The sequence below is a fragment of the Mus musculus genome, chromosome 3, assembly GCF_000001635.26.
Source record: "Mus musculus strain C57BL/6J chromosome 3, GRCm38.p6 C57BL/6J".
Lineage (NCBI taxonomy): Eukaryota > Metazoa > Chordata > Mammalia > Rodentia > Muridae > Mus > Mus musculus.
In genome coordinates this window covers 4,342,824-4,414,912 of record NC_000069.6, presented here as the reverse complement: position 1 = coordinate 4,414,912, position 72,089 = coordinate 4,342,824, and the positions used below count along the sequence as shown (strand labels likewise).

At 37.0% G+C, this 72,089-nt stretch overlaps 1 pseudogene; it reads right to left on the bottom strand.

The window, feature by feature from the left end:
• Nucleotides 1-42,885: 42,885 nt before the first annotated feature.
• On the bottom strand, nt 42,886-43,127 carry Gm34023 (annotated as a pseudogene).
• Between the last annotated feature and the right edge of the window lie 28,962 nt (nt 43,128-72,089).

Sequence of the window (72,089 nt, the reverse complement as noted above, 5' to 3'; positions counted from 1 at the left end):
ATTGCTGTTCTGTTCTCCATATTGGACAATTAATATTTATTTACTTTTTAAAGTTTTAGCTTATATGATTGTAGCCCCAGTGTAGAGGAATTCCAGGGTGGGGAGGCAGGAGTGGATGGATGGGTGGGGGAAAACACTCATAGAAGCAGGGGAAGGTTGGATGGAATAGGGGTTCCCCAGGGGTGGGAACCAGGAAAGGGGATAACATTTGAAATGTAAATAAAATAAATCCAATAATAATTCATAAATGATGATATTAAATTATTTATGATGTAAAGTTTTATTTATTTGCAAGTATCAAGTAATTATCTCTTATACTCAGAAATTATACTAGATTTTATTTATCATTTATAGAAAGTTATTTGAAAATAGATAAATATTTTTTATATTCCTAATATCTTCTTTATTTCCCATGCACAGTTTAAGAAATCAAACAAGTGCTGGGCAGTGGTGGCACATGCCTTTAATCCCAGCACTTGGGAGGCAGAGGTGGGTGGATTTCTGCATTCGAGGCCAGCCTGGGCTACAGAGTGAGTTCCAGGACAGCCAGGGCTACACAGAGAAACCCTATCTCAAAAAACAAAAACAAAAACAAAACAAACAAACAAAGAAAAAAACAAAAACAAAAAAACCCAAACAAACAAAAAATAATTTGGTCTTTTGGTTATCGGTAAATGACAATGACATGTGGATATTTATGTCTGTGGACAATAAATAGTTCTTAGTATAAGGTTATTTATTATAACCTTTAAAATATTTATTTTTTGTTTTTCATTCTGTCTCTGTCTCTCTGTCTCTCTGTCTCTGTCTCTGTCTCTCTGTCTGTGTGTGTGTGTGTGTGTGTGTGTGTGTGTGTGTGTGTGTGTGTGTGTGTATGTGTGTGTGCCAGTGGTAGGGGAGATTGTGCATATGAGTGGAGGTTTACTGTGGAGCCCAGAAAAGGTATTGCTTCACAAAAATAGAGTTACAGGGACTTCAAAACCACAACTGGACACTGAAATTAAACTTCAAGTCCTGTGGAAGAACAAAAAGCACCAGTAGCATGTGAACCTCTTTCTTGGCCCTCATCATAACATTTTAAATGAAGCTGAAACACTATTCTTTTTAGTTTATTTTAAATAAGCAGAATATTTTAGTTTGGTTTCATGAAATTTTCTAGAATTTAAAAATCACATACTTGAGCAAGAAATTGAAATTTGTGCAATCAATTTATCAAAAAAAAGATAGAAAATTAGATTGAGAGCTATGTGGGATTTTTTTCTGTAATGACTCGAGTTCTATAAAAGCTTAATAAGCTTTTCAACAACAATACCATTGTAAGTTTCTTCTTCCTATTACCAAATAGAAAACATTTTTAAATGAACATATCTTTCAGAAACCAGAATGCTACATATGGGCAGTCATGAACATGGTGAAAATTATTAAAGAAAAAAATCATTTTTGTTAAATCAATGTACATGTTTGAAACATTTTTAAAAGTTTCTGTACTTTGTACATTTGCCATTTCAAATGCTATATTCATTCACTGCAGTTATAACTTATCATATAAAACCACATGCTAGTGTCAATAATATTACCAAATTGCCAATATTAGCCCAATGCTTGTATATTAGTCGAGGTTCTCTATTATCAGAGAACTGATGGATAGTCCCTATATAGTAAGGGAATTTGTTATGATGACATACAGTCTATAGTCCAACTCCCTGACAATGGTCAGCTGTGAATGGGAAGTCCAAGGATCTAGTAATTGCTCAGTGCCACAAGGCTAATAGATTTCAACTGATGTGCTGGCAAGTAAATACAAGCAGGCGAATCTTCCTTCTTCAAATGTCCTTATGTAGGTCTCCAACAGAAGGTGTGGCCCAGATTAAAGGTGTGTACCACCACATCTGGATCTGGGACTTGTTTTGTCCTGAGCTGACCTTGCCTAAAACTCCAGAGATCCATAGCCACTGTGGCTCAATATCTCCATACCAAGATCCAGGTCAGAAACTTGTATCTCTCAAACTCAATATCTGGATCACAGGTGAGACTTCAAATTCAGGATTGTAGTTCAGAATGGTCACATTGACAACGAGGAATAGCCATTAAAGCTTATAATAATTTAAAACAAGAAACATCATAACATAAATATGTAAAATTTGAAAAATATTGCTTAATGATTCTAAATCCCAGTAGGTCAGTCTTTAGATACCTAATATTTAGATGCAAAAATATTGTTTGAAATTATCTGAATTACAGGTATTAAAACACATTGAAAATTGAATTGGACTTAGTAAACACATGAAAAGCACACAAGAAAGTTTCCATATGCCATTATATATTCCATTGACATAATAGAATTTTTGAGAAATACCTTTATTAATGTGGTAGTGATAATTTTTCATGCTAATAAAGTTGAAAGAAAAACAAAATAACTGACCTAGCATTAGGATTTTGATCAAATTTTGGCTAAAGCAAATAAAAAAGTATCAATTTATTGTTAGTTAATCATATATATTAACATTTGGTGAAATGTTTTAAATTTTAATATTATAATTTACATAAATTTATTTTTTACTATGTGTTAAAGTATTGAATTATAAATATCTATTACTTTAAAATAGTTTATCTTAATCCTGAAATCAGGACTGTAATGAAAATATGCATGATTCAATTGTATTATTCAAGTGATTCTATACATTAGATGTAAACAAACACAGATACTTGGCTTCATGTGCAAACATACCTATAATCCATGGATCATTTTAATGGCTTATTAAAAGCACATTATTACCCTTTTATTGCTGTTTTCATGAAAAATTTACCAGACTAATAAGATTTAATTCTCTAGTTCTGACAAGAATAGAAATCACAGATAGACTGTAAAAATGATTTTCTATCATTTGTTTCAAAAAGCACCTGATTCAGAAAAAAGTTTCATATGGAAGAGTTATCCCATCCATCATCAATGAAATGCTTTCTAGGTATGGCCTAACGATATCCACATGTCTTATGAATGGATATGATTCATGAATAAAAATGTGCTTTAACAAATCTTGAAATCATGTTGTGTCTTTTCTGTTAAAGTAGGCAAAGAGTAAGTACTTAAAAAGTAAGTCTTACCAGCCTACAAAGGCTCTTTCAGAAGACCATTATAAACGAAGTTTTCAGAACTCTGGCTCTAGCAATGAAATACAGGTTATAGACCTGCCTCAGCAATGTTACTATAAGATTGTCTTGTTTTAAATGTAGATTTTCAGCCATTCTGAAAACCAAGCATGCTGATGATAAGTTCAGAGATGTGGAACAATATCCTGGGAAGGAAAACAGCATTTTCTTGTTAAAAAAATATTTAAGGCAACACAATATACTAAGGGGCCTAGCTTTAAAAATGTAATCATTCATGCCCAAAGCAATAAAAGAAATATTATTAATCATCTATCTGTTATGTGTGTTAATAATTGGGACAAAATTTTAAATTCAGGCATTATAATTGTCCTTATAGCCTACCTGATTATTTGATCTTCTGTATGACAACCTCTAAGTGAACCAAATAAGACTCATAGTTCACCGATGTACCATTTATCCTTTGTCTCTAAAAGAATTTTAAAAGAAACTGGGCACACAATATGTACTCACTGATAAGTGGATATTAGCCCCAAACCTAGGATTCCCAAGATATAAGATACAATTTGCTAAACACATGAAACTCAAGAAGAATGAAGACTGAAGTGTGGACACTATGCCCCTCCTTAGAATTGGGAACAAAACACCAATGGAAGGAGTTACAGAGACAAAGTTTGGAGCTGAGATGAAAGGATGGACCATGTAGAGACTGCCATATCCAGGGATCCACCCAATAATCAGCATCCAAACGCTGACACCATTGCATACACTAGCAAGATTTTATCGAAAGGACCCAGATGTAGCTGTCTCTTGTGAGACTATGCCGGGGCCTAGCAAACACAGAAGTGGATGCTCACAGTCAGCTAATGGATGGATCACAGGGCTCCCAATGGAGGAGCTAGAGAAAGAACCCAAGGAGCTAAAGGGATCTGCAACCCTATAGGTGGAACAACATTATGAACTAACCAGTACCCCGGAGCTCTTGACTCTAGCTGCATATGTATCAAAAGATGGCCTAGTCGGCCATCACTGGAAAGAGAGGCCCATTGGACAAGCAAATTTTATATGCCCCAGTACAGGGGAACGCCAGGGCCAAAAAGGGGGAGTGGGTGGGTAGGGGAGTGGGGGTGGGTGGGTATGGGGGACTTTTGGTATAGCATTGGAAATGTAAATGAGCTAAATACCTAATAAAAATGGAAAAAAAATTACCAATTAAACAATATTATATACAGAAAAAAAAAAAAAAGAAACTGGGGTTGAATTTTGTTAAAAGCCTCTTTCAGCTCCTAATGAGATGATCATATGATTTTTTTCTTTCAATTTGTTGATATGGTGCCTTACATTGATTGATTTCCTTTTTTTTATTTATTACGTATTTTCCTTAATTACATTTCCAATGCTATACCAAAAGTCCCCCATACCCTCCACCCACTTCCCTACCCACCCATTCCCACTCAGGTTACCTCACTCAGGATTATGCGCTCCAGGTCCATCCATTTGTCTAGGAATTTCATAAATTCATTCTTTTTAATAGCTGAGTAGTACTCCAGTGTGTAAGTGTACCACATTTTCTCTATCCATTCCTCTGTTGATGGGCATCTGGGTTCTTTCCAGCTTCTGGCTATTATAAATAAGGCTGCTATGAACATAGTGGAGCATGTGTCCTTCATACTGGTTGGGACATCCTCTTGATATATGCCCAGGAGTGGTATTGCTGGATCCTCCGGTAGTACTATGTCCAATTTTCTAAGGAACTGCCAGACTGATTTCCAGAGTGGTTGTACAAGCTTGCAATCCCACCAACAATGGAGGAGTGTTCCTCTTTCTCCACATCCTCACCAGCATCTGCTGTCACCTGAATTTTTCATCTTAGCCATTGTGACTGGTGTGAGGTGGGATCTCAGGTTTGTTTTGATTTGCATTTCCCTGATGAATAAGGATGTTGAACATTTTTTCAGGTGCTTCTCTGTCATTCGGTATTCCTCAGGTGAGAATTCTTTGTTCAGTTCTGAGCCCCATTTTTTAATGGGGTTATTTGATTTTCTGAAGTCCACCTTATTGAGTTCTTTATATATATATATTGGATATTAGTCCCCTATCTGATTTAGGATAGGTAAAGATCCTTTCCCAATCTGTTGGTAGTCTTTTTGTCTTATGGACAGTATCTTTTCCCTTGCAGAAAAGGAAATCTTTTTCTTTGCAGTTTCATGAGGTCCCATTTGTCAATTCTCAAACTTACAGTGCAAGGCATTGCTGTTCTATTCAAGAATTTTTCTCCTATGCCCATATCTTCTTGGCTTTTCACCACATTCTCCACTATAAGTTTCAGTGTCTCTGGTTTTATGTGAAGTTCCTTGATCCACTTAGATTTGACCTTAGTACAAGGAGATAGGAATGGATCGATTTGCATTCTTCTACAAAATAACAACCAGTTGTGCCAGCACCAGTTGTTGAAAATGTTGTCTTTCTTGCACTGGATGGTTTTAGCTCCCTTGTCAAAGATCAAGTGACCATTTGTGTGTGGGTTCATTTCTAGGTCTTCAATTTTATTCCATTGGTCTACTTGTCTGTCACTATACCAGTACCATGCAGTTTTTATCACAATTGCTCTGTAGTAAAGCTTTAGGTCAGGGATGGTTCTTTTATCCTTGAGAAGAGTTTTTGCTATCCTAGGTTTTTTGTTATTCCAGATGAATTTGCAGTTTGCTCTTTCTAATTCATTGAAGAATTGAGTTGGAATTTTGATGGGGATTGCCTTGAATATGTAGATTTCTTTTGGCAAGATAGCCATTTATACAATGTTGATCCGGCCCATCCATGAGCATAGGAGATCTTTCCATCTTCTAAGATCTTCTTTAATTTCTTTCTTTAGAGACTTGAAGTTCTTATCATACAGATATTTCACTTCCTTAGTTAGAGTCAGGCCAAGATATTTTATATTATTTGTGACTATTGAGAAGGGTGTTGTTTCCCTAATTTCTTTCTCATCCTGTTTATTCTTTGTGTAGAGAAAGGCCATTGACTTGTTTGAGTTAATTTTATATCCTGCTACTTCTCTGAAGCTGTTTATCAGTTTTAGGAGTTCTCTGGTGGAATTTTTAGGGTCACATATATATACTATCATATCATCTGCAAAAAAAGTGATATTTTGACTTTCTCTTTTCCAATTTGTATCCCCTTGATCTCCTTTTGTTGTCGAATTGCTCTGGCTAGGACTTCAAGTACAATGTTGAATAGGTATGTAGAGAGCAGACAGCCTTGTCTAGTTCCTGATTTTAGTGAGATTGCTTCAAGCTTCTCACCATTTACGTTGATGTTGGCTACTGTTTGCTGTAGATTGCTTTCATCATGGTTAGGTATGGGCCTTGAATTCCTAATCTTTCCAAGACTTTTATCATGAATGGGTGTTAGATCTTGTTGAATGCTTTTTCTGCATCTAAGGAGATGATCATGTGGTTTTTTGTCTTTGAGTTTGTTTATATAATGGATTACATTGATGGATTTCTGTATATTAAACCATCTCTGCATCCCTGGAATAAAACCCACTCGGTCAGGATGGATGAATGCTTTAATGTGTTCTTGGATTCGGTTAGCGAGAATTTTATTGAGGATTTTGCATCTATATTCATAAGGGAAATTGGTCTGAAGTTCACTATCTTTGTTGGATCTTTCTGTGGTTTAGGTATCAGAGTAATTGTGGTTTCATAGAATGAGTTGGGTAGAGTACCTTCCGTTTCTATTTTGAGGAATAGTTTGTGAAGAACTGGAATTAGATCTTCTTTGAAGGTCTGGTAGAACTCTGCACTAAACCCATCTGGTCCTGGGCTTTTTTTGGCTGGGAGACTATTAATGACTGCTTCTATTTCTTTAGGGGTTATGGGACTGTTTATATCGTTAATTTGATTCTGATTTAACTTTGGTACCTGGTATATATCTAGAAATTTGTCCATTTTGTCCAGGTTTTCCATTTTTGTTGAGTATAGCCTTTTGTAGAAGGATCTGATGGTGTTTTGGATTTCTTCAGGATCTGTTGTTATGTCTCCCTTTTTATTTCTGATTTTGTTAATTAGGATTTTGTCCCTGTGCCCTATAGTGAGTCTAGCTAAGGGTTTATCTATCTTGTTGATTTTCTCAAAGAACCAACTCCTCGTTTGGTTAATTCTTTGAATAGTTCTTCTTGTTTCCACTTGGTTGATTTCACCCCTGAGTTTGATTATTTCCTGCCATCTACTCCTTTTGGGTGAATTTTCTTCCCTTTTTTCTAGAGCTTTTAGATGTTTTGTCAAGCTGTTAGTGTTTGCTCTTTCCAGTTTCTTTTTGGAGGCACTCAGAGCTATGAGTTTCCCTCTTAGAAATGCTTTCATTGTGTCCCATAGGTTTGGGTATGTTGTGGCTTCATTTTCATTAAACTCTAAAAAGTCTTTAATTTCTTTCTTTATTCCTTCCTTGACCAAGGTATCATTGAGAAGAGTGTTGCTCAGTTTCCACATGAATGTTGGCTTTCCATTATTTATGTTGTTATTGAAGATCAGCCTTAGTCCATTGTGATCTGATAGGATGCTTGAGACAATTTCAATATTTTGTATCTGTTGAGGCCTGTTTTGTGACCAATTATATGGTCAATTTTGGAGAAGGCCCCTTGAGGTGCTGAGAAGAAGGTATATCCTTTTGTTTTAGGATAAAATGTTCTGTAGATATCTGTCAGGTCCATTTGTTTCATAACTTCTGTTAGTTTCACTGTGTCCCTGTTTAGTTTCTGTTTCTACGATTTGTCCATTGAAAGTGGTGTGTTGAAGTCTCCCACTATTATTGTGTGAGGTACAGTGTGTACTTTGAGCTTTACTAATGTGTCTTTAATGAATGTGGCTTCCCTTGCATTTGGAGCATAGATATTCAGAATTGAGAGTTTCTCTTGGAGGATTTTACCATTGATGAGTATGAAGTGTTCCTCCTTGTCTTTTTTGATAACTTTGGGTTGGAAGTCGATTTTATTCGATATTAGAATGGATATTTCAGCTTCTTTCTTCAGACTGTTTGCTTGGAAAATTGTTTTCCAGCCTTACACTCTGAGGTAGTGTCTGTCTTTTTCCCTGAGATGGGTTTCCTGTAAGCAGCAGAATGTTGGATCCTGTTTGTGTAGCCAGTCTGTTAGTCTATGTTTTTTTTTTTTATTAGAGGATTGAATCCATTGATATTAAGAGATATTAAGGAAAAGTAATTGTTGCTTCCTTTTATTTTTGTTGTTAGAGTTGGCATTCTGTTCTTGTGGCTGTCTTCTCTTTGGTTTGTCCAGGGATTACTTTCTTGCTTTTTCTAGGGCATGATTTCTGTCCTTGTATTGTTTTTTTGTTTTTTTGGTTTTTTTCCTGTTATTATCCTTTGAAGGGCTGGATTCGTGGAAAGATAATGTGTGAATTTGGTTTTGTCGTGGAATACTTTGGTTTCTCCATCTATGGTAATTGAGAGTTTGGCCAGGTATAATATCCTGGGCTGGCATTTGTGTTCTCTTAGTGCCTGTATAACATCTGTCCAGGATCTTCTGGCTTTCATAGTCTCTGGTGAAAATTCTGCTGTAATTCTGATAGGCCTGCCTTTATATGTTACTTGACCTTTCTCACTTACTGCTTTTAATATTCTATCTTTATTTAGTGCATTTATTGTTCTGATTATTATGTGTCGGGAAGAATTTCTTTTCTGATCCAGTCTATTTGGAGTTCTGTAGGCTCTCTGTATGTTCATGGGCATTTCTTTCTTTAGGTTTGGGAAGTTTTCTTCTATAATTTTCTTGAAGATATTTGCTGGCCCTTTAAGTTGAAAATCTGAATTCTCATCAACTCCTATTATCCATAGGTTTGGTCTTCTCATTGTGTCCTGTATTTCCTGGATGTTTTGAGTTAGGATCCTTCTGTGTTTTTTATTTTCTTTGATTGTTGTGCCGATGTTCTCTATGGACTCTTTTGCACCTGAGATTCTCTCTTCTATCTCTTGTATTCTGTTGCTGATGCTCACATCTATGGTTCCAGATTTCTTTCCTAGGGTTTCTATCTCCAGCGTTGCCTCACTTTGGGTTTTCTTTATTGTGTCTACTTCCCTTTTTAGGTCTAGTATGGTTTTGTTCATTTCCATCACCTGTTTGGATGTGTTTTCCTATTTTTCTTTAAGGACTTGTAACTCTTTAGCAGTGTTCTCCTGTATTTCTTTGAGTTATTAAAGTCCTTCTTGATGTCCTCTACCATCATCATGAGATATGCTTTTAAATCCGTGTCTAGCTTTTTGGTGGTGTGGGAGTGCTGCGTTCTGATGATGGTGAGTGGTCTTGATTTCTGTTAGTAGGATTCTTAAGTTTGCCTTTCGCCATCTGGTACTCTCTGAAGCTGTGCAGGATACAATGGCGGGGTCCTGGAACCAAGATGTCTGCTGCCAATGCTCAGGCCAAGCGCTGCCTGCGGCCTGAAAAGGGGGCTGCCTTAGAAGCTCTCTGGTTGCCCCTGTGCTAGAAGCTTTTAGCTTCTGTATTCCGTACTCTCACCTGTGCAGGATACACTCAGCAGGGTCCCGGGACCAAGATGTCTGCTGCCGATGCTCAGCTGATTGATTTTCATATATTGAAGCAGCCACCTGCATCACTTGGATGAAGATTACTTCTCCTTTATTGATCAGCCCTTAGAAGAGATCTGTTTCAGCAAGACCCATGCAGTGGGGAACATCCTGTAGACCATTTACCAGGAAAAACAGGGTATCTATCTAGTAATAGATCTGGAATTTCTAATGTTCATTCGCCCCTTGATGTGTCAGCCAGTGTGAGAGACCATTGGGTTTGTTCTCCTCCTCTACTTAGACCTTCAAATAATACCCAGAACTCAGAATCCACCTTCTCCATGTGTCAGACAACATTAATTATGAACCCTTTTCCTTAACTCGGCCCATTGAGTAATTCCCTAGACCAGATGACCATCTTCTCCAATATTGACGCAGTCTGTGAGACTTACCTAAAAAGGTCTAGGAAGCAAAGGAAGCAGAGGGAGAAGACTATAGTATAAATGAGGAAGCAAGGTCATGATTCCTGTACTAAAGCTCCCAATCTTAAAGTCTTTACCTAACTTCTGCCTTGAGGATACCTTGTCTCTCTGTTCCTAGTTCTCCTTCTCCATGCATTTCCAGCCCATCAAATATGTACCCAGACTCAGAATCTATATTTTTGACATGGGAAGGAATATCTTGTGGACATGGGAAGGAATATCTTGTGTCAAATCTCCTCCTCTCGGCCAAAGTATGTTCTCAGATGTGGAATCAATTTTCTCCACTGGTCAGACCAATGAGAGTCTCTTATGTGAAGCTCTGATGTACATACAAGCTAACAAAGGCCCAGCAGCAGGATATAGTATTGTAGGTAAATCAACAGTTTGTTACAGTATCTGCACATCCAGTGTCCCCCTAATTATCCAGCCTTAGCCCAAAGTCCACATCCCAGCAAAGCTTTGGCATTTGGCACTCTAACAGTACTTCATTGTTCAACACAGTTTTACTCACACTTGTTCAAGAATGGGCTGCCATTCAAGTCCAGCTGTTCCTTGAACATCTCCATGATTTGGATGCTGCTTTAGGCCAAGTATCACATCCTAACTTCACTAACTACTTTTGACTCCTGCATGTTATTTAAGAGCTGTTGTTCCAGAGGTTTGGGGTTAGGGTTATTTCCATCAACCAAAGTGTATGGATTAAATTTGGAGATTGATAGTATGAACCCTTGAGGTATAAATGTTTCAATGAAGATTAGGAAAAATCCTGTTAATCATGTTTTATATATGCTCAATATGTCCAAAATGTATACCTATTTATTCAATATAACATTTGTATTGACTCTCTCATATTTTTACTTCAGCGGTAGCCTGATCATGTGCACTTTCTTGTCCTGCCATGTCTATCCACCCTTGTGATCACCCCATTTTGAACATAGTAAAAACAATAAAAATTTAAAAACTGAAAAAGACATAATTTATAGAAAAACTATGCTCAATGGTGTGTCTGCAATTTGAATGTCAATAAAAATATTTCTATGAAATATCGTCAGTTGCTTTTAAAAATTCAACAGTAATTCAAAGGAGAAGGAAAGTAATTTATATACCTAAATAAAAACTCATAAGTTTTTGGAAAATTGTGTAAATTAATTAATTAATCTTTATTGGTTTTGTAAGCAAAAATGAAGTAGGTAGAATTATAGAAGAATATTACACTGTAGATTAAGACATTTTTTATCAACCATTTTGTTTTCATTCTAAAAAAAAAGAAGAAAAGCACACACTTTCTGATAGTCAATCATTTTGAAATAAATTTACTGACTGTTGGTAAGTGACGATAATGAAGTTTTGCTTGTATTTGTGTGGAAGAGGTTCTAGGCTGAATCCTTGAAAATGTAAGCTAATGAAAATGAAGAAAAGGTTAGTTCTAATATTCAAGTGAGCCACCTTGGGTTTTGTTCACAATCACTGAACTCAACTATTGTCTGCTATTTTATTAAATGTACATTTTCTTAATATCTATCAAAGTAACCCTAAAAATTATACTACAGAGATGAGCACTTACCTTTGATTATTACATGTTAAGGCCATAGGACAAAGGATATTTAAGGGAACCCTGGACATTTTGTGAGAACAATCAATGAATGAGTCAAAAATCAGCTCCTTATGCCCATGACAAATCTTTATTTTTCTAACAACACAATGATTCTCTGCATTCTACATTGGTGGCATATGTTCCAGCCTCATTGCTTTTCTGTTTATGTGAACTAAAGAGCTGAAAAGCAAAGAGTACCTGGTCAGATTAAATAAATCATCAAAGATGAGTCAAAGACAAAGCATTGCTCAGACACATGTTCTACAACATTGGTATAAAATAGTATTCACTTTTAAAACACTTGAACATTTTAAATAGCTTCAAGAATTGTTGATTTACACCAACTAAAGCATACACATGGAAGGACCCATCGCTCCAGTAGCATCTGTAGCAGAGAACGGCCTTATTATGCATGAATTAGAGGAGAGGTTCTTGGTCCATGCCTCAGTGTAGGGGAATGCCAGGGCAGGAACGTGAGAGTGGGTGGGTGGGTTGTGGGTTGTGGAGCATCCTCATAGAAGCAGGGGTAGCAGGAATGGGATAGGGGAATCCCAGGGGAGAAACTGGGAAAACATTTGAAATGTAAATAAATAAAATATCAAATAAAAATAAAAATAACGAAAAAATTATTTTTTTAGAGAGAAAATATGCAAAAAATCTTAGTGACATACAGATACCACTTTATACAATTTTGATAAACAAGCAGACATGTTTACTTCAACTGTCAAAGGCCAGATGGTTACTTTGAAATAAGAATAGCTAATTGTAACTACATTATAAAGATGTATGTATTTTGTGAGCTATTAATTTTTTTGGATATTTTATGTCGTACATATATATTGTCTTTAGAAATGTTTCAAAGAATAACCTTTTTGCTAATAAGTATGCTATATTCTAAGTGGTGTCTGCTAGCCTTTTTCTACTGTATCGCAAATAATTGAACAGAATGGTCTAAAGCAACATCTTTTTACTATCAGGTACAGAGAAGAAAACTCACAATTTCTGTTCCAGGTAGAAATTACACATTCTAATGCTCAAATCAAGATTTCACTCATAATCAACTTTCAGAGGCATATATCACTCTGACCAGGATAGGATCTGGAAAACAGAATGTGTGTGTGTGTGTGTGTGTGTGTGTGTGTGTGTGTGTGTAAAATGCAATTAAATTCTTGTACATACTCTTCTGCAATATTGGGTTCTAAATAGGATATTCTTTGGTAAGTCACTTGATTCCACAATGCTGCTTGCATACCATGATTCTTGGTGTTATCTTCAAAGCCTGAAAAGAGAATTAATCTGTCTCCTAAGAAATCTCTCACGTGGTGGAATCTCTCAGCCATCCATTGGACTGAGCATAGGATTCCCCAATGAAGGAGTTAGAGAAAGGACCCAAGGAGCTGAAGAGGTTTGAAGCCCCATAAGAGGAACAACAACATGAACTAGCCAGTACCCCCAGAGCTCCCAGGGACTAAACCACCAACCAAAGACTCATGGCTGCAGCTGCATATTCAGCAGAGGATGGCCTAGTTAGTCATTCATCAGTAAGAGGAGAGGCCCTATTTCCTATGAAGGCTCTATGCCCCAGTGTGTGGGAATGCCAGGGCCAGGAAGTAGGAGTGGGTGGGTTGGTAAGCAGTGGGAGGGAAGAGGTGATAGGGGTAGGGTGTTTTTGGAAGGGAAACCTGGAAAGGCAATAATGTTTGAAATATAAATAAAGAAAATATCCAATTTAAAAAGAGTAATCACTCATGATATGAATATAGAAACTCTGGGGAAAAAAATCATGTTGTGGGTTCTAAGGATGCCTGAGTCTATATTACACACACACACACACACACATACACACACACACACACACACACACACACACACAAAGTGGTTGGTGGAGAACAGCAAAGATAATATTTACCAGCTATTCAATTCCTGGCAATAACCTGTCCTGAATGAATATTCTTTCACACTGTAACTCAGTAAACCAATAATTCAAAAACCTGATATCCACACAGCTATTTTTACGTGCACACACACACACACACACTCACACACATTCACATGTATGAAAGTTTTATAAAGTTTGAGTAAAGACTCTATTAGTAGAATAATCCATATAAAGTGAGATAATTCGATTATTTACATGAATGTCTCATTATATATTATGAGACGCTTTAAACCCTGCAGTCAAAACACTATACGTTCCAAAAGGAATTTATAAATATCTGATGACAAATTTAGTAATTTATTTCACTGTGGTCTGTTTATACCACAGGCTTAACTTTAAAAAGGGGTGCTTTTCTCAATAAGCACATGTTGGAGATTTGTAGCCATAGCATGACCAATGACATTGAGGTTACAGGTCAACATAATGTTGTCTGCTACGCTGACTCTATTAACCATCCATCAACGTAACTGCATAATACATCAAAAGAGGTAGTCTTCAGCCATTGAGGGTAGTATCCAATATTAAATTAAACTGGACTAGTATCACTGTTTATATCTTCTTTGGTCATACAATCTAAATATTTTGAACATTTGATATTTCATCTTATATGAATGTTTTTCTCAGAAGGAATTTCTTGACAAAATTTTTGGGATTGACAAAGAAATTCTACTTATAATATAGTTGGCATCAATGAAAAATATTATTATAAAGTATTATACTTTAATTAATTCTAAACATATTAGTGTTAAGACTAGAAAGAAGGAATATCATTCACAGATTATGAAAGTTTTGTATACAGTTCATATGTTGCAAATTTATAAGAAAAGACATAACTATGTGTAAAATTACAGAACATGAGTACAATATGCTCAGATAACAAATGGTCAAAAATATCTAGGTAATTTTAAATTTATTTAATTACATTAAATTTATTTGTATTGTGTATGCATAGCACATTTGTATAAAATGTTAAATCAATGAAGTTCAGAGGACAACTTGTAAGAGTCAATTTTCTCATTCAATCATGTGGCTTTCAGGAATGGAACTCATGTTATTTGACTTACTGGCAGGCACTCAACCATCTCCTCAGACATGGGAAGGATATTTTTTTAAAAATACAATGTGAAAGAATTGACTGGTGACAGCAGATGCTGGCGAGGATGTGGAGAAAGAGGAATACTCCTCCACTGCTGGTGGGATTGCAAACTTGTACAATCACTCTGGAAGTCATTCTGGAGGTTCCTCAGAAAATTGGACATAATAATACCAGAAGATCCAACAATCTCCTGGGCATATACCCAGAAGAAGTTCCAACTGGTAATAAGAACACATGCTCCACTATGTTCATAGAAGCCTTATTTATAATAGCCAGAAGCTGGAAAGAACCCAGATGTTCCTCAACAGAAGAATGGATACAGAAAATGTGGTACATTTACACAATGAAGTACTACTCAGCTATTAAAAACAATGGATTTATGAAATTCTTGGACAAATGGATGTATCTGGAGGATATCATCCTTAGTGAGGTAACCCAATCACAAAAGAAGTCATTAGATATGCACTCAGTGAGAAGTAGATATTAGCCCAGAAACATAGAACACCCAAGATACAATTTGCCAAACACAAGAAAAGAAGAAGGAAGACCAATGGGTGGATACTCATTCCTTCTTAGAATAGGGAACAAAATAACCATGAAAGGAGTTACAGAGACAAAGTTTGGAGCTAAGATGAAAGGATGGATATCCAGAGACTACCCCATCTGGGGATCCATCCCATAATCAGCCACTAAACCCAGACACTATTGCATATGCCAGAAAGATTTTGCTGAATTGAACCTGTTATAGCTGTCTTGTATGAGGCTATGCCAGTGCCTGGCAAATATAGAAGTGAATGCTCACTGTCATCTATAAGACGGAACACTGAGCCCCCAATGGAGAAGCTAATAAAAGCACCCAAAGAGCTGATGGGGTCTGCAATTCTATAGTTGGAACAAAAATATGAACTAACCAGTACCCCCAGAGCTATCTCTAGCTACATATGTACAGAAGATGGCCTAGTCGGCCATCACTGGGAAGAGAGGCCCCTTGGTATTGCAAACTTTATATGCCTCAGTACACGGGAATGCCAGGGCCAAGAAGTGGGAGTGGGTGGGTAGGGAAGCAGGGCAGAGGCAGGATATAGGGAACTTTTGCGATAGCATTTGAAATGTATATATAGAAAATATCTAGTAATAAATAAATAAAGAAATAAATAAAAAAGAATTGACTGGCATTTGACATATAATAGTAAAGAAAACTTAAAGTTATGAACAAATAAACATAATGCTAGATTGGTATTTGGTAAGAATTATACTGGCTAAATCTGACATGTATTTGGTCCTTTTCCAGAAACTTTATCTATTAGCTTTGAGTGAGAGGTGATGAGGTTTAGCTTAAATTAAAAAGCTTTGGAACAAGGGGGTACATCTTGTCGGTAACCCAAATTGAAGTTGTCAAGGAGCTCATTTATCTAGTTGATGTATCATGTATGTGATGGAGAAGAGAAGTAGTTAAGGATAGAGGTATAGAAGGCAAAAATAATGACAGTAATAGGAGCTGGTTTTCTCGTGTTACAGGAGATTGCTTGACTTCTAGAAAAGTAGAATCACCTTTGCACTGTTAAACTGGATCGAAAGATGTCAGTGCACATGCATGGTGTATGAGTGAGTGTGATATATAATGTGTTTACATGGAGTGTTTGAAAATATGCTATGTAGCACTTGTGTGTAGTATATATGTGGTCTATAAGTCTGTGCTTTTGGTATATATGGTGTAAATGATATGTGTGCTATATAGTGTCTGTGTGTGAGTTTGTGTTCATGTAGAGGTATGATCTGTGCTTGTGTTGTGTGCAGTCTGTATGCACAGTATAAGTGTGTATGTTGTATATGTATGTGTAGTTCCTGTGTGGAATGTAAAGCATGTGTATGTGTGTTGTGTAATATGTTGGAAGAGCAAATGTCTAAGAAATGGGAGATCTAAATCAGAGAAAAAGTAGGCCCAAAGAGCAAGAACTAATTTCCCAATTTACACATATTATCTTTTGCCAATGAGAAAAATTCATCCTTGGATAAACAAATGTCACCATGTGGATAGGTCTTAACAAAATTAAAGCATGGGTCTGTAATAATTTTTTAAACTTTAAGAGTTAAAATTATTACAAAGGGGTTGGAGAGATGGCTCAGTGATTAAGAGCAGTGGCTGTGCTTCCAGAGGTCATGAGTTCTGAGTTCAATTCCCAGCAACCACATGGCGGCTCATAACCATCTGTTATGGGACCCAACTCCCTCTTTGATTTATCTGAAGAGAGCTACAATGTACTCATATCCCCTCCAAGACCTGTCACAGTGGGAACTGTTGCTCCTGGATCCTCCACCCCTTTACCTCCCTACCATGACACCAGTTTACATGGCCCCTTCTCAAGGATCGGCCCCTCCTCAGAGATCTCCCCTGAGCCCTCTCCTAGCATTCCTTTGCCCCACTTCCTCTGACATCTACAAGCAGGGAGTATGGGAAGGAATCCTTAGAACCAGGAGCAGCCATGGGGACCTGATGCAAAAGAGCCACTTCACCCTCCCACTTAGAGCCTATGGGCCCATGATGAGATGTCAATCAGACCATGCAATAGTGGCTCTTTGCCTGCCTTACAAAACTGGAAGGCCCAACACCTCCCCACAACCCTTTTCAGATAACCCCAAAGGGCTGATCTCTTTGAGATTGTTTTATTTACTCATCAGCCTAACTGGGATGATATCCAACAACTCATGACAGTGCTCTTCGCAACTGAAGAGCAAGAGAGGATAATGCAGGAAGCCAGAAATACTCTCAGACATGGAGGCGCCATGAATTACCGAGGCTGTCATCAACAGTGGGTTATCCCTGATTACTCCCGGCTGGGACTTTACTATGGCAGAAAGTAAGGAGCATCTGAAGGTCTATCAACAAGCTCTATTGGCAGGTATCAAGGGGGCACAATGACCCACCAATTTGACGAAGGTATGTGAGGTGAAGCAGGCAAGTCACCAGCCCACAGCATTTCTAGTGTGGCTCTTAGAGGCATTCTGCCAGCATATACCCTATGACCCCAGCAGTAAGAAGCACAAAGCTACTGTGACTATGGCTTTTATAGACCAGGCTAGTAGACATATCAGAAAAAAAAAAAAAAAAAAAAAACTTCAGAGGCTAGAGGGATTAAAAGATGAGTTGCTGGGGGATTTAATGCAGGTTGCCGAGAAAGTCTGTCATATCAGGGAGAGAAAAAGAAAAGAAAGGGAAAGGAAAAAGAAGAAAGGCAAGAGGAAAGAAAATTACAGGGAATCTTTGCTACAGTAGTTAGGGAAAGCAGAAAAAAAGAGACCCCAACCAAAGAGAGGGGTTCAAAAACCCCTTGAAAAGGACCAGTGTGAATATTGCAAGGCGAGGGGCCACCAAGTGCCCTAGCAAATGGAAGCCAGATGTGAGAAATCCCAGGCCTTGGGAAAAGTACCCCCAAATGGTAAAGGTATTAGCCCTGGGGGAGGACAGTGATTAGGGAGAATAGGATTCTGACAACCACCCCAACCAAGGGTAACTCTGAGAGTGAATGGGAAACAAATTCAACACAGTGATTTAACACTCAGCCCTCCTCCAAGCCGATGGCCCCATTTCCAAGAAAAAATCATGAGTCTAAGGAGCCACTGACACCAAAATGTATTCATGGACTACCAGAAGAACAGTGGACCTAGGGATGGGCTAGATATAGCATCCATTTATAGTCATCCCAGACCATCCCTACCCTGTGTTAGTCCAAGACTTACACCAAGATAGGTGCCCAGATACACTTCCAGCCCAACAGGCTGCAATTCACTGTCCCAAAATGGGAGGTCATGTGTGGAGGAAAGACCTCTCCGACTGACACCTTCTGGGAGCCAAGGCTACCTGGTTTACAGATGGGAGCCGTTTTCTCCATGATGGTCACAGATGAGTGGGTGCTGCTATAGTAAATGACACAAATGTTACCTGGGCTGAACCTCTACCCCCTTCTCCACACAGAAAAGATAATTGTATCACCAATGCCTTGGAACTTGTGGCCCAGCAAGAAAATTAACATCTACACAGATAGCAGGTATGCCTTTGCCCATGTTCATGGGGCTATATACCAAGAGAGGACTGCTCACATAAGAGGGAAAAGAAACAAAAACAAGCAGGAAATCTTTGACCTTTGGATGCCCTGATAAAGCTGGCAACTGTGAGTATTATTCATTGCCCAGGACATCAGAAGGGAAGAGACTCAGTAGCCCATGGCAATAATCAGGCAGATCAAATGGCTTGAGAAGTAGCTATGCAGAAGCCTATACTGGTTATGAGCCTACAAGAGAAACCTGCTGGGAAATAGGACTGGACTAAGGGATGGCCTCCCTTATAATATACAGAAGAAGAAAAGATCTATATTGTTAGCTCTACCAACTATTAGCTAGAGAATAAAGGACAATGGCACACACAAAAGGAGAAAACTATACTACCTAGAAAGCAAGCAAAAGACTTACTTGGCCAAATGCATTGATGGACTCATTAAGGGGATAAGAAGCTCATCCAAGAAGGCAAGGGATGTGAGGTATATGTAATGGACCTTAGGTTTTAGTCAGATATACAACAGAACAGTGTAAGGCATGTCAGCAAGTAAATGCTTATGCAGCTGAGAACAAACAGGGCCAGAGACCTAGGGGAGAATGACCTGGGGTATATTGGAACGGCAATTTTACAGAAGTTAAGCCAGGAAAATATTGTTACAAATACCTTCTAGTATTTGTGGATACTTTCTCTGTATTGGTTGAGGTTTTGCCCACCAAGCAGAAAACTGCTACCATGGTAGCCAAGAAGATATTAGAAGAAATTTCCCAGAGTCATTGGATCAGATAACGGTCCTGTTTTGTTTTTAAGGTATGTCAGGGATTGCCAGAGAAATTGGGGACTAATTGTAAACTCCATTGTGTTTACCATTCCCAGAGCTCAGGGTAGGTAAAGAGAATGAGCAGAACCCTAAAAGAAGCTTTGACTAAATTGTCCTTGGATACTATGGCTCTGACTGGGTGATGCTTCTTCCCCTGGCCCTGTTCCAAACCTGCAACAACCATATCATTTCCTCTGACTCCCTTTGAGTTCTTGTAAGGTTCCCCCACTTTCGTGAGCCCAGCTCTTGACCACCCTGCCCAGAGTGACTTTTCATGCTGAAAAAGATCTTAGGGATTGATTGCAAGCTTTCCAGATCAGTCACAAGGAATTGTGGCTTAAACTTAGTGCCCTCTAAAATGCAGGTACTCAGAGATTCCACACAATTACCAAGTTGGAGACTGGGTATATGTTAAGAGATATTGTGCTGAAAATGGAAGCAAAGTAGAAAGGGCTGTTCCTAGTGTTGTTGACCACCCCAACTGTCATTAAAGTGGATTGAGTAACTGCCTGGGTTAACATAATTCACATAAGACCAGCACCTGCACCTGTTGCCAACTGGATAGCAGCCAGACACCCAAGCAACCCCCTCAACTCAAGATCACCTGCCCTTCTGCAAGGCCAGAGAAAATATGAGATGACTATGGTGTATCTTCCTTCTTGCACTGAGCCTCTGCATCCCACGTAACCTTACAGAAGTGACTTGGCAAGTACTCTCAGCCACTGGAGATGAAGCTTGGTCTACTACAGTGGAACACCTGCCTTATACTTGGTGGCCAAACTTTGTCTTTGATTTCTTTAAGCTAGCAGTAGGATATGACTCCTGGAATATCCCCTACCCTAGAAACATAGGAGTAGGGATTATCTGAATGTGGAGGACGAGGGACTTGTGAATCTAAACTGTGTCCCAGAAGTGGCCTTGGAGAGTGGGTCTTAAGGTGCCTGTATCCAAAGTTGAGTGTCCTGCAAAAGACCCCATATGGATAGTGGGCTTGTGCCTCAGGATTGGCCCCTTGTGTGCACTCTACTGTCCTGGACCTGTCTTCTGATTTCTATGTACTGGTCCAATTGTTCCAAAGGCTTATTTACCACCCATAAGGAGAGCTTCTAGATTGATGGGACAGTACCCCCTCCTGAACAAGAAGGGAACCCTTCTTGAGGCTCACAGTGTGATTGCTCTTAAGGCTGGGAGTGACAGGAATGGCTACTGATACCTCTTCATTGGTGCCACAAGATCACCAATACCAGAACCTCAGGGCCACTGTAGATCTGCACATTGAGATGATCAAAACATCAATCTCCTACCTACAGGAGTTTCTGAATTCTCGGTCTGAAGTGGTCCTACAGAATAGAAGAGGGTTAAATTTACTGTTCCTCCAACAGGGAGGATTTTGTCCTGCCCTCAATGAAGTATGTTGTAGTCTCCCCTCCCCCAGCCTGAAACCTGCTTGCTCAGGGTGGAGCTTCCTGCTCATTCGTTCTGCCACGCCCACTGCTGGAACCTGAGGAGCCACACACGTGCACCTTTCTACTGGACCCGAGATTATTCGGCGGGAATCGGGTCCCCTCCCCCTTCCTTCATAACTAGTGTCCCAACAATAAAATTTGAGCTTTGATCAGAATGAATTTGTCTTAGCTCCGTTTCTTCTTTCGCCCCGTCTAGATTCCTCTCTTACAGCTCGAGTGGCCTTCTCAGTCGAACCGTTCACGTTGCGAGCTGCTGGCGGCCGCAACATTTTGGCGCCAGAACTGGGACCTGAAGAATGGCAGAGAGATGCTAAGAGGAACGCTGCATTGGAGCTCCACAGGAAAGGATCTTCGTATCGGACATCGGAGCAACGGACAGGTACACATGCTAGCGCTAGCTTAAAATTTCAGTTTTGTAAAGTGTTGCTGAGGATGCGGTAGGATACGAATTAAGCTTGAATCAGTGCTAACCCAACGCTGGTTCTGCTTGGGTCAGCAGCGTGTTAATCGGAACTAGAAACGGAAACAGGCAGGTTAGCCGCAGCTTTTTAGGAAGCTGCTTAGGTGGAAGAAGAAAGGGTTTAAAGTCATGGATCAGGCGGTTGCCCATAGTTTTCAGGAGTTGTTTCAGGCCAGAGGAGTAAGGCTTGAAGTACAATTAGTAAAAAATTTTTTAGGTAAGATAGATAGCTGTTGCCCATGGTTCAAGGAAGAAGAAACACTAGATTGTGGAACCTGGGAGAAAGTTGGTGAGGCCTTAAAAATCACTCAGGCAGATAATTTTACCCTAGGCCTCTGGGCGCTCGTAAATGATGCAATAAAAGATGCCACTTCCCCAGGGCTAAGTTGCCCCCAGGCGGAGCTTGTGGTATCTCAGGAGGAGTGCCTGTCAGAGAGGGCCTCCTCAGAAAAAGATCTTCTTAACTCAAAAACTGATAAATGTGGAAACTCAGATGAGAAACTGATTTTTAACAAAAATCACTCAGATAGAGGAGCTGCCCATTACCTTAATGAGAATTGGTCCTCTTGTGAATCTCCCGCTCCACCTGTAGTCCCCACTTCGGGAGGTGCCACTCATAGGGACACACGACTAAGCGAGTTAGAGTTTGAGATTAAGCTTCAGAGGCTTACTAATGAACTTCGGGAACTAAAAAAGATGTCAGAAGCGGAGAAGAGTAACTCTTCTGTAGTTCACCAGGTGCCGCTAGAAAAGGTTGTGAGTCAGGCTCGTGGGAAAGGACAGAATATGTCTAATACGCTAGCCTTTCCTGTGGTCGAGGTAGTTGATCAGCAAGATACTAGGGGCAGACATTACCAGACCTTAGATTTCAAGTTGATAAAAGAGTTAAAGGCGGCTGTTGTGCAATATGGCCCTTCAGCCCCATTCACTCAAGCATTACTGGACACAGTTGTGGAGTCACACTTAACCCCTTTAGATTGGAAGACTCTTTCTAAGGCTACCCTGTCAGGAGGAGATTTTTTGCTTTGGGATTCTGAATGGCGAGACGCCAGTAAGAAAACTGCTGCTTCTAACGCTCAGGCTGGTAATTCAGACTGGGATAGCAACATGCTTTTAGGAGAGGGCCCTTATGAGAGACAGACAAATCAGATTGATTTTCCCATTGCAGTGTACGCGCAAATTGCGACGGCCGCACGCCGTGCTTGGGGAAGGTTGCCAGTCAAAGGAGAGATTGGTGGAAGTTTAGCTAGCATTCGGCAGAGTTCTGATGAACCATATCACGATTTTGTGGACAGGCTATTGATTTCAGCTAGTAGAATCCTTGGGAATCCGGACATGGGAAGTCCTTTCGTTATGCAATTGGCTTATGAGAATGCTAATGCAATTTGCCGAGCTGCGATTCAACCGCATAAGGGAACGACAGATTTGGCGGGATATGTCCGCCTTTGCGCAGACATCGGGCCTTCCTGCGAGACCTTGCAGGGAACCCATGCACAGGCAATGTTCTCAAGGAAACGAGGGAAAAATGTATGCTTTAAGTGTGGAAGTTTAGATCATTTTAGAATTGATTGTCCTCAGAACAAGGGTGCCGAGGTTAGACAAACAGGCCGTGACCCAGGAATATGTCCCCGGTGTGGGAAGGGCGGCCACTGGGCAAAAGATTGTAAGCATAAAATGAGGGTTTTGAGCCGCCCGGTGCCGGGAAACGAGGAAAGGAGTCAGCCCCAGGCCCCGAGTTACTCAAAGAAGACAGCTTATGGGGCTATAAATCTGCTGCCCAGCCAACAAGATCAGTTCTTGAGCTTGTCAGGTCAAACCCAGGAAATGCAAGACTGGACCTCTGTTCCACTGTCCATGCAGCATTAACCCCAGAAGTGGGAGTCCAAACTCTGCCTACCGGAGTCTTTGGACCACTACCTGTAGGAACCTGTGGTTTTCTCTTAGGACGAAGCAGTTCTATTGTAGAAGGCCTGCAGATTTATCCAGGTGTTATAAGTAATGATTATGAGGGAGAAATTAAAATCATAGCCGCTTGCCCTCGTGGTGCTATAACTATACCCGCTAATCAGAAAATTGCTCAACTTACTTTGATCCCTTTGCGCTGGTCACTATCTAAATTCTTTGAAAATGAAGAAGGACAGAATAACTTTGACTCCTCTGGCGTAAATTGGGTGAAATCTATCACCAATCAGAGACCTAACCTTAAATTGATTCTTGATGGAAAAAGCTTTGAAGGATTAATAGATACCGGGGCCGATGTAACGATTATTAGAGGGCAGGACTGGCCCTCAAACTGGCCCCTGTCTGTTTCCTTGACTCACCTTCAAGGAATTGGTTATGCCAGTAACCCAAAACGTAGTTCCAAATTGCTAACCTGGAGAGATGAGGATGGAAAATCAGGAAATATTCAGCCGTATGTTATGCCAAATTTGCCTGTGACCCTGTGGGGAAGAGATCTGTTGTCACAGATGGGCGTTATCCTGTGCAGTTCTAAGGAGATGGTGACTGAACAGACGTTCAGGCAGGGACCCCTGCCTGATTGTGGACTAATAAAGAAGGGACAGAAAATTAAGACTTTTGAGGATTTTAAACCCCACTCTAACGTGAGAGGTTTAAAGTATTTTCAGTAGCGGCCACTGTCTTGCCTGCATCCCACGCCGAAAAAATTCAATGGCGTAATGATATTCCGGTGTGGGTAGATCAGTGGTCTTTACCTAAAGAGAAAATAGAGGCCGCTTCTTTGCTAGTGCAGGAGCAGTTAGAAGCAGGACATTTGGTGGAGTCTCACTCTCCCTGGAATACACCCATTTTCATTATCAGGAAGAAATCGGGAAAATGGAGACTGTTGCAAGATTTAAGAAAGGTTAATGAAACCATGGTACTTATGGGAACTTTACAACCGGGGCTCCCCTCCCCAGTAGCCATTCCTAAGGGATATTATAAGATTGTTATAGATTTGAAAGATTGTTTCTTTACCATCCCTTTGCATCCAAAGGATTGAGAGAGATTTGCTTTTAGTGTTCCTTCTGTAAATTTCAAGGAACCCATGAAAAGATATCAATGGACAGTTCTCCCGCAGGGCATGGCTAATAGTCCCACCTTATGTCAAAGGTTTGTGGCAAAGGCAATTCAGCCTGTTAGACAACAATGGCCAAATATTTACATCATTCATTTCACAGATGATGTCTTGATGGCGGGAAAGGACCCCCAAGATTTGCTTTTGTGTTATGGAGACTTACGAAAGGCCCTGGCTGATAAGGGATTACAAATTGCTTCTGAAAAGATACAAACTCAGGATCCTTATAATTATTTGGGTTTTAGACTCACTGATCAAGCTGTTTTTCCCCAGAAAATTGTTATTAGTAGAGATAACTTAAGGACCTTAAATGATTTTCAAAAATTGTTAGGTGATATAAATTGGCTTCGCCCCTATCTAAAGCTTACTACAGGGGAGTTGAAACCTTTATTTGATATTCTTAAAGGGAGTTCTGATCCCACTTCCCCTAGATCCCTAACCTCAGAAGGATTACTGGCCTTACAGCTAGTGGAAAAGGCTATTGAAGAACAGTTTGTCACTTACATAGATTACTCCCTGCCGCTGCACCTGTTAATTTTTAATACGACTCATGTGCCTACGGGATTGCTATGGCAAAAATTTCCTATAATGTGGATACATTCGAGGATTTCTCCCAAACGTAATATCTTGCCATATCACGAAGCAGTGGCTCAGATGATTATCACTGGAAGAAGGCAGGCATTGACTTATTTTGGAAAGGAGCCAGATATCATTGTCCAGCCTTACAGCGTGAGTCAGGACACTTGGCTGAAACAGCATAGTACAGATTGGTTGCTTGCACAATTAGGGTTTGAAGGAACTATAGATAGCCACTACCCCCAAGATAGGTTGATAAAATTCTTAAATGTGCATGATATGATATTTCCTAAGATGACTTCCTTACAGCCTTTAAATAATGCTCTATTGATTTTTACTGATGGCTCCTCTAAAGGGCGAGCTGGATATCTTATTAGTAATCAACAGGTTATCGTAGAGACTCCTGGTCTCTCGGCTCAGCTCGCCGAATTAACAGCAGTACTGAAGGTTTTTCAGTCTGTACATGAGGCTTTTAATATTTTTACTGACAGTTTATATGTTGCTCAGTCAGTACCCTTATTGGAAACCTGTGGTACGTTTAACTTCAATACGCCGTCAAGATCTTTATTTTCAGAATTACAAAACATCATTCTCACCCGGAAAAATCCGTTTTATATTGGCCACATACGGTCTCACTCTGGTCTTCCTGGACCTCTGGCAGAGGGTAATGATCGCATTGACAGAGCTCTAATAGGAGAAGCCTTAGTTTCAGATCGGGTTGCTTTGGCCCAACGTGATCATGAAATGTTTCATCTTTCTAGCCATACCCTAAGGCTCCGACATAAGATCACAAAGGAGCAAGCGAGAATGATCGTAAAACAATGTCCTAAATGTATTACTTTATCTCCAGTGCCGCATCTAGGAGTTAATCCTAGAGGCCTTATGCCTAATCATATTTGGCAAATGGATATAACCCATTATGCAGAATTTGGAAAACTAAAATATATACATGTTTGCATTGATACTTGTTCAGGATTTCTTTTTGCTTCTCTGCATACAGGAGAAGCTTCAAAAAACGTAATTGATCATTGCCTACAAGCATTTAATGCCATGGGATTGCCTAAACTTATTAAGACAGACAATGGGCCATCTTATTCCAGTAAAAACTTTATTTCATTCTGTAAAGAATTTGGTATTAAACATAAAACTGGAATTCCTTACAACCCCATGGGACAAGGAATAGTTGAACGTACTCATCGCACCTTAAAGAATTGGCTCTTTAAGACAAAAGAGGGGCAGCTATATCCCCCAAGGTCACCAAAGGCCCACCTTGCCTTTACCTTATTTGTCCTAAATTTCTTGCACACCGATATCAAGGGCCAGTCTGCAGCGGATCGCCACTGGCATCCAGTTACTTCTAATTCTTATGCATTGGTAAAATGGAAGGACCCCCTGACTAATGAATGGAAGGGTCCAGATCCAGTTCTAATTTGGGGTAGGGGCTCAGTTTGTGTTTTTTCACGAGATGAAGATGGAGCGCGGTGGCTGCCAGAGAGATTAATTCGTCAGATGAACACAGATTCTGACTCTTCTGGTAAGTATCATTCTAAAGACTAAAATTCCTTTTGTGCTTAAAATTCAGCTGAGAGCAACAGCTCTCAAAGCTGTTCTCCAGCTACTCTCTGAGCCAGCTCAAGACAGGAGGCCGGAGACTAGCCTCAGCTTTACAATTTGCATTTGAATAAAGTACCTAGACTTCCCCGAAAGAAGTTCTGCTTTCCTACTTTCTCACTGTCTTTCAAGATTTTGTCTTTCAAGCAGGTAAATCAACATTCTCGAGGCGGACCAGAGGATGTGCATCCCCGCCCCCCTAGAGCACGCATGTGGCAGCTGTTATCCCCAGTCTCAGGACATTTCCAGCACGTGGTTTTCAGTCTGAGTTGAAAATTTAGGTTTACCTAGAGGGCTAGAAGAGTAGATATTTCTATATTAATAAAGATTGGTTTTTATTTTGATAGACAGGCTTAGCCCCTTAGCTGACCTCTGGCTTTTCACCCTTGCTGTTACTGCAAGGTGTCCTTAGCTCAATAGGCTGTGGAAAAAACAGGGATGAGGAGGAACGACTTCCAGCTCCTATTTTAGCCACAAATCGTGGTGTTACTAACGACATAATTCTTGCTTAGGCTTTGCTAATTCTGAGGTTGATAATTCTCCTTTAGGAGCTGCACAGCACTCAGAACTGTGCATACTGGTTTGTGATTGTACAAATTCAGTATGGGCATCGCTTGGTGCAGAGGTACTGCAAGGGAAGGTCCGGCTTGACCATTTCTGAGTTTCCTGTGAGATAAACCCGGTTTAAAAGAGGTTGGTATCATATTTTGGTTAAAAATAAAAAATATTTTCCGGCTCTACCTCGCCTCCCCAAAAGATACCCAGAGCCACATGTGTGGGTTTTACCAGTACCCACGGGAGGAATCGGGTCCATGTCCACCCAAGCCAAGGTTAAAAGCCCACTCATCTACGGATGAGAAAATCATTTGATCACCTCAGTTAAGCGTTGCCTTATTTAACTTAATTAATAGGGGGGAGAGAGATTGGAGACGTACTATTGAAAGGGCAAGCCCTTCACTGCCTCCCACCCAAATAAAAGAGCCGGTCGAACGCCTTCTCCCTGTTTCCCACCTATCATCCAAAAATGCGGAGGAATATCAACTTAGTGTTATTTTCCCATTTGTTCAGTCAAACTTAGCCAGAGTTCCAACGCCCTACTTAAAATTCAACTAGAAAGTTACCTACCAAGTACTAATTAGCATTATAAAGTCAGAGTCTGCAGCTCCAGGCCTTTCAGTTAGTTGTTTACTAGAAAGGACAGTCTTAAGCCAGATACAGTTTACCATAAGAAAAGTTAAAGAATCCCAGTGAAGCAAGTTTTTTCTTTAGCCCTAGATTCCAGGCAGAACTATTGAGCATAGATAATTTTTCCCCCCTCAGGCCAGCTTTTTCTTTTTTTTTTTTTTAATTTTGTTAATAAAAGGGAGGAGATGTAGTCTCCCCTCCCCCAGCCTGAAACCTGCTTGCTCAGGGTGGAGCTTCCTGCTCATTCGTTCTGCCACGCCCACTGCTGGAACCTGAGGAGCCACACACGTGCACCTTTCTACTGGACCCGAGATTATTCGGCGGGAATCGGGTCCCCTCCCCCTTCCTTCATAACTAGTGTCCCAACAATAAAATTTGAGCTTTGATCAGAATGAATTTGTCTTAGCTCCGTTTCTTCTTTCGCCCCATCTAGATTCCTCTCTTACAGCTCGAGTGGCCTTCTCAGTCGAACCGTTCACGTTGCGAGCTGCTGGCGGACGCAACAGTATGTTGCTTTTATATAGACCATTCTGGGATTGTTAAAGCTCAATGGCCAAGGTGAAAGAAGAGCTAGCCAAGCAGAAGAGAGAAAGAGAAGAGAGTCAGGGCTGGTTTGAGTCTTGGTTTATTGCTCTCCCTTAGTTAGCCACCATCATATTCTTGTTAGAATATGTTAGGACCTTGTTAGGGCCCTTAATTGATTTTCTGCTATTGCTAACCTTTGGAACATGCATATTGAACAAGCTTATAGTCTTCACAAAAGAGAATCTCTGGGTACATTTGTGGTAACTAAATAATATGCAAAGTTATTCTTCACTGGTTCTGCAGAACAGATAGGACAAGACTAGTGATATAAAGGAATGGTCAGTAGTGTTTGGGATAGTTGTGTAGAGAACTCTTGCCTGTAATGGACAAGGTCCTGATTCCAATTAGGAGCATATCAGAAGTATACAAGAATAGCTTATATTAATACTTATATTAATAGCGTATATAAATACTGGGCATATTTCTGAAACCTCTGTAATACCATTACAATTGGGATGGTATAAAACTATTATATGAGGCACTATTATATGAGGGGCAGGTCATATAAAGATCATGTACAATTTCTGTAAAATAGCAATATGGAAGCCTTGCTGAAATAAGTATAGAGGCCAGAAATACTGAAAAAAAATTGGGAATAGACTTATTTATTGGTGAAGAATGTCTTGTCCTTGCTCTAATCAATATAAGCAAACAAGTTTTACTTGGAAGCTATGTGTAGAGTGTCTTAATTCAACTTAGGTGCAGCCAACCCCATAAGTTTGTCTTAACCATCTCACTCAAATGGAAAGTTTGCATTTAGCTTGTTCTAAAGTAGAAAATTATAATCTTCTTATTTCTCTAACACATGTTCCAAGAGAAGTATTGAAATTCAAAAAATGCCATCAAATACTGTGCCTTTTAATCACCATTATGAAGCAAAATTATAAATAAAATAAGAAAATAATGTTTTGTGATCATTTTTAATGTTCATCTGTCTATTGCTGCTGGATGTGGGCTCTGTAACTACCCTCTTCGTACTGTCAGGCATTTCATCAAAGGTCTCTCCCTATGAGTCCTACAAATCTCTCACCTCTCAGGTCTCTGGGGCATTCTGGGCATCCCCCCAACTTCCTATTTCCTGAGGTTGCCTGTCCAGTGACAGGCCCAAAGTGGGATCCTTCTCAAGGGGAGGTCCCAAGGCCTGACACTATTACTGAGGCTATGGAATGCTCTATCATGATTGCCCTCTGAAGACTCAACAAGCAGCTGAAAGAGTCAGATGCAGGGATTTGCACCCAACAAATGTACAGAAAGAGCTGACCCCTGTTGTTGAATCAGGGAAGGCTGAAAGAATTTGAGGACAAGTGTGATTCTGTAGAAGGACTAGATGTCTTAATTAATCTGAACACCCGAAATCTTTCAAACACTGGACCATCAAACAGACAGCATATGCAAGCTAATATGAGGCCCCCAACACACATACAGTTGAGGACTTCCAGGTCTATGTTCATTCAGAGATGATGCACCTAACACTCAAGAGACTGAAGGCTCCAGGGAGTTTAGAGGTTAGGTGGAGTGGGGATGGGGCCATCCACATGGAGACAGGGTGTGGTGGGGAAGAGGTGTGGGATGTGGACCAGTTGGAGGGTGGATGGGGAGGAGCAGGGAGTGGGATATGGAGTGTAAAAAATGAACTACAAATAAAATTAAATTTAAAAAAATAGTTTTCAATTTTTTGTTTTATACATCCAAGGGTTTTATGTTTGGATACACTAAAGTAGTACATTAAGTTGTTCTCAATCTTAGAGGCAGAATTCATGGTCTGTCTTTATTCTGGCACTATTAGACAATTGCTTTTCTCTGTGATTGTGTTGTTTTGTTTTGGGGGTCAGGCTGCAATTTATCATTGTATATATGAGGTCTATTTCAGTAGACCAGCAGTACCATTTTCTTTATCCTCTTAGCAGGTTTCTCCTCGGAGCATCAGTCTCTACATATTGAACTACAATCTCTATATTTTGAACTTCTATATATTGAACTGTAAAGATGTACCGTAATTTTCTTTCATACATTCTTGTTGTTTTATCTTCATCTTCCATCTTAAGCTCTTGTCCCTTTTACTTGCCCATCTACCTGACCCTGTCTGGTTCTTTGCTTTTAAGGATCATGGTTATTAGATGATTATATAAGATCCAAGGAGATCATAGAAGATTATCTTCTTTTAGGTTTTAAAATTTTAATTATATATGTAAAGTTTTTCATTTTATTTTCTTATTTGTTTACTCTATTGCATTGTGATAGTATCATCATCTTGACACATCCTAGAATAACTTGAGAAGGGAGCCTTAACAAGGGTTGTTGAGATTAAGTTGGCAAGTGAGGATGCTGATAAAAGATTTTCTTAGGTTAATTGAAAGGAGATGGCCTACAGTGAGCAGCACCATTCCTTAGGCAGGAGCCCTGAACTCTGTGGTTGAAGAATTTCAGCCGAACACAAGCAAGCAGTCATACGTTTGTTTATTTCTGTCTGTTGAACTTGGATGTGATGATCAGCTGCATCATGTTTCTGTCACTGTGACTTTCCCTCAATTATGGAATATAGTCTGGAATTATGAGCTAAAATAAACTACTTCTTGCTCTAGTTGCTTTTTGTTAAGTATTTTATCATAGCAAGAGAAATAAAACTAGCAAAAGGCATGGACACAGGTACTGATAAGCAAGGCATAAACATTTTTTTTCTGCAAGTTATTATTTTGCTGAACTGAGGATTGAAATTCCTGACCATAAACATAAATGTAAAATAATGTCTGGCTTACCTAAATGAGCAATCACTTCCTCAGTCCTTCATGTGTTCCTCGAGGCATGACAGTAACAACAGCCATATCCTTTACAAACCCTCAGAAGATATACATATTCATTTGAAATTTTCTTAGGAAGTTAAAGCTGTTCTATTCTGCTCCAACTTTCTAAATGTTTCATTATGAATTCCCTGTCTTTTAGAACAAAGCCCACTGCTTCTAAACCTAACAGTTTATATTCAATTTTTTTACCTTATGTTATGTTTTCACAGATAATCACCAAACATGTTAGACCTTACTTTTAAAACATGCCTATGCAATCATTTTTATGGAAAAAATTTAAATTATTTTTGTACTATATGTATCAAAATGATTGTCTATACCTCAAATTTTGGCACCCAAAACACTAGCAATTTGTTTGCCACAGTGAAGTACTTTAAGAAAATCATGGTAGAAACACCTCAGCTCTGCTTCACCTGAAATGTTAGGGCAAAGTACTTCAGCATAACCTCTTTACTTGCTTATTGCCTCAGCTTGAATGAGTAAATCAACATAAGCATGCAGCTTTGCCTTTTCAAGAGACCTTTCTGCATGTACTTCTTCCCAATTCAGTGTTTGTGCATCAAGAAGGGTCACTCTACACATAAATCTCAATGGATTTACTCACGAACTCTTTCATACTGTATTCACATTGGTCTTACTCAGACTCTTTTCTTTTTCCAATGATAATATATCTTGACCAAAACAACTTAAAGGACAACTTGTTTATTTAGCTCACAACTGTGGGTTAAAAAACAAAGTTTGAGGAAAAAGGTCATACTGCATCCATAGTCAAGAAGCAGATTGCAAGGAATGCATACTTAACTCCCTCTGTCCTTTGCATTTAATTGAGGACCTGGTCCATGAAATGTTACCTCTCACACTAGGTCTTTCTACCACAATTAACCCAATTAATAAAATCTCCCACTGGGAAGCTTACAGGGTTCTTTTATTGAAACTTCCTTCCCTGGTGATCCAGAATCTGTGTAGTTAGCAATTAACACTGACCATCAGAGCTATCTTTGCCTAAACCCACTTAATCTGAGTCCCTTGATGTAGTTTAAAGTTAGTGGATGAGAGGTTTTTACATGCACAACTAGAAAAAGACATATTACATGGGGAAGGAGGGCCTAAGAATGCAAAAGAAGTATGCAACCAGTGATCTTTGGTCAATCATCCTTCCTATCATGTACATATATACCTAACATGATGTTGTCTTCTGACATAGGCTGATGTGCTTGTGACGTTGCTTCAGTACCAGTCCTCTAGTCAAAACAGGTGTGATCAAGGATAATTTATTTGCAGAAAGGCACTCAGAGTACAAAGAAGATTTAGGAAAAACAAAGACCAGAAAAGCATTCCCACTAACATGGGATGGAACAAGAAAGAAACAGTAGTCACTTGTTTCTAGTAATTTAAAACTTCAGTGAGTCTACCAATAGAGGGCCCATGTATGACTGTCACAAGGATTCATGTAAACCATTGAATCACTTCTTGAACCTACTCTCTCAACTTTTTCTTTACTTAAAGACAAAATTGACCTATATTTCCATCTCAATAACTTTTCAAGCCTTCTTTTTTCTTTGAAGCTTTGGGTTTTGAACTGACTGATACATTCTCCTTTCGAATTCTTTTAAAACCTAAATGGAAGATGCTAAGAACATGTTGAAGATTCTCAGAGGAATGCTTGACATTATTGCCTGAGACACATTATTGCCTGAGACACATTAAACACTTCAAAAGAAGATCCTTCATCCCTGCCCCAGGTTTGAGTTTTACTATAAAATCAGATTATTGCCAGATCCCAGAATTAGATCTTCATCTGGGTTAACTACAAACTTTGAGAGTTATTTGAACACTAATTTTAGGAATGAGAAAAAATTTTGATTTTATAACTCAGAAAGTCATAACTCCCGTCTTTGTCACTTAAAGTTTACTTGCACTACAAATTCATTTCATTGGCTTTTCTAATTTCTCTAAGATTTTATGATTGAAAGATAAAAGTATCCACGGTAACTAAGACTATTCTAGATATTTTATCCAGAATTGCTGACTGTCGCATGTTCGTTCACTTGACAGTCATTAATTACTTGGTGGCATAAAATTTAGCCCTTCAGTCATCTATAGGATGGAACACAGGGCCCTCAATGGAGGAGCTAGAGAAAGATCCCAAAGAGATGAAGGGGTCTGCAACCCTATAGGTGGAACAACAATATGAACTAACCAGTACCCCCAGAGCTCGTGTCTCTAGCTGCATATGTAGCAGAAGATGGCCTAGTCGGCCATCATTGGGAAGAGAGGCCCCTTGGTCTTGCAAACGTTGTATGCCTCAGTACAGGGGAACACCAGGGCCAAGAATTGGGAGTGGGTGGGTAGGGGAGTGGGGTGGAGGGTATAGGGAACTTTCAGTATAGCATTTGAAATGTAAATAAAGAAAATATCTAATTTAAAAAAGCCAAAAAATTTTAGCCCTTCTTAACGTAGCCTCTACTAGACATTTCCTTAATACCTTGAATTAATGAAAGTTCTCTAGAGAAACTGACCTGATAGGGTGACTTAGCATATATGAAAACAGGTCTCATTAGAGTGATTCATGGATGCAGTCCTATGATTCTAACAAATGGCTGTCTCACAGAAGAAAGTCCAAGAATCCTATAATATTTTGGCTCAGGAGAGCGATGTCTCATGGTTTTTTGGTATATGCTAGTATCTGACATAATTGCTAACACCAGTGAAGGAATAAACTTGCAGGCAAGAGAAAGGGTAACCAAGCAAAGAACAAGAACTTTCTTCAACCTTTAAATGGGCTGCCACCAGAAGTATGGGCCAGATATAAGGTGGGTTACGGCACCTCAAATGATTCAATCATGATTAAGTCCCTTACAGGTATATATACCCAGAAGCTTAATTTTTTGTTAGTTCCACATGTAGTAAAGTTGACAACCAGTAGTAGCTATCACACACTTGCAGAGTCTTCTGCTTTCATCCAGTGACAAACAATTATAAGTATAACATTGTTTCAGTGTGCTCTGATTATACTTCTATGTACTAATTTCTATTACAATTATTTATGCCTGCCTGTGTGAGAAGATATCTAAAAATTCCATAGTTTCACATGGCAAATATTGATCGATGCATGACTCTGAAATATTGACAGGGCTTAATACAGCATGTGCATTTGACATTGTGTTTACTAATGGTGGATGTCCATAAGGACATTTGGTATGTACCTATTTTATGTGTCTAATGACCTAGTACAGTGACTGAACAAACAATTCACCCCAAACTAGGTGGATATTCTATCTGTGTATCGATCTATCTATCTATCTATCTATCTATCTATCTATCTATCATCTATCTATATCTATCTCTGCATATGGATATATATAGACAGATAGATTGATATAAATATAGATACATATAGATACAAATATAGATACCTAGATATTGTGATCTAGATAATATGTTTTATATATGAAAAGTATTCATATTTCTTTAATGTTCTGTCTGTCTCTCTTTTATTCTGTATCTTACTAAACATTTGACCTGAGCTCCAAGAAAAATATTATAAGAAAATAAGCTGCTATGTTTTCATGCTGATTGCTTTTCTATTTTTAAAATATTTTGTTTTTATTTTCGCAGCTCACTGTGAAAGCCAATGATATTGAGTCACATGATCAAAGCCATAGTCAGTGGTTGGGAAGAACATATAACACTACTGATTCCAAGAGTCTTAGAATATTGGAGAGCACAAAAGAAAATATCTGACGTAAGAGTTTCACATATGCATTTTCAGTGTCTTCACACTCTATTATTAAAAAATATTAATTCTTTCAGTATTTCATGTAATGTATTTTGATCATATTTACATATATTCTTACCTCCAACTTTTGCCAAATCCACTCTACCTAACAATACAACTAAGTTCATGTCTTTTTGTTCTTTCATAATAATCCACTCAGTTCAGTTTGTGTTGCCCAGACTTCTGTGCCATTCCATGGAGTGTGCTTGACTTTCCAAGAGCCACAGTCTTGAAGAAAACTGATTCTTCCTCCAACAGAAGCTATCAACTACCCACAACTCATCATGAAGGGTAAGGATTTCTGAACCCCTTTCTCTTTTGTCTTAGGATGCTTATGGTTAGATATTGTGCAGATCTTTTTTAAAGAAACTACAGCTACCACAAGGTTTTGAGTACCCCAGTATTATTAACTCATCTATTAATAAGAACACTATTAGGATATGCTTTTGTGTTTATAAGCTAGAAATATTACCTAAGCCATGTTTATCTTACTAAACATTTGACCTGGGCCCTGAAAAGAATATTATAAGAAAGTAAGCTGCTAATATTTGTGTATTATAACAAACATATTATTTGTCAATTTCTCATATAATATTCAATTGTGGTTAAATACACAGAATCAAGTAAATACCTTAAATTAATACCATAGCATTTTGTGTTTTATTATTAATAATAATCAGCAGCAACTATTGAAAAGTAACTATGTATCAAATAATCATGATAGGCAATGCATATATAGATTTTGAGAAAAATGAAACATGGGGTTTGCATGACCTCCAAACAACATAGTTGGCAGTGTGCAGAGGCTGAGTGAAAATGCAAATTATTGGGTTTCCAGATGTAACCTATTTTTCAGTCTCACAAAGAGGCCGTCGTTAGAGGGTAACAAATTAGATGGATCCAATTTTAACTATGCACAATTGCTCAAACGTTCTTCTGGATGCTGATAGTCTATAGTAATATTTTTATCTCAATATTTATGAAACACATGCTGTTCTACCACAATGAAAGTACATAATATATGTTTTATATCTCCAAGTTCTCTTATAATCCCCCTGTTAAAAATGTTTTTGAAGTGAATAAAAGATAACAATGTTTAGAATACTAAATTTCTACCAGCATTCCATCAAAACACTTAAGAATGAACCACATACAACTGATAATTGATTCTTAAAGCCTCATAGGTCACCAAAACCAAGACATTCAGTGCCCAATAAGGGTGGATTTATTTTTCAGTTGATTGGATATTTATCAATTTGCTTTGAGGCAAATTGGCATCCTATGAATTGATGGGCAAGGCTCCCTAATGGTGATGTTCTCAAATTAACACACATTTTTAGCTCCTGATTTTGAGGGGGTTTATTTAATAAAGAAAAAAATAAAATTCAGATAATTGAGGTTTTTTTTTTTTAATATTTTGGTGAACATAGCAACACACACACACATACACATACACACAACCCACAAACACACTTTTTCTGATCAACATAATCAGTTTTATGTTTGAAAATGAAAGGAGAAAATAAAAGTCTTATCTTAATCCCAAGCCATTTTTAAGTTATCCAGGATTTAGGGACAGACGGGAAGGTGTGTACGCATTAGACTTTGTTTCTACCTTGCCCTTCCTATTCAAAGCATTTCTATTCATGTGTTAATTCAATAGAAAAGAGGCCAGCATCACATCTGTCTCTCTAGTATGTACTCCACACTGAGAATGTGATAAATGTATTTATTCTTTTTAACCAAATTCTACCACAACAAAACTATTTAGAGGCCCCATGGAGTCTAGCAGAATGGGATTTTACCTGTACTTTGATTCAATTAATGTATTCCATATAGAAATCTTCTATTTAAACATCCTCTACAAAAACCTGAATCATGATGTTTTTCTCTCAAGGAGCATATTATTTACTGTAGTTTTGGACAGAGACTAATTAATCCACATTTGTTTGCTACACTGCTGTTTTCTGACAATAATCTTGGCTTCTCATCTCTCACAAAGTTTTTTCCTTAGAAACCCTACATGAAATGTTCTAATCAGAAATCCACATGAATTTCTTCAAAAAAGCAGACTTTTCATTATGCCTGTGATGTTTATATGGGGATTATTTTTTCATATTACTGACTATCATTTATTTAGAATCAGAAATTTATTTACACAATTTTATTCTATTCATTTACCTTCCTTCCCCAAATGTATTTTAATAAAGTTAGTAAATACAGCATGATTAGCTTATAAAGTCATAATATCAACTCAATGAAGATGGAGTATAAATAAGCAATAACCACCAGAAAGCCATCTCATTTTGATTATTTCAACATTTGATGGCGATTTTGCCTAAGACAAAGCAAGGAGCTTCATTTATTTCAAAGAGGTAACAACTAGGAATGGGGCCTATTTTCAATGAACACAATTATGCAATAGAAGTCTATGAGTAGTAGAAAGGGCATTTATATTCTTGTGTACATTCTTTCTAGGCTTTGGGGATGTCTTGGTGATCACCAAACACTGATATCAGAACTGTTATGCAAGTCTAACGCAGCTCAATCTGAAGAGCAAATGATTGCACACATCTTGGTAATAATATCCGACTTCCACGTGACAAGACACTTGCTATTATATGTTATTTTTTAACTGTAAAGCTGACAAGTTTAAGTCAACATATTTCTTTCTCTTTCTCCTTCTGCTTGTCAGCTGTAGTTGGATTGATAAAATGCAAATGAACCAATCATTAACGAGTACTGGTTATGAATCTCTCAGGCAGTTCAGGACCCTATCAAGTCCTGCACCTATTACTTTGTGTGATTGATGTACTATTGTAAGTGATTGTTCCTGATCTTATTAAATCTTATTGATTTTTTCCCAGTTTCTATTTTATGCAGGGCCAGGCTTCGACTGTTATGAATGTTGCTGAACACTGTTAATCAAGCTTACACAGCTATTTTGATGGCAAACAATTAGAACTCTGCAGCTCTACCTTGCAATTAGCTTCAGGGATACGGACCTTAACACCACAATAATGAAAGAGACCTCTTTCAAGTACGGTAATGAGATTTACAATTATGACCCCAAATAACCTCTGAGAAATAACCAATCTGAAAATTTAGATATGTTTATCAATAATTTTCTCCCTTTCATGAAAATGAAATTGAGAATTTTCTTAATTATATTCTCGGGAAAAATCGTTCTTCCTATCCTTGAAACATGCCACAAAACATAAAAGCATTTCTGAGGATATAAATTTCCAATTATATCTGGTAACTAAGTTACAGATGCATGGATTTGAAAACTGTCATGTGATTTTGCAAATATGAACAAGAGTTTCACCTTCTCTGTGGAATCTGTTAAAGAAAATATAGGAGACAAATACTATTCATGTCTTCATTTTTTTTCACAAAATAAAACTTGCTAAGCAACTACCATGAGAATCATACTACAATACAATCCTTGGATTTAACAACAGATGTCAATTTTATAATTTAGTATTATTAGACTATTGATGTTTTTATATGAGGAATCACATGAGTAAACCATTTTGCAAACTTTCCATTTATTTCTAAAGTACATGTTCTTCACTTTGGTAAGAATGTTGTTACTATGCTTTGGAAATTTTATACATATATTTTGAACATGTCCATCTCTACTTTGCACTTTCAGCCTCTTCAAGTATATTTCTTAGTTTCTTGTACTTTGAGAAATGTATAACCCACCATATTCAAACAATGAATCCATACACACATTGTTATTGCTCCATACACTTGGACATAGGCAGACAACTAGTGTTCGAAGCCTAAACGAAAGGAGCTCTTCCTCTAACAGTGACTATCAATTACCAATAACCAACCTGGCAGTGGAGGCACACATCTTTAATCCCAGAACTTGAGAGGCAAGCTTATTGCTGAGTTTGAGGGCAGTCTGATCTACAAAGTAAGTTCCAAGACAGCCAGGGCTACACAGAGAAACCCTGTCTCAAAAAGCTGAAAAACAGTTTTAAAAATTTACCAGTAGCCCTTCAGATAGGATATGGTACTCATATTCTTATCCATGATGGGATTTTTAACTGTCTTGATCATGTACATGTCTTTAGCAGATAACCACAACTTATGAGAGTTTGTGTGTACATCAGCCATGTCATGTTCAGTAGAGAGCATTTGATAACACTCTTGCTCATCCTCTTCTCCTTACATTGTTTCTGCCTCTCTTCTGGTATGTTTCCTGATCACTGAAGCAGCGGAAGGATGATATGGTCATCCAGCTACAGCAGAGTGCTCACCGTCCCTTATTCCTAGTATTATGAAAAATGACGAGTCTCTACATCCCCATTACCAACTGATAAGAAGCTATTCTAGCCAAAGTTGAGAGCAATGCTTATCTACAGATCTTTGGATATAAACATAAATAGGAGGCAGTTTGAGAACATGACTATTTAGCAAACAGCAGAAGTTTTTCCACTGCCTATGAGCCACCTTGGTCGTGAGAATTAAACAAATTTAACAGCACCAGATATTATTTATTTCCTTATGATGGGGATCAAAATTCCAATCAGTAAATGGATGGTTACTCTCAGACCTGTCATATTGCTATTGCACTGGTGGGCACATCTTACCTTCCCAGTCAGTATTGTAGCATGCAACTCTAGTAATTTATGCATTTTTGCCCCCTATCCTCCACAAAATCTCTCAGCACTATAAAATCTAGCCAACAGTAAGAATTTTCCAATCAGTTCAAGGTTTATCTGTCTATGTTCAACAAGTGTATGTCTTTAGCAATATGCCTCTACCATCTAGTGTTGTTTGGGGGTGCCTTTGAGCCCTTTCTAAACAGTTTCTCTTAGTAAGCTTCCTGTTACTGAAGTTTTCACTTAATATCCTGTATCTTCTGGGAAAGACATTGTTAGAAAGAAACATAGGCAGACAAATTCCTGAGTTCAACGTCAGCCAGGCCCAGGTATGGTAGAAATGGTAATTTCATGACTGAGTCTCAACCAGTATCCTTGTGTAACAGAGGCAGACCAACTGCTGAATTCTTTTGCAATGTTAAAAAAAAATGTGTGTTTGTTGTCTCCTAGAATTAAGGATCTGGAGTCACTGGATTGTGATTCATAGGATGGTCAAAGGGAACCTGAAATAAGTAATTGAGTTGATATGTAAATTAAAAACTGAGCTTTTTCTCTGTATGAGATGAGCTAGCAAAAAGAGATAGCAGTTCTTCTTTAGAATTTTTTCTCTAGAGAGAGCTGAGCTAGCTGAAGATTGCTGGAGAGTGAAGACTAAGAACTTTTCTAACAGGATTTCTGACATGGTCATAAGATCCAGTATTTTTTTTTTTTTAAATAGCAGCTTTTCTGACTTTGGTCTGAAAACCCATGAGCTATCCAAATAGCCTTTAGAATTTTTAATAGCATTGAAAACTGTCTCAACCAGAGAATTTTTTAGAGTAGCAAGAAAAAGCTGTCTAGAACAAAGTAGAACACACACACACATGTGCACACACCACACACACACACACACACACACACACACACACACACACACAGAAAGAGAGAGTGGTGAGAGAGAGAGAGAGAGAGAGAGAGATCCAAAAAGTCATCTCCGCAAAGCCTAGACTGCCAACTTGGACCAACAATTTAACTTCTAGTCATTTGTTTTCGCTGCTCCCAGACACCCTGTTCTCTCAGAACCCCTCTCCAAGCTGAGGCTGGTCCATGGCAGATAACTAGCTGAAGGAAATAGGTTAATTCACATAAAGAACTTAGGAAATTTCCCTGAAAATGTTAACAACTAACTGTCCTGTACTAGGCATGACTACCAAATTTTTAAGGTAAATATAATATAGTTTATGCAAATATATGGTCATAATTTATTATGCATTATTAAATAAATTGAATGTGTATATATTGCATTTGTATTATAATACAGTTGTTTAGATGTATGTTTGATTGTACATTTGCATGTCTATACCTAATCCTATTTGTGCATTGTGTGTGTTTGATGTCAAGATTCTTTTGTTTTATTGTCACATCCATTGTACCAAACCTATACACAATGTAGTTATATGATGAATAAATTGATACTAGATGAAATTACACACTTTGGTTTTCATTAGGTAAACTCTAAAATGCAGAGAAGGTGTTGCTAGAATGCATTTTCTGCTGAATGTGAACTGAGTCAAAGGAAATTAAACAGATGGAATGATCTGGTTTTATTTGGATCAGCTGAGAAAACAGAAAAGATATGTATAGTCTTGGTTTCTATACTCAGCATAGCATTGTCTATAATTTTATATTAGACAAACATAGATAATCTAAGTCAATTTATATCAATAAATGATTTCAAACACTAGTACATGATAAACCACGTACCACTAATATGGAAAACTTATATTGGGTAGGAACAATTTTGAATTCTTAATGTGTGTATGCTTGAAATGATGTTAAGGGTTGAGATTATTTATGTGCCTTTCCCATCACATTTATTAGTTTAGATATTACATGCCTTGACACGTTAAAGGTATAAATATTTAGTTTAAAACATTGGAGCAAGTTTCTGATCTAAGAAGCATACAGATTTGGTATAATATCAGATCTGGCTTCAAATCCAGCTCAGGCACTTGTTGAATTTGTGCTTTCGAACAAATGATAAACATTTCCTTATCATTGTCCTTTTATTATTTAAAGCAGAAATAATATTTTTCTCATAGAATTACTTTTGGTGATTAAATCAGTTCTTATAATACCTACTAAACAGAAAATACTTGCTTTGGCCCCTAATGGTTTTTTTTTTTCTTTTTTTTTTTTTTTTTTTGCCCATATAAATGTTTTGTGAAAAGCAAACAGACAAAACCAGAAATCAGCTAAAACTACCTCCAAAATATCTTATATAAAAAATAAAGACTTACTACAAACTAACTTGCTTTGTGAGAATTGAGAGTATTTTAATAAGACAATATTGAAACTTTAATGAGACTAACAGTAAGCTGAAATTTAACTATAAGTATGTACCTTATAAATGGTGTATTTTTTTAATCAGATTTATTCAGTGGTGGCTGGATATGGGGGTGGCTTCCAATCTACCATCGCTTGGCACATGTTAATTACTAATAAAGGTCAAATACTATGTCAGACCTAAAGCCACAGAAGGAGGGTGTAAAACATTCAATCCCAAAGAGAACAGTCATAGTTCAACAACTGGAACTTTATCTAGAGTTTAGCATATTAAATTAGTAACAAAACAACACATTGGGAATTTGAAGCAATGCCTGGTAGTTCCTTCCAACATATACATAAACAGCATCAGAGGAGCTTTCAAATATAATCTAACTGCGCTATGGCCTTATAGGTCAGATGAACCAATGACAAAATGGGTCTCCATTCCGCACCCAGTCCTTATCTCTACATCAAACCTATGCCCAATTTCAAGTGAGAGTTTTAAGTGTCCACATTTCTTAAGCCACATTCAAGAAAATCACGTCAATTCTGAATGCTGTCTTAATCTTGGAACATAAAACTCCAGCAGATTTAATATTGACATCTCTCTTCTCTCAAACCCTTCACACATCCTTTAATCCCGTCAAATTTCGAATTCTCAGTGTTTTCTGTTGAGGTATGGTAACAGCCAATCCGAGGTGGACCTGTTTCTTCCTGATCACATTGGACTTGTGGTTGCCATTTGGGGTGGGTCTAGAAGATGGGGAAGTATAGACATTTCCTGGCCTGAGTCTCTAACAGTAGAGATGTAGAAGAGAGAGAAGGCCAGGAGAGCAGCTGTGGGCTGCAGTGACCTGCCACCTGCTCTGGCGGTAAAGTTACTTGGATTTGGGAAAGCAGAAATATTCTGGTTACTGGAAAATGGTGCAACAAATGTTTGGTTGCAATATATCTGCATGGGTAGAAGCAGAAGCATCAAACTTAGCCTTAGCTTGGCCACCATCGCTTTGCCCACGTCTGCTCCATAGGCACACATGGAGATCTGCTAGGCTTCCACGGGCACAGGCAAGGTCATAAATGGTGTATCTTAAGTCTCAGACCTGTCAAGTTAGCCAAATCCATTTTGCAAGGGAAATCATTTAAGTTCTGGGAAAGTGTGAAGTAATAAGTAAATAAATATTTATGTGTTTTGAAGATTGAAATATACATATTTCTATAGTTTGATATTTAGAGAGAGACATCATTTTCTGGTTAAAATAAATTAAATGATTGGGTATTCATGGGAATTTTATTTGGCTTTCTCTAAAAGTATGATAACTCTTACTTTTATGCTGTTGTGATAAAACTTAGGTTTCTACAAGAACACTTTTTAACCATTCTATGCTGGAATATAAATTATGATATTTAAGTTGGGTTTATATAACCAGCTCTAACTTTATTGACAGTGTTGTACTTGAGAGTTTACTATAATGTCCTATAATCACGGCAACTATGACTACTCCATGTGTGGGATTGAACAGACTGAAGAAAGAAATTTTTAGTTTAATTTTACTTTAAATGGATATTTGTTTAAAGCTTCTGGACTTGTAGATATAAATCATATGGTTAAATACTTGATTATTTTATTCATTTATTCACTAAATTTTTATATGATAAATATACTATGTCTATTGTAGTAAACATAACAGATATAGTCAAAGTAGGCAAATTGCTATATTCAACATGAAAATATTCATGAAAACTTAATAAAAGCTATTTTTCACTTACACTGCAGGTCCATTAGATATTTGGATTTCATATTTTATAAGGTGGTCAGGGAATGTGGCTGTTGTCAAATACTCTTCCTGGAGTAGCAACGCCTTGCTATTCCAAAGGAGCGGTACTGTGTAGTATCTATGCCTGTGCTAATGGCCCACTTAAAATGTGTATTTAAGACTGTTGTTCACATTCCACAGGCTCTCATTAGCTACCGACTGGTAGTAGATAATAGAGACATACAATGTACAACCTGTGTTTCTGGTAGAAATAAGAGTGAATATGGGCATATGATTGTGAGCATACAATAGTATGAGTTTTTCTACTCATAATCTTCATATTCTATAGTGGATAAACAATGCTAACAGTTATATAAACAAATGGTTCAAATAAAGAAATAGGTGATTTCTAGAAATGAGGTAATTATAAGTAGTGTGATCCATGGTTATATGGCCCCAGATGATCAAAGAAAGCAAGCTGAATGATGTCTGAGGAGTAAGAGTAAGCACAGTTCCTTTATGGCCTTTACTTTATGTCTTGGCCTCTCATGATAAACTGTGACTAGATGTGTAAACCAAATAAGTCTAGCCTCCTTTAAGTTTGTTTAGACAGTGATGGTTTGTTTGTTTGTTGGTTTGTTTATGTGTTTTGTTTGATTGTGATGGTGGTGGTGGTCCCCAGCAATGGGGACGAAAACTAGGATAAGAGGAAGAAAATTGGTCCTTCTTTAATTTTTTTATAACTTATTATATTGCTTTTCTTGAAAGCCTGATAATAGTCAAGTTTGAAATCTGATTTTAAGAGTTTCAGAGAATTACCAAAGCTAGGATTCATTAAGGCAACACTGTTCTTGGAAGATTTTAGTCACTCTCTACCTAAGTGGAGCCCTGTCTGGAAGTATAGTGACATAATCTCACTTCATGACATTGTTGATTTTGAGGATTTAGCTTTTGCATAGAATATTGTCAGCTTTTCGTCTTGGATTCAATTATAACACTTAGGAAATGTTTATCATTATTCTGAAAAAAGCCACTACTGACAGATAAAACATAGAATAAAATTTCAACGTTTTCTTTATCAGGTAAAATAAAATAAAATAAAATAAAATCGGTTCCTTTTTCCAAAAATGAGGACCCACATCCATCCACCTGTGTTCATCCAACCACAGCCATAGACAACCAATCCATGGACACCTTGTCATCTGGCCTATAGTAAGAATACAGAATGAGTAAGCAACCCCCTTGGAAGTCTCCACAGTCTAACCAACTGTCAAATCAGTTAGACCTCTAGAGATAGAGCTAGTCAATCAAGGTTAATGGGCACAAACTCCTCCCTGGATTTCTCCTAAATGACAATAAAAGCTGGACCTGCAAGCCCACCAGAGAACTCTATCCCTTAATGGGATACCCCTGCATGCAGGAAATTCAGATGACTAAACGATCTTTGCCATTGTATCATATGAACCTGGAGTATCATCCTTCAGTGAATCATGGGCCCCAAGACTGGGAAGCCAAGTACTGCACAGATTTTATTGGATGACTGGATCATATTTCACTTAATTATTTCCTATTGTCAAACATTTAGGCTAAAGAATTCCAAGTTTATGATGCAATAAAGATATGTGTAATGACTGTTATTAAAGCTGACAAGGAAACAAAAATGTTCAGGAAGAGAATGGGAATTTAAGCGATAAAAGTAGAGATTCTAAAGGGCAGTATTCATGTTGACATAGATGGGGTACATCACACAGAGCCCCACTCCTAGATAAAGAGCTACAGGCAAATAAAGACAATTGGAAAGTCATCTCAAGTTGTTGTAAGGGTCCATGATTCTAGGAAGAATGATACTTTGATCTCAAATAGTATGGAAACACAAAGAGTGTTTTATTTTGGAGAAGTCTAGCATTCTGGGGTCTCCCTCAGAAAATTGGACATAGTATTACCTGATGACCCAGATATCCCACCTCCGGTCATATAACCAGAAGATACTCCAACATGTAATAAGGACACCTACTCCACTATTTCATAGCAGCCATATTTATCATAGCCAGAAGCTGGAAACGACCTGAATGTCCCTCAACAGAGGAATGGATACAAAAAAATGTACTGCTAACTAAGCAATTAAAAATTAAAATGACTTTCTGAAATTCACAGGCAAATGGATGGTACTTGAGAATATCATCCTGAGTGAGTAACTCAGTCACAAAAGAACACACATGGTATGGACTCACTGATAAGTGGATATTAGCTCAAAAGTTCGGAATATCCAAGATTCAATTCACAGACTAGATGAAATCCAAGAAGAAGAAAGACCAAAGAGTGGATGCTTCAGTGCTTCTTAGAATGGGGAACAAAATACTCACAGGAGGAAATAGGGAGACAAAGTGTGGAGCAGAGACTATAGGAGAGTGTCCCACCTAGGGATCCATCCTATATATAGTCACCAAACCCAAGCACTATTGTGGATGCCAGGAAGTGCTTGTTGAAGGGAGCATGATATGACTGTCTCCTGAGAGACTCTGCTACAGTCTGAGAAACACAGAAGCAGATGCTCTCAGCCAACCATTGGACTGAACACAGGTTCCCTGTTGGAGGAATTGGAGAAGGAATTGAAGTAGTTGAGGGGTTTGCAGCTCCATGGGAGGAACAACTGTGTCAACTGGCCAGACCCCCAGGAGCTCCAAGGAACTGAACCACCAACCAAAGAGTATACATGTGGGGACTCTGGCCACATATGTGGCAGAAGATATCCTTGTTGTCATCGCTGGGAGGAGAGGCCCTTGGGTCTAAGGGTGCTGGATGCCCCTGTTTAGGGGAATGCCAGGGTGGGAAGAAGGGAGTGGGTGAATGGGTGGGGGAGCACCCTCTTAGAGGCAGGAGAGAGAGGATGGAATTGGGGGTTTCCTCATGGGAGACCTGGAAAGGGGAAAACATTTGAAATGTAAATAAAGAAAATATCCAAAAAATAAAAGAGAGAGAGAAAGAGGGAGGGGGAGAGGGAGAGTGGGTGAGAGGAAGAGAGGTTGAAATGAGGGCAGCAGTAAGGGAAATGACGAAACTATGATTTAATTAAAAAGGAAGAAATGGAAATGAAAGTTTTGATAGTGAGGCAGTGCAATAGGTTGTCAAACTCTGAAACAAGGTTAATTTAGAACAGTGAAGAACAAGCTAATATACTTGATAGAAACATGAGCATTTGTGAGTGTTATTTCAGAATATACAGGATATTAATTACAATGGAGAGACCCTGGAGACAAAACAGTGGAGATCTCTGTACAGTCATGCAAATGAAGGACAAGGAACCATTGAATAAAGGGTTTGATATTAAGGTGGAAATAAAGGCTCAAGAAGCATAATAGATAGACACAGACACACAAATGTGTCAGGATACAGTGATGGATTTATTAGATACACTGAGAAAATGAAAAGAAAAAGAGAAAATGATTATAAGATGCTTTCCCTGGGGCTAGGATGTAGACAGTGTTAGTACTGAAGCTGGGAAAAGTGACTGTGAAAAGTGATTACCTCACTTAGATTCGTTTGTTTTGTTTTGTTTTGTTTTGTTTTAAATTATTTCTTTTCTTTTCTTTCTTTATTTTTTTATTAGATATTTTCTTTATATACATTTTAGATCCTATCCTGAAAGTCCCTTATACCCTCCTCCCACCCTGCTCCCCTATCCACCCACTCCTGCTTCTTGACTCTGGCATTCCACTGTACTGGCTGTACTGGGGCATATACATTTGCAATACCAAGGGTCCTCTCTTCCCAGTGATGGGCGACTAGGCCATCTTCTGCTACATATGCAGCTAGAGATTCGAGCTCTGGGGGTACTGGTTAGTTCATATTGTTGTTCCACCTATAGGGTTGCAGACCCCTTCATCTCCTTGGGTACTTTCTCAAGCTTCTCCATTGGGGGCCCTGTGTTCCATCTTATAGATGACTGAGAGCATAGTACCCGGGAGACAATAATGTGTGAGCAATTCAAGTTACATAATGCAGGGTGGAGATGTCTTCACATACATTTTGAGTGGAGGGCATAAAAAGAAACTTTTAGAAAAATGTAAACAAAGCTGTGCTATATCAACTAATTCACACAGGCAGGACCATTTGTTAAAACCATTTATTACCTTTCCTGATCTAAAAATAGTTGTGTGTCAACGACTCATTTTCTGAGAATGAATGTTGTAATAACAGATGGTTGTCATTTTTCTGTTTTGAACTTGGTTTTAATGTTTACTTGTTCTTTGAATTTTTAAAATGTATACAATGTATTATATATTATATTATGTAGTATATATTAAATATTATATACTATATCTTATATCTATCTTATATCAGATATCATCATATGTCATATAACATTATATCCACTAGCTGCTGTCTTCTAAATTTCCCCAATATACCTCCCTTTGAACATCATAAGGCATCCTGTAAACTAATTTTTAGGGAATTCACTCCATTTTATCTTATAGTTATGAATAATTGAGTGTATATATGACTAAAATTAGATACATCTTCGGAAGGAAAGTTTGGTGATGAAAAGTGACCTTATAACCTAATTTATCACTCCAAATGAAGATCCACTCAAACTATTCTCCTTAGTAACCACCTTTCTTTCCTATAGAATCCATAAACAAAGCCCCTGGGCTGTAGCTAGGATCTTTGAGTATATTTATTTGCAAGGTTCACTGCTCTCTTGCACTATGATCTGATTTATTTTCAAGGTATTCTTACCTTGGAAGTATTAAAATGAAATAATTACTTAAGGTGTTTACTAACAGTAGTGAATTAATCCTTGGATTATAAGATGATATATAAGATATTAATATTAAAAGTTGTAATGTTATTATATAAAGTTATATCTTATGGTAGAGAGTAAAAAGCATTTAAAACAAAATAATATAAATAAGATTAACTATGTTTCATGTATTGTCCTTTTTAAGAAAAAGAAAAGAAAATTACCATTATACTTAACATATGTTTTGAAAAACTCTAAAACATACACTAAAAGACAAGCTGTTTTACATTTGTTTAAAAACACATTTTCATAATGACATGATGCATGTTTAAAAGTAACAAATTTGTTCCTTCCATAAATAATTAAACAGCAATGCATCAGTGTCCACCTTCAACAGAAGGCATAGAACATAGTACCATAAGATGATTAATACTGAAAAACAAATAAAAACATACTCCCTAATATTTGGTAATAATTAGTGATGATTTTCTTTGCATCACCATGTTAAATCTTAATAAGTTACTTAGTTTTATGTTGAGGTACATTTCATCTCAAAATCTATTACTTTCTGTACAATATCTTGAAATAAAACATTTCACTTTGATATCAAGAAGGTTTGTTTCCTGACAATGATAAATTTTTCTTTTCTAGTTACCAACATGTTTTTCAGATAAAGAGACAGATATATTACTGGACAAGTGCAGATAAAACACTTTGTTTTTTAATCCCCAAATCTAATTATCATAGGCAGTCAGCCATCATTCTCTTCTTTACTCGCACCTTCCCTGCACCTCCCCAGTGTCTTACATACGTTATATAATTCTTACAAAGGAATATCAGATGCATATTTTAATAAGTAAAATTCAAATAGCATCATTAAATTTGTAGGATCAAACCTGTCCTATCTTCACCGTGAGGACATAGGATATAACTTATCCAAACCTAGAATGTGAGCTTTGGTTGTCTTTTCCATTGGCCACAAACACCCTCTTACCATGATAGGCAAATTTCACAGGTTTCACCAGTCCTACTCTCTGCCTTCTGCTGACTTCCAGAACAAGAAGCCCAAGGTTATTACCAAACCTGATTACTAGTCATATCTTATAAAACAAAGCTTCATCAACACCAGAACAACACCAGAAGAAGTACATCCTTCTTTCCTTAAAGAAGACAACAAAAGTGCTATGTACAAGGGCATACATTTATCACAGCCTTATAAAAAGTAAAAGATGATACAGAAAAGGCAAGTGCTGGACTCAGATGTCAGCATAAATGGCCTACTGTGGAACTGAAATACAGCTTAGGTTCAAAGGAGTGTCTATTCTCATCTGTGATAGGAGTAAATGTTTTTGGTTTAAAATGGAGGCAACAGTAGAGAAAGGTTGGGGGAAACTTGCTGAGGTTGGCTTTGTACACTCAGTTGTATCACTTTCGGCAGATAATTATGAGAGTCCGTCTGGTAACAGCAGCAACTGCAACTGGTCTCATAGAAACACTCCAGTTTCCCGACTAGAAACCTCAGGTCATCAAACTGAACAATCCTGCACTTCCCATCAAGCCTGCTAACTATCTTATCATGGTGTATCATCACTGAGTACACACATTAAGGCACATACATCAACATGTAACTCTTAAGCCATGGAAGAAATAACACTACTGCTTTCAGTATTTTTTTTTAGAAAAACAAATATTTTAGTTTATTTTCAAAGAAAATTGTGTCTTTATTATTTCCATTTATCTTTGTAAGAACAAAAAACAATTGTACCCTGAGCAGATAATACTTCAATATTTTTGATAGCATACAGATTAAATACAAGTGGTCTTCATTCTGTAATTTATTTAATACTAAAGACGTTTGTGATACTTAGCAATTAAGTGAAATAAAATCGTATAATTGTATATCATTTGTTAAGAAATATCAGTAATTTTCTGAGTCAAAAATCTGAACCCACTTTAGTTGGTGAGATAGTTTTTTCTTTCTTTCTTTCTCTCTTTCTTTCTCTCTTTCTTTCTTCCTTCCTTCCTTCCTTCCTTCCTTCCTTCCTTTCTTTCTTCCTTTCTTTCTTTCTTTTCTCTTCTTTTCTTTTTCTTTCTTTTTTTGCTTGTTTGTTTGTTAAATTCTTCTAAGCCTGTCTTTCAGGAGGGGATATGAAATTTTGGTAAATTAGAAAGTGGAGGGTGCTGGTTCCCTTCAGAAGATGTAAAATGCTTCACTGGGTACTAATGTGCATAAAGTAATTAGTTAATAGCCATGATGGGTACTCCCGAAGGCAGTGCATTTTCTCCATGCGTGTTTATATCTACATGACATTACATACAGGGCAGCACTAAACAGATGATGGATGCTCGAATAAATACTTAAATCATGTGCTATCCAGAAGAAAGACATAAGCCACCATTATTAGCATACAGGTGGTGCTGGATCACTTAGTTTCCAGTGAGATTACTTTTAAATGCTAGCTGAAAAGGCAACATTAGAGAATTGATTAATTAATCCATAAAGAGGAAGGATTTTTAGTTATTATTATTTACTGGAAAACATTTCTGCTTCACACTTGTGACAGTTTTCTCAGAGGTCACCTCCTCTTTCATTTTCCCTGAGTACCATGCCCTTCTCAGAAATCTAAAAGTCTTTTCTACTAAGAAATCATTTAAAATATATTAGATGAAACTCAACTGAAGGATCTTAAATATAAAGGCAATAATAACCAGGTACACCATGGGTTAATGGGTAGATTTGAAATTACAGTAAGATTATATTGTTTTCTTTTCTATCACTAATACATTCTTTTTACCATACCTCTTTCCCATGCCAACCTAATGTTTACTGAACATTCTTAATTTAAAGATATTTTTGACCCAACTCTTACAAAGTACTTGTCCTATTTTTAAAAGCCATTAAAATTTGAATCACAGGCTTTCTACTAAAAATGTGAAAGATTATTTTTCAAACTAACTACTCTTTCAGAAAATAATTATAATTCAATATAATAACAACTATTAAGATTGTTAATAATTACCACTTGGTTGTCCTCTGGTCTTTATGTCAGGTGACTGATGTTGTGGGTGGTTTTTCATAATGTAACATTCTCCACATCTGTCTCCATATCTTATACTTAATGATGCTTCAGGCTATTTACAATAACCTGCATAAATAAAACTAAATGCTAAATAGTAGAAAACCTTAAATTACTTTTATACATTTTGAAACATTGTCTATTGTTTTCTGAGAAAGTCTCTTGTTTTGTAGCCCTGGCTAAGGTGGAGATTGTTATGTACAAGCAAGTCTCAACCATACAGATCAGGTGGTCTCTGCCACTATGGATGGTGTAAATATTCTTATTTAGCATTCATTTTAAAATTATGTCAGTTTTCAAAATAAAACTCTTGTGCTTTATAATATAGGGTAAAGTAAAAGATTTGGTTACCTTCTTAGAAATACTAAATTTATTAATAGCAATAAATTCTTTAAATACAAAAATGAAAATTTTATGGATGCCAATCAATGAGTTTTAGTTAAACTCACTATTTCACTCTACTCCTAGAAATTGTAAATATCATACATACATGAGTATGTATAAGGCAATTCAGATATATGGTAATTAATTAGAACTCAACATAAAATAATATAAACCTAAACACATAAAATTTCACCATTAGACTACCATAGTCATTACATTCATACATCTCTAACAGATATGACAGTAAATAAAATTTACCCATTTTAATTGATTTTTATAGCTGTTTAGATCATAAGACATAGGTTCAAGAAAATTAGACTGAAACATGCAAATATATAAATCCTAATAAAGGAATAGAAAATATTGCTGTAGGAGAACCATTATATAAAGTATACAGTGGTCACATACTGATTTTTGTACAGAGCTGGAGCATTGAGATCACAGGGCATGCTTTCAATGAGTGCACTGTCCTTCTAGTAGCTCTCCTACTGTAAATGTTGCACAAAGAGAAGTTAGAATTGAGTAACCGCTAAAAACAAAACAAAACAAAACAAAACAAAACAAAATTTCCTTTTCTTGCATGGTTTAACTAGTGTCATCTGTGCAAATCCTGAGTTCAGAACTAGTATGGACAGTCTGGCAGGCTCATCAGTGGGAATTCAACTGAAATCACATTTTCCTTGGTGGCCAGACTGTTACTGCCTCCTTGTAACTGATGATTAAGAGTGTCAGACATCTGTGGACACAGTTTCAGTATTCACAGCTTCTGAGAGTTGATGAATTTTTTAAAAGATCAAATCTCATCTCCCATCTTCAAGTCTTTATATTCTTCATGCCCCCTTTCATCATGTTCTTTGAATGTTAATATCATACTACAAATGTATTGTCTAGGGCTAAGCACTCAGATGTCTGTTATACTCAGTATCTTGTGCAGCCATAGGACTCTCACATTGCAGGATTGTGTTATGCAGGCTAGTTTGGGGTAAAGTATTGAAGATCCAACACAGCTGTCAGTTTTATGAGCTATAATAACACTCCACTAGGCAACATATATCCATTGGTGAAATGGCAGCACAACTGTTATTTAAGTAACCGATACTCACAATAGGATTTGGGAGTACTGTTAACCTGACCCAATCCCCATGATAAAGAGGTCTTGGGACCAGGCAGTCAATCTAAGAAGGCTACTTAGCTACCTTGGCATACATCAAACTACCTCCAAAGTATCTATACTTATTCCATTCTATGAGTATACTTTCAGGCTTAAACAGAGAAGCCTCTCTTTCTGTGAATGGATATGACTGTAAAACTCCAACCCATTGCCTTTTCTTCCCTCTAACTAAGCAAGCCTGTGTGTAGATGAAAGGCTCTGCTTCCTTACACTAGAAAGAGTGCATTATTCTTTTTCTGAATAAAGCCTGCAATGTCTGTGAGTTGCTTATCCCTTTGTATGCCCTTCTCACCCGCTTTAACACAGACCTATGTTCAAATTTGATAATTTCAGGGTGGAGATAGCAGAGCATTCAACTATGCCTGATCCATAAGGATGTATATATAAGATGTATATAGCAACAGAAACCACATGCCATGGAACTCCACTAACTCCTAGGGAAAAAAATGTAGTTCCTAACGATAAACATGACATTTTAACTTCAGGTCAAACTGAGCAAGGTTATAAAGATATGCATTGTGACGATACCAGTCATCTGGAAGCTTATTGGAATAACTGTTTTAATATTGAGTAGTTAGGAGAGACTTATGAAAGATTAGCACTTAAAAGACATACTGGATTTTCCATGGGAAATTTAGAAAACAGAATGTAGCATTAAAGAATGGAAAAGAACATCCTGCACTGGACAAATCATAAGAATTGAGTTTATATAGAGTAGACAGTAGAGATTAAGTTAAAATTAGAGGTTGAGACCAAAAAATGGGATATCATCAATGCTACTATGGTAGGTTTGAATTAAACCTTACAAGCAAATTCAAGCCTCAGTGTAACAGGATCTCAGGCAGGCCACAGAGTGAAATGAGAATAAAGATGAGGAGAGATACTTAGAACTGATTCCTAGATGGGAATACAGTAGTATAAGCTATCAGACTGGAGTGGAGATGTAACAACAAGTCGGCATATGAATGGCAAAGTAAATAAAGTACTGACAGACACTTGAGCACAAGAGGATTACCTAATGATCACTACTCTTAAGCAACTCAGCCAAAAAGCAGAATACACTAAGTCCTTGGATCATTCTCAAATGTTTATTGAAGAACTGAATAATGAATCCAGTCACAAACTTAAAAGAGAAAACATACCATGAAATGGAATGTAGTTTGTTGGTCATAAATTCAAAGGAGATTAATTTAAAAATGAGACTCAACCTAGCAACCAAGAGCACAGACAATAAATTCCTCAGGTAGGTAGAAATAGAGGAATATAAGTTTTGTTTTTATCATTTTCTCTCCCAGAACAATTGAGGTTCAGACTTTTGTTCAAGTAATTTAGGAATGGTCCCTTTTAATGTAACTGACACATAAAAACTACAACACTCTAGTCATCTTTTTTCTGGATGCCCTGAACAAACTAGAGAATTCAAACCAACAAAAATGCATAGATCACCTATCATATATTAGGCACTATGAATAACACCAGGGACACCAGTATAGAAGTCTGAATATAGACAATGAGGATCAAGCATGGTGCATATACAGATGTGAATAAGAACTTTTTCTGAATAATTTAGAGTTTCCGTAAACCAGAGGGTGAATTTGTGAGGGCTGATTTTTTGTGATCTAGAAGACACCACTAACTGTACTGTACACTGAAAGTACTAGGAACATGTAAACATTTTATCAAAGATAAATATAAATAAATCAAATTCTTTAATTATTTATAATTCTAGTGCTTTGATGTTGTTTTCAAATAAAAGTGGGCCAAAGCGATAGTTCAAAATTAAGAATATATTAAACTAGGAATATAAAGGCCTATGTCCACAGCTATAAACTCTTTTCTCTTTTCGAGACTTAAAAACATCTTTTTGCAACTTAAAGTATTTGTTATATCCTTTGGCATGACATAATTAAGACATATATTTTAGGACAAATATCAGGAGATGTTAAGTTCAATAGAAATGTCTATACTGCTTAAACAATGGAAGTATCAGGTAAGTAACAACATTTAGACAGCAAGTCAATATGACTATGAAAGGTCTCCAATAATGAGCAAATTCAGACCAATATACAGTTTGAGGATCTGGCCTTCTTATTGACAAAGGTTGCTTTCAATCACCCTGGATCTATTACCATATCAGTCATCACTGTAAATGAGTACAATGTTATCATTGACAAAGACATCACTTAAACAGAGAAAGGAAAGGTTCTAAATAACAAAATAATGAAAGGTTGTTCTCTGCAAGAAATTGAAAAAAATACAGTTAGCAGTCTAGCTCAGATGGGGCAGACACTGGAGACTGGGGAAAAAGGAAAATTGCTTACTGTCTCACAAGGATTTTGATGAACGATTAATAACATACTTTATTTATTGGTCTTAACATGACTGAATATTTCTTTGGTATACAAATAAAGATATGGAACTGTACAGATAAAAATGATTTACATTCTGGATTAAAGTATTGGCATCTTTATGGAGTGAAATGTCACTGTTTTCTGGACCCTCCAAATTTACATTTCCTTCTTTGAATCCCTGTCAAGCTTCTTGAACAGCAGAGAGTTTAATCAATGCTTGGGGTAGCAATAGCATAACATTGCTATTGCTGAATGCTTTGCTAAAAATCACAAGCCCAATAATGAAAAACAGCACATTAATATCTTAATTTTCACAGTGTAAATTAAACTGTGTCCCAGAGTTTAAAAAATAACAATGGTTTTAAAAAGACTAGATTTTCAACTGAATAAAGTCTTTCATGGCTGCTGCTTTCACCTGGAATATTTGGCTTGCAGCAAGAAACAAAAAATGTAAGGAAATATAAAAATTGTTAAGTTACATTTGAAAGAGTTTCTGTTTTATTTTGAATTCTCAGATATGCAGCCTAGTTGTTGCAAGGCTTCAATAAGTGTGTTTCAGTTTTCTTCATGCACTTGGGCTTAGTTTCTCAGTTGGCCCCATCTTTGAAACACCCAGTGTGAATCATGTTGACTCTGACAGGGGGAAAAGATTTTGTACTGATGTAAAGGATCTATTCCCATGGTTTACTGAGACACACCCCTCCTCCCAGAAGGCTCTAGGATTTCAGAAAACAAAAGAAGGAAAAAGACAGAATGAAGGGACAAAAAAAAATCAAGAATGAAATTTCAAGCAGATCTAGCAGAGTTCAGGTGCCCTGTGGAATTACATGACACATTGAGCCATTAAGGAAAATCATACAAATGAGTGTGAGTAATCGCTGGACAATATTATGGCGGAGGGAGGGGAAGAGCATGTATAGGATATGTGCATAAAAGTCACAAGGCTGGGAGCTGAAGAAAAGAGGCACACAGCAATCTGCCTTTACTAGGACAAATCGTTACTGCTCATCTCAAAATCGCTTCTCAGGCCTGTAAAATATCTGGGCTTTTAAGTGAAGAGGATATGTTGTTGGTACTTATGCATTTTCTAAAGGGTAAGGATGGATGTTCTCTTTGAAGGTCTTAAGAAAACTTTTTAAATAAAAACAAATCCCATTTGCTTTTGATATATTTTTTGTGAATTAAATTTATTTGGCTGTCATAAGGGAAATAATTAAGAGTAGAGATCACACCCCTTTGTAATAAAGAAAAATTAAGTTAATACACAGATAACCTTCAAATAAGTGCCTTGATTTTGTTTATATTCACATAACATACCAAGTAAATGTTCATTACAGGCAACAACAACAACAAATGGAGAGAACCAACGTCAAACACCTTGTTTGCACCCTGAGTTTTAGTTAGTATTTTTAAGATCCTCAAACATTTTATCCTTGATTTTAAATTGAACTGCAATTAGATATTTTATGAGGCTACGAAAAATATTATAAAACTAGAAAGAACTTAGCATTCCTCTTTAAATAGTGGGAATATTCATGAACTGATAGCCTTTAGTCAACAAACAACTAGCAATCAAATTATAACTTGCCTGTCAGTTCGTGAAGCAGATTGAGCATATTGCCATAAAAATACAGGAGCAGCAACAATCACCACTGTCAGTATCTACTTCAGAAAGGCCGACGTTAATTAAGAAATAGGAAAAATCATATCTAGATATATTGTTAAATTTTAGGGCAGGAACTAAAAAGGAATTAAACTTTTCTCTCCAAGTAAAATGGATAGAATAAAATCTTACCTGTTTGGAAGTCAGAAAAGGAAGAAGTTTCTGAAAGACAGGAGGAAAATATTTCATCTTAAGTTGTGTAATAGAACTCTTTATGAGAGTAAAGTTTTCCAAGAAAATATATACTGTTTAACTGTAGAGAAAAAAACAACAGTCAGGAATATAAAAATTAGCAGGCATAATCTTTTCTTTATAAATGACAGTACTAGCAAGGCCATGAAAAACTCCTCTTAGTTTCTGACCATAGCCACTCAAAGGTTCAAGAGAACAAAGGAGAAAACTGTCAAAATGTGGGAGAAGTATGGACTATACTGTCCTGCTATTGTCAGCCAGTGCTTAGAAAAAAAAGGCCATGTGTTGATAATAATTTAATTGAAAGCAAAACAAGTGGCTACAATTTATTAAAGAGATATTTGGAGGCTAAGACTTTTTGGTTGACATCTATTTACCCATTGACAAGAGACCAGGAGTACCTTAGAGGAATTCTAGTTATAGCTCAAAGTTCAAACAAAGCAAATAGTTTTAATTATCTTAATAACCCTAAAAATCTAAGTACACCAACATGAGAATAATAGTGATGTTGAAAAGCAATAGAAAATTAATATTACTTGGTAGATACATATTTGTGTTTGCTTTAAGAAATCAATTGTGATAAACTAACAGTTGGACAATCTATCTTACTTTTATTTACATAAAACAATGCTAAGTTATGTTTGTCTGAGAAAATGTAGCACCTTCCAGTCAATTGATAGATAAGAATCTCCAGCCCTCTATGTAGTTGCCACACTGGAAGGTTAGCTAGCCTTTTTAACTAGAAATGCTTAGGGGATAGATTGACCTTTCCAGTGGCTATGGAATTTCTCTTCTATCATTACGCTTTGACTCTAATTTCCCAAGTAAGAAAACTTTTATTCCTACTTCCCAGAAAAGAAAATACAGGCTGAGCCCAATGGTTATAAACCGAGTAGCCTATATGTGACCAGGTCCCACATCATCTCAGTAAGCCCCAAATATAACTTTGTTTGTAATCTACACTTATTAAAATGACACAATTTGTCACGTTTTAAATATATACATATACAATATGAGCATATGGTATATGTATGCTGATATAAAGATATCCATATATTTCAGTTTAAACTTATATACAATAAAATTTAGAAGTTTTATGATTATACATGTGCATGTGTATGTGCCCACAATCATGCATGCACATCCATGTTTGTATGGTCACACTCTTGTTCTCATTCAGGTCAGAAGACAACGTTCTGAGGTCAATTCTCACTTTCTACTGTGTCCTTCTGAAGAATCAATTTATAACATCATATTTGGTATTTGCCACGTCCTTTTAACACCAAACAATCTTACCAAACTATGAAAAAGAGTTTGGTGTAACATAGTCAGTTGAAAAATAAATGTTCATATAGATATCAATTAGCAATATAGAAATAAAAACATGTATCTATCTTATTTCCCAAAAGTAACACAAGTTGCTGTTTCCCAAAGGATATCTTCAGATTATTTCCTAAGTCTTGGTAGTCTTTTTATATATCTAACATGATCCCTACATCTGTAAATGTCAAGATGATATGAAGCACACAATAGTTATTTTGGCATCAGTGGAAGGGAAACCCCTTGGCCCGGTGGAGGCTCAATGATCCAGCAGAGGGTACTGCTAGAGCTCTGAGGTGGGAGTGTGTACGTGGGTAGGGGAGCACCCTCATAGAGGCAGGGGGTGGGAGGAGGTAATATGGTGGGTTGGAGGGCAAACAGGGAAGTGGGATAACATTTGAAATGTAAATAAATAAAGTAACCAATAAAAAATTACATAGCTGAAAAAATATTAGTTTCTGTTCATATTAACAATGACTGCATGAGGAGTATTTTTTCTGAATTTTAGATTTATGGCATCAAAGGAGATTTTTTTTTGTCAAATTATGAAGTGAACTATTGTCAGGTTGTCCAAGAAAAATTTACTTTATAAACTCTGGGAATGTGTGGGACACGTCACATTAGGAATAATTTATGAAATAAAGCAAAGAAGTGGAACCATTTTGAGGACTGAAGAGAAAGAAGCTAGAAGAAAGGAATTTGAGGTTCAGTAGTATGTTGCTGTGACAAAAACCATGACCAAAAATATCTGAGAGAAACAAGATTTATTGGGCATACATTTCCAGGTCATGCACCATCACTGAGGAAAGTCAAGAATTCAAGTGGGAGCTTGAAGGAGAAACTATGGAGAAACTCTGCTTGCTGACTTGCTCACTCTCAAGGTCCCTTGTTTTTTTGTATGACTCAGGATCACTGTTTTAGAGATAATCCCACTCATAGTGAACTGGTCCATCCTGCATCAATCATCATCAAGACAGGCCCATAGGCCTATCAGATCTAGGCAAATACTCAGATGATTCTAAGTTATATTAAAGAGAAATTTAAAACTAACTTGGATAAAAGGTATATGTATATATGTGTGTGTGTGTGTGTGTGTGTGTGTGTGTGTGTGTGTGTGTGTATATGCACACACACACACACACACACACACACATATATATATATGTATATATTTTTTCCCTAACATCCTACAATCAATCAGCATCAGGGATATCCTTTATTCTACTACAGAAATAAGTCAAAACTATACAAGACTCTAATGTGAACTAAGTGTATTTTATAAATTAGTCACTTTTGTTTATTTGATTATTGGGATTCGTGTCATGAACACTTAAATTTTTACATAAAGAAGGTAAAGTTGTAGTTGGTTAAGTATTGCGAGTTAAGTATAATTATATAAATTCTAATCCATATATTCTTAAATATGTCATTTAGACTTTAGAAATGTTTTCTCGTAGCCAGAGGTCATATTCTGTATTTAAACCCCAACTGATATTTTGAAAAATTTATGTAACAAGCGTTGTAAATTCTTCCCAGGTACTGAGTTATATACTCATTAGAACAATTTCATCATAATTTACTCTCATTCCTTCTGCATAAAGACGCAAGCTGAGCTATTCAGCTTATTTTCTTATAAACTAAGATGTGTTTTATAGGCTAGAGTTGTTTTATTACATAATTGAAAATAATATAATTATAAAGATGAACAGATATATAATCTAAGTGCAAAATAGTAAATTATGTAAAGATTATATTAAGTTTACTGCACTGGAAAGTATTTTTTTTAATTTACATGTAATTTCTAAACTCAGGCAAAGCAAATATTGAAATAGTTTAATTATAAATCCTGAGTATTCAACCAATGACTTCTCTACTAAGAATGGCTTAACAGGAATCACAATATGATAAGTCAACAGCAAGTATGTGTACTAAGTGTGGTGATTAATAATTACAATTGATTTATTGTACAATTTTAAATGTTGTCAATATAAATCTGAGTATTATAATTAATGCTTGGATTTCTAGCACTTAGGTTGTTGATATAAAAATATATCATATTGAACACTTGCCTGGGTTACAAAGTGATACCCTGTCACAAAACAAATTGCAAAGTAGAGAATTGAAAGCAACCAAAGCATTAGCACATTTTTCTAACCCATGAGTCTGTTTTGGTTGCTTACTGGCCTTCAGAGAACAGACAACGCAACAGCTTTCAAACATAAAATACCTGCTCACAGCATATATCATTAATAATTGAGCAATAATATATGAAATCAAGAAGAACAATATTTCATATTTATGTGATGAGTAACCCTTTACAAAGAAATATAGTTTTATACCCAGCTATATATTCTTGAAAGAAAGATCAGATCACCCATGGCTGGACACAGGCATTGTTGTCTACTAGCTTAATTAATAATAATTAATTTGAGCCTCTCATATAATAAGGCTTAAAATTTAATGTCTTTCAAGCTGCATTTCCATGTGCAGCACAATCCCATGCATAAACCAACAGTCCCATTGCTTTCCATTTTAGCCTCTATTTCCACCGATGTAACCCTGAGATGTACATAATTATAAGTGATTTGCTAAGTGCCTTTCTTCTTAACCATGCTGTATTGCTCAAGACAAATACAGTACTCTTTTTAAGTATTTGATATATAGTAAGTGGTTAGTAGACTTGAAATCATTTACTATAATAGCTTAATAAGTCCTCCTTACAACTCAAGTGAAAAAATAAGGGTCAAAGAGGATAAATAAAAATATTCTTCTAATAGTTTGTCAGTTATTTGAACATTTCAGGTAAGGCTACACATAGCTTTCAGGTATGAGTTCTATTATTGTTCCTATTGTATATTATTCCTTTATCTGCCATGAAAAATTTAAGTACCTCTCCTATTGAACTACATGGGACTTATAAATAATGAAAATTAACTACCCCTTGAACAATAGATCAATCAGATATGCTCAGTGTGATTCAATAATATTGCTCTAAGTGCTAAGAGTTTTTTTCAGGAATTCATTTCAATCAAAGTGTCCTGGGTCTGTTTGTTTGGAAGCAGAGTAGGTTTAGAAAACTATTATCAGTGGTAGGTAAAGAGCTAATACCAATATTTCAAAATAGCACTGATGAAGTACTTTTTCCCTTCCCTATATTATGTGTTTATTTCTTGTCTTCCCAACACAGTGACAAATGACCTATCAGGAACAACATAGAGAAGGTAAGAATTATTTGGGTTCTCATTTTCAGGGGATTTACACAATGATAGAAGGGTAAGTACAGTATTGGGAAAGGCCATGTCTGTGTCACAGAGTGCAAGCAGTACTTGGTCATGGGGAGCAGCTGGTACCTGCTATGGGTAACAAGCAGTATCTGATCATAGGAAAAAGAGAATGAAGAAGAGAAGTAAAGGTGGGCTGCCAATATCAGAGCCCAAAGAAAGTGATCATCCACCTCTGTCTAGACCCAAGGTTGCAGAAATTCCACATCTCCCAAAGCACAAGTTGGGACCTAGAGAGTAGTAAAGTCACGAGCCCAAGAAGGTTTCACAGCTGAGCTGTGATATTATCTTTGAAGGAACATCATTGAAACTAGGTATTAAGCCTTGTGTCTATGATCTGAGAACTTAAACAGTGGAGGCAAGAAGACAAGAGTTCAAGGCCAACCTGTGCTACCAGAGCTCTTGTCTCTAAACTCAAAAGAAGTAAATATGATATTGATAATTTAAAATGCTATTCAAGTCTTTTTTCACTTTGATATTATTTTATTTGTAATTAATATGGTAAGTTTATGCTGAATCTATGTGCAAATTATTCTTGTACGGGAAAAAAGAGTCAATATGTCCAATTACTGTACATCATTCATTTCAAAGTCTATGTTTATTTTGTGTCTTTTACATCAGTTAAGCCTCAACTGCCTTCCCCCCAAAAATGCTAATCAAAATTATGTATTTTTTATTTTATTCATTTCAAATAACATACCTTATCATTTAATTTTTTCTGATTTTAAATTTGACAGTAATGTATTGTTATCAGTATTATTCTTGGGCTAAATATTTCCCATATGTATATGCTCCATTTGGGGAGAGGTACCCTAAAGTTTAAAAGCTGGACAGTTTACCACAATTTCTGATGTAAGGCAAGTGAATGAATTGGCCATCTCAAACATGTGTTTAATTGTCTAGCCTTATCTCTTACCATTTGACTTTATATAAACAAATTGTTAAATAAAAATTGATCACCTAGGTATGTAAAACAAATTTATTTTAGATAGAAGAAATAAAAATCCAGGGACATATCCCATCATAAGGATCTGGAGTGTTTATTGTAATCATACGAATGTGAATTAAGTATAGAGGTTCCATGAATGATAGAGGGAACAGAGTAAGCATTTTCTGCTTTAATGTGGTGGATATATATTCAACACTGTCAGGAAACCTTATTACTTACTATGTAATATTCATTAAACATACAATAGTCTGACAGAAAGAGAATCAAAAGATCTGCCAAGGAAAAATTTGCTTCTCCAGCAACAGAGGTAATCATTAATTCAAAAACAGAATACTTCTTTCAAAACAATATATATTTCTTCTTGTTGTCACTAAAATAATCAACCTCTCCAGTTCAAGAAGAAAATATCACATATAGAGAGTGATGTGGATAAAATACAAGATTTTTCATTAATACAAACTAGGAATTCAGGATAAGATCAGAGAATAAGATCAATGCCTTCCTAACAATAGAGAAAACTTTAATATGCATAAGACAATAAAAAAGAGAAAATGAATAGAATTTATGGTTAAAAAAAAAAACCCACAACTGGACTAGGCTGCATTACTATGATATGTCACTCTGTAGATTAAATAATCTTCAAAAAGTCAATAAAAATAAGAGTAGAAGATAGACCTATAAAGAGGAAGAGTAAAAGGGGGATTAAGAGGAAAACAAAGTGCAGGGAACAGGAAGACAAGTCTGAACAGCAGAACAACTTCGAGCTCTTCCTCATCAAATATCAGATTCCTATGAAGAACAAATTACACAAGGGAGTCCTGTGAAATTTGGACAGAGGGTACTAGTTACTTAATAACTTAAACTTTCAAAGCACTTCTGCTAATCTCCACTTTTAAAATATTAACCATCATACCTTTTTAAAAAAATTATATAATATTTGCAGATCCCACTCAGTGCTGCCTCTGTGCATGGGCATGGGATCATCTCCTGAAATAGAAGCAGCCTCTCAGAGCTCACGCCCTTTAAGAAACTGTCACTCCCCAAGAATCCATTAGTTGTCAGTGAGTCCTCAGATAACAGCAAGATATCACAGGCATCTCCACCATCTGTGCTGAGACTTTGACAGGCTTGATCTTGTACAAGTGTTATTCTTAGAGTTCACATAAAGAAAAGTGGATGTAAGAGGAGGAAGGAGATAATAGAAGAGGAGGTGAAAGGGGGATGGAATGTAGATTTTATCAAAATTATATGTATATATGCATATATGTATATATGTATATATGTATATATGTATATATGCCTATATGTCTATATGTCTATATGTCTATATGTCTATATGTCTATATGTGTGTATATATGTGTATATATGTATATGTATACATATATAAAATTATATATGAATTATATATAAATCATATATAAAATTATATATAATTACATATATATGCATATACATATATATGAATATGAACTGACTTAAAACATTAGTATTTTATATATGTTGCAAACCGTTTGTCTTCATTTTAATTCTATTTTTTATTGGGTATTTATTTCATTTACATTTCCAATGCTATCCCAAAAGTACCCCACATGCTCCCCCACCCACTCCCCTACCCACCCACTCCCACCTCTTGGCCATGGAGTTCAGAGACAGTCTATGTGAGGCTGAAGGCATAAACATAATCATTTACTGGATGTCCAAATGAAATCCCCTGGATTCTGAGTGATGTCATCTGTGGAGTCATCAACCATCCCTATGTATTTGGGGGCCTCAGAGATGCTCCTGTGAATAGTGTTCTGATGTCAATGGACTATCCGAAACATTTCTCTTTCTTCTCAAGAACTGATACCACTTTAATGCTTTTTTCTGTCAATATTTTAATACAAAAAGCCTGACAAATCTGTGTTAGTTTAGGCTACCCATTAGTCCTAGGAATTGTAGGATTGTTGATAGCAGTCAATGATATTCATGAGTCCAAAATGAAAGAAGATATATTTTCCAAATCATAGAAATTAATTTCTTTGAGAATATATTCCCATGTTACATATAAACATTATTAAAATTCTCTCAGAGAAAGGTTAAAAATAAGAGAGGGCATCATTAATTCAAAACAGACATTGAAAATTATCTTTTCTTTTGCTTGTAACAATTAAATTAGAAATTGCTTAGAAAACTGCCTTGTAACTACTACAGTAGCTAGCTTCACAACTGCCATCTCCAATAAGTTTCCCTTCCTCCAAATTCATCTTGCATACCTTTGACAGAGTAATTTTGGAAAGGGCCAATTTGATCATTTTACTTGGTCAAAAATTGAAAAGAAGTTCTTCCTGTCTAGCTCATAAAATCCAAACTCTCCTGCCTGGTTTTCAGTGTGTTTTATGATGAGTGTCTTCGTTCCCCAGCCGACTTATTTTATGTTCTCATTCCAGAACACCTGTCAAGTGTCTCCTCGTTGGCTCATCTGCACCCAATGATTAGCCCATAAATTTGACAAGCCTCTCTATTTCCCAACCAGATCGAATGAGACATTTTGCTCTGATCCTTTCCTAAACTGGCCACTTTTAAAGTCTAATATTCTAACACAGTTTCTTAAAATCATTAGCTCACATTGATCTGCTATCCTGCCACCTGTAGTATTTATTTTCGGTTTCAATAGATTTCATATTTATTGGCCTTTAGTTTTGAAACTACAATCTGAGCCAAGAGAAGGATAAAAGATGTTGTATATAGGTAATCTATTCTAATCTTCATGACTACCCTAGGAGGCAGAACCTTTTGAACACTACAATTTTGTGAAGTAAACCTTAATATTCCAGAAACAATAAATGACCCTAAGGGTATAATGTTATGTCAAGGACAAAATAGGACACTGTGTTATAGTTTATCTTACTTAGCAAATAAAATCTACAGCCAAAGTCTAATGTCAGTTAGAAAGTTAAAGCCATTTATTTATCTAAATTTTTTCATAAAAATATGTATGAAACAACAGTTGAAATGTACTTATACATGAAGGTCATACTGTGTTTCTCTGAAAATCAACATTAACTACCTTCTCAGGTTTCATTTACCTCCTCTGCTCTATATCTGATATACATTTCAATGATATCTCAAAGCAAATAGTGTCTTCTCATTTCCAGTTATAAAGTCTCCTCAACATGAATGCCAAAATATAAGCTAAATAGGAGGAAAAGATAGATATGCCAAAGTGGGTAGACAAAAATCTGACCAAGCATTTCTGCTAGAGCATACTACTAGCTAGTTTGCTCCCCTAAAGACACCATATCCTGACCCATCCTGGAGGATTCACAGCAGTTAGTGAGAACCTCCCTCCCCCTAAGTCCCAGAGCTTCTACTGGGAGTCCAATGAATTCGGCCCCCATCCCCCAAATACCACACCCCTTCTGCTCTGTCCTTTCTGCTGGGACAGACCGCTAGCCAGTCTGCACCCTAGAAGACACCATATCCTGAGCCATCCTAGAAGATCTTCTGCACTCAGTGCAGTTCTGCAACTGACACCACAGCCTGAGGCATCCCAGGAGATCTGCTGCACAGAGCAACTGATCACCAGCTTTTCTGTTACCCTGAAGGCAACACAGTTTGAACGAATGCCAGGAGCTCCTCTGTATACAGCACAACTGGGCAACAGACACCACAGTCTGAAGATCTCCTGGGGGCCCGGAGGCATGCAAGGTAACTGACCCAACAGACTGAAAGCCTCCCAGGAGTTCTGCTGCACACGAGGAAACAGAAACTAAAGTCCATAGGCCCTGCTGGAGAACATCTTCATACAAGACAACAAAATCATAGAAGAAAAATTCCCAACTTAAAGAAAAAGATGGCCATAAAGGTACAAGAAGCTTATAGAACACTAAATATATAAGACCAGAAAAGAAAATCTCCTCATCATATTATAATCAAAACACTAAACACACAGAACAAAGAAAGAATATTAAAAGCTGCATGGGAAAAGGGCCAAGTAACATGCAAAGGTAAACCTGTCAGAATTACACTAACTTCTCAACAGAGACTATAAAGCCAGAAGAGACTGACTGGTCAGAGGTCACACAGACTCTAAGAAAACACAAATGCCAGCCCAATCTACTATCACCAAAACTCTGAATTAACAGAAATGGAGAAAACAAGCAGTATCAATCTACCAATACACCCTACAAAAGATAGTAGAAAACAAAACAAAACAAAACAAAACAAAACTCCAAAACAAGAAAGGTACCTACATCAAAGAAAAGAAAAGACATTAAGCATCTCACAGCAAATCCAAAAGGAAAGAACCACAAGTACACAAAGCCACCTACAAAAGCAAACATAAGGAACCAACAATCATATGTCTTTAATATCTCTCAATATTAATGGACTTCATTCAAGTATAAAAAGTCTTAAGTTAACAGACCGGATATGCAAATAAGATTCAGCACATTTCTGTATGCAAGAAACACACCTCAATAACAAAGACAGAACTATCTCAGAGTAAAATGACAGAAAAACTTCCTCCAAGCAAATGTTCCCAGGAAACAAGCTGGAGTTTCCATCCTAATATCCAATAAAATAGATTTTCAAACAAAAGTTGTCAAGCATGATGAAGAAGGACACTTCATATTCATCAAAGGGAAACTCCACCAAGAGAAAAATCTCAATTCTGAGTATCTATGCCCCAAATGCAAGGGCACCCACATTCATAAAAGAACCATTACTAAAGCTCAAAACACACATTGAATCCCACACAAAAATAGTGGTAGACTTCAATACCCCACTCTTACCAGTGGACATGTTATTCAACCAGAAACTAAATAGAGAGAAACTAAGAGAGATTATGAACCAAGTGGATTTAACAAATATCTACAGAGCATTTTACCCCAAAACAAAAGAATATACCTTCTTCTCAACCTCTCATGGTATTTTCTCCAAAATCTTCCATATCATTCATCATAAAACAAACCTTAACCTATACAAGAAGATCAAAATAATTCCATGCATCATATCAAATCACCATGGCCTAAGGGTGGTGTTCAATAACAACAAAATGAAAGAAAGCCCACATGTGGAAACTGAAAAACTCTCTACTCAATGATAATTTTGTTGGGGAGAAAGAAAGAGAGAGAGAGAGAGAGAGAGAGAGAGAGAGAGAGAGAGAGAGAGAGAGAGAGAGAGAGGAAGGAAGAAAGGAAGGAAGAGGAAGGAAGCAAGGAAGGAAGGAAGGAAGGAAGGAAGGAAGGAAGGAAGGAAGGAAGGAAGGAATTAAATACTTACTGAAATTTAATGAAAATATTGACACATCATACCCAAACTTATGGGACACAATGAAAGCAGTGCTGAGGAAAATTCATAGCACTAAGTGCCCTGGTAAAGAAACTGAAGAAATCTTACACTAGCAACTTAATAGCATACCTGAGAGCTCTAGAATAAAAAGAAGCAAACTTAACCAAAAAAGTAGAATGCAGGAAATAGTGAAACAGAGGGGTGAAATCAATCAAATAGAAACAAAGAGAATAATACAAAGAATCAACAAATCCAGAAGCTGTTTCTTTCAGATACTCAAAAAGATAGATAAACTAGACAAATTAACTAAAAGACCCAAAGGTAGTATCCAAATTAACAAACTCAGAAATGAAAAGAAAGATATAACAACAGAAATGAAGGAAATTTAAAAAATCATCATATCCTACTATAAAAGTCTATGCTCAGCAAAACTGTAAACTCTAGATAAATGGATGTATGTGGTATCTGGCTAGAAAACCATCCATTTATCTAGAGTTTACAGGCCCATATTGCATAAGGAAATAGAAGAAGTGATTAAAAACATCCCAACAAAGAAAAGGCCAGGTCCAGATGGCTTTAGTGCAGAATTCGAGCAAAGCTTCAAAGAAGACCTGATACCAATATTCCTCAAAATACTCCATAAAATAGAAACAGAAGGAACACTACCTAATTCATTCTATGAAGCTACAATTACTCTGATACCTGAACCACACAAAAAAATCAATCAAAAAAGAGAACTTCAGACCAATCTTGCTTATGAATATTGATTAAAAGTACTCAAAATTCACTCACACCAAACCTAAACACACATCAAAAAGATCATTGACTACGATCAAGTAGGGTTCATCCCAGGGATACAAGGTTGTTTCAATATATGAAAATCTATAAATGTGATCCACTATATAAACAAAATATAAGAAAATAATCACATGATAATCTCCTTAGATGCATAAGACAAATTTGACAAGCTACAACACCCCTTCATGTTAAAAGCATTGGAGAGATCAGAAATTCAAGGTCCATATGTAAACATAATAAAAGCAATTTACTTCAAACTAATAGCCAATATCAAATTAAATGGAGAGATATGTTAAGCAATCAGAATAATACTGCAGACAAGACAAGGATGCCCACTCTCCTCATACTTGAAGTTCTAGCTAGAACAGTAAGACAACAAAAAGAGATCAAGGGGATACAAGTTGGCAAAGAAGAAATAGCTGCATCAATATGTACAAATATGATAGTATACGTAAACAACCCCTAAAATTCTACCAGAGAATTTATCCAGCTGGTAAACAATTTCAGCAAAGTGATCAGATATAAAATTAACTGAAATACATCAATAGCCTTCCTTTATACACATGATAAACAGGCTAAGAAAGAAATTAGGGAAACAACTCCCTTCACAATAGCCAAAAATAATATGAAATATCTTGGGGTAACTCTAACCACATAAGTGAAAGAACTATATAATATTAACTTCAAGTCTCTCAAGAAAGAAATCTAAGTACATCTCAGAAAATGGAGAGCTCTCACATGATCATGGATCAGTAAAATTAACATAGTAAAAATGGCCATCCTGTCAAAGGCAATCTATAGATTCAATGTAATCCCCATTAAAATCACAACACAATTCTTCAAAGACATGGAAAAAGCAATTCTCAAATTCATCTTCAAAGGCAAAACAAACAAACAAACAAACAAACAAACAAGAAAAACCAAAAACCAAAAAACCAAAAAACAGAATAGAAAAAGCAATTCTTAGCAATGAAAGAACAGCTGAGGACATTCCCACCCCTGACCTCAAGCTTTACTACAGAGTAATAGTGATAAAAACTGCATGGTATTAGAACAGACACAGACATGTTGTTCAATGGAATAGAATCAAAGACCCAGAGATAAAACCACACACTTACATAAAATTGCTCTTTGACAAAGAAGTCAAAAATAATACAATGGAAAGAAGAAAGCATCTTCAATAAATGGTCCTGGTCTAACTGGCTGTCTGTATGTAGAAAATGAAAATAGAGCCATATTTGTCACCTTGCACAAAGCTTAAGTCCAAGTGAATCAAGGACCTCAACATAAAACCAGATACACAAAATATAATAGGAGAGAAAGTGGGAAAGAGCCTTGAAATCATTGGTGCAGAGGTACATTTCTCAAACAGAATTACAATGTCTGTAAGATCAAAAATTGATAAATGGAACCTCATGAAACTATAAATCTTCTGTAAGGCAATGGACATAGTCAATAAGACAAATTGATAACCTACAGATTAGGAAAAAAAATCTTCACTAACTCCATATCCAATAGGGGAACAACATTGAAAATATACAAAGAACTCAAGAAGCTAACCACAAAAACAAACAAACAAACAAACAAACAAAAAACCAATTCATTCAAAAAATGGGGCATAGAACAAAACTGAGAATTCACAACAAAGGAATCTTGAATGGCTGAGAAGCATCTGAAGAAAGGTTGAAAGTCCTTAGTGATCAGAGAAATGCAAATCAAAACAACTCTGAGATTCCACCTTATACCAGTAAGAATGGCTAAGATCAAAACCTCACGTGACAAACACATGTTGCCAAGGATATGGAGAAAGAGGATCACTCCTCCATTGCTCGTGGAACTACAAAGGTACAACTATCCTGGAAATCAGTCTGGAGTTTACTCAGAAATTTGGAAATAGATCTACCTGAAGACCCAGAAATACATCTCTTGAGAATATACCCAAAAGATGTACCACCATGCCATAGTGACACATCTTCCACTATGTCCATGACATCTTGTTTGTGATGGCCAAAAGCTGGAAACAACCCAGATGTCTTACTACCGAAGAATGGCTACAGAAAATGTCGTTCATTTACCCAATGGAATACTACCCAGCTATTAACAACAAGGATACCCTGAGTTTTGCAGGCAAATGAATGGAACTAGAAAATATCATCCTAAGTGAGGTAACTCAGACCCAGAAGAACATGCATGGTATGTACTCACTAATAAGTGGACATTAGCCAAAACAGCAGCAGCAGCAGCAGCAACAACAACAATAACACAACAAGAAAAAGAAAAACAAAACAACCAAAAATAAACAACAGCAACAAAATATTGTCCACAGAACTTAAAAAGGTAACCAGCTGAAGAGCCCAAGTGAGGATGCCTAAGACCCACTTGGAAAGGAGAAGAAAGCAATCACAAGTGGGAAGGGAGGGAGGGACCTGGGAGGGAAAGTAGGTAGGGTGAGGGAAAAGGACTGAAGCCCTGAGGCCCAGCAGAATGAATGGGAATAGGCAACCTCAGTAGCTAGGAGGTTGTGGGGATCCTCCAGAGTGTACCAGAGATCAGGGAGGTGAAAGAATCTTAGGACTCAAAGGGCGGGGCCTTAGATGCAATGTCTGACAGTAGGAAGAGGTAACTGATAGAGCCTACCTCAAGCAGAAAGACAGAACATCAAGTTAGGGAGAGGGTTGCCATCCCACAGTCAAAAGTTTGACCCATATTTTTCCTGTTGAAAAGGACTGCAGGGATGGAAATGGAGAGGAGCCAGAAGAAAAGATGGTCCAGAAACAGGTCCAATGTGGTATCCATCTCTGGAGGAGGTCCCATAGCCTGACACTATTACTGAGGCTATGGAGCGCTCTCTAGAAGGGATCTATCATGACTGCCCTTCGGAAAACCCAATAAGAAGCTGAAAGAGTCAGATGGAGATATTTGTAACCAACCAATGGCCAGAAGCTGCTGATTGCTGTTGATGAATTAGGGAAAAACTGGAAGAACCTGAATGGGAGGGTGACCCTGTAAGAGAACCAGCAGCCTCAATTAACCTCAACCCCT